General features: G+C 43.8%; 3 protein-coding genes, 2 long non-coding RNA genes and 1 pseudogene across 5 annotated transcripts; 3 read left to right on the plus strand and 3 right to left on the minus strand.

Annotated features, from left to right (window-relative positions):
* The first annotated feature begins 1374 nt into the window (after positions 1–1374).
* On the plus strand, positions 1375–4025 carry LOC115188487 (L-rhamnose-binding lectin CSL3-like; annotated as a pseudogene).
* Positions 4026–12705: 8680 nt separating this feature from the next.
* Positions 12706–39822, minus strand: LOC115188482 (rhamnose-binding lectin-like). Its single transcript, XM_029747354.1, is given in 17 exon segments — positions 12706–12868; positions 12940–13047; positions 13125–13260; positions 13373–13417; positions 14693–14811; positions 14954–15089; positions 15248–15292; positions 15373–15408; positions 15701–15777; positions 36970–37074; positions 37146–37281; positions 37392–37436; positions 38746–38864; positions 39007–39142; positions 39301–39345; positions 39426–39461; positions 39776–39822. Coding segments are annotated over 16 exon segments (1353 nt in total). The 5' UTR covers positions 39807–39822; the 3' UTR covers positions 12706–12868; positions 12940–12941.
* LOC115188484 (L-rhamnose-binding lectin CSL3-like) lies at positions 26424–29495 on the plus strand. The gene is made up of 9 exons (XM_029747356.1): positions 26424–26509; positions 26802–26837; positions 26918–26962; positions 27117–27252; positions 27380–27498; positions 28766–28810; positions 28921–29056; positions 29134–29241; positions 29326–29495. The coding sequence occupies exons 1-8, from the start codon at positions 26479–26481 to the stop codon at positions 29237–29239; spliced, it is 654 nt and encodes a 217-aa protein (XP_029603216.1). The 5' UTR covers positions 26424–26478; the 3' UTR covers positions 29240–29241; positions 29326–29495.
* A 7603-nt stretch (positions 39823–47425) lies between the features above and the next one.
* LOC115188483 (L-rhamnose-binding lectin CSL3-like) lies at positions 47426–50476 on the plus strand. The gene is made up of 9 exons (XM_029747355.1): positions 47426–47499; positions 47792–47827; positions 47908–47952; positions 48100–48235; positions 48363–48481; positions 49753–49797; positions 49908–50043; positions 50121–50228; positions 50307–50476. Exons 1-8 carry the CDS (start codon positions 47469–47471, stop codon positions 50224–50226), a joined length of 654 nt encoding a protein of 217 aa, XP_029603215.1. The 5' UTR covers positions 47426–47468; the 3' UTR covers positions 50227–50228; positions 50307–50476.
* Positions 50477–59150: 8674 nt separating this feature from the next.
* Positions 59151–59483, minus strand: LOC115188486 (uncharacterized). The gene is made up of 2 exons (XR_003876426.1): positions 59379–59483; positions 59151–59307 (listed from the first exon to the last, which is right to left on the minus strand). It is a non-coding gene; the product is annotated as an uncharacterized LOC115188486 (long non-coding RNA).
* A 142-nt stretch (positions 59484–59625) lies between these two features.
* LOC115188485 (uncharacterized) lies at positions 59626–61171 on the minus strand. The gene is made up of 3 exons (XR_003876425.1): positions 61134–61171; positions 59812–59856; positions 59626–59699 (listed from the first exon to the last, which is right to left on the minus strand). It is a non-coding gene; the product is annotated as an uncharacterized LOC115188485 (long non-coding RNA).
* Between the last annotated feature and the right edge of the window lie 62 nt (positions 61172–61233).

Genomic DNA, 61233 nt, shown 5'->3' on the forward strand with positions numbered 1-61233 from the left:
TAGTACCTGTACTGTGGGTTCTGTGGTCACCAAACTGCCTTCAAGCTCAGTGGTCTCCCTTCACAGGAGTGGCAACTGGGAACATATAAATGCACAAAATCACTGGGACCAGCAGAATCCTGATACGTTTAACACCCGAAGGGCTCGCACGTTGAAGGGCAAGGCACCTGTCCAGCAGCCCTGAGAATGGAAAGTTGAGAGGAAGAGGACACATAGCGACCAGAACAACACATCATGGGGATCTGAACATAGAGAATGATGGACACAGGATATCATCTTTATATGTGTCATATTATGGCGTTCGTGAGTGCTCGGACATCAATCAAATAACAAATATAATTACATTTGAGACAATAGAGGCAATATTCATTTTATTAAAGTAGTCCATTTTCTTCTATAATTTCTATGACTTGGCAAATAATCTAAAAGGCTGCACACCACCACAGAGTGTGTTGTTTGAAAAGGTACTATTTGAAGGCAAAGCTGGCAATTTACTGCCACTACAGTTATGCAATGTTTGCTCAAGAGTATAATTAATTGGCTGATCCCTCCTGATAAACCCGATTGAATAATAGGGTGCGTTCAGCAGGATGCAACGTTTTGGAAGGTTCAGATAAAAATATGCTATGTTGAACAAATATGTCTCTCGACATTTAGAATAAGGAAATACGTTGTCTCTATTCATGACATGGAAATCTGCAATGCTCGAAGGTTTTGCGACTGAACGTAGCCCGTGTGATTCTTCCTTAACGAAGAAGCCCCACCTAGATGGCTACTTTAAAATGTTCCGCCCTCAATGGTAATGTAAATGCCAAAATGTATTTTTATCCATCCAGAGTCCTCTATTAACTCCATGAGACTGAACAAATAGCCAGGTATAGACCAGCAAACACCGGCCCCTAATTGCAATGAGGTGCACCTGGAGACAAATAGATACACCTGGGTTAATTAAGACATGTCACATAACATAAATACCAGGTGTATTGGGTCTAATTAGCATCAGTTGCATTTTCTCTGTTACTACCACTCCTGTACCCGGCATCATGCACATGTTCAGACGGTGGACGGTGAGTATCACATCTGTATATGATGCAGATTAGAATTTAAATATAATGACCAAATGTTTATTTGAGAGTAATGGAAGTACATATCATATATGACTTGCGGGACATTACATGTCTATTTTAAAAACAAATTTGTCTAACAAACTGTCACATTGCATGGAATAAGAGACCAAATTCTTAACTTGATGACTACAGTACACTTAGTATAACTCAAATGCTGGAGTATAGAGTCAAATGCTAAATTCTAGCTTCATGGTCCAAGTGCATATGATGTGGAATGTTGCTGAACTAGCTGTGTGATGTGTTTCAGTGCTGCTGCAGCTTGCTGTACACTAACAGATGGAGGTACTGTATGTAGTAATGATGATACTACTTAACCAAGCTAATGTGAGTGGTGTGTAATTCCTGTTTATTTGTCCTGGCAGCAATCAGCATCACGTGTGAAGGCTCTGATGCTTTACTGCAATGTGGTAAGCTAGTCACACTACTGTATAGTCACCTATGATATTTTCTACTGTAGATTAGCATCACTGGCCCACACCAGTCTTCGCTCTCCTTCATCCCTCACCTTTCTCCTTTTCTTTGTCTCTCTTCCCCCCCCCCCCATCTCCCTCAGATGGAGGTAAGATTCAAATCAAGCGTGCCAACTATGGTCGTCGTAAACACGATGTGTGTTCCATTGGGCGCCCCGATAACCAACTCACCGACACCAACTGCCTCAGCCAATCCACCACCAGCAAGATGGCAGAAAGGTACTAGAACCTGTGGTGTTTACCTGTAGGAACTCCTTGGCTGTGGTGTTAACAACCACCAGCTGCAAGAACCTGTAGTTTACCTGTGGGAACTCATGACCTCTACCTGTCTTTGACACAAACAGGTGCGGTGGGAAGAGCCAGTGTATTGTCCCGGCATCCAATTTGGTTTTTGGAGACCCCTGTGTCGGGACTTACAAGTACCTGGACACCAAATACTCCTGTGTCCAACAGCCCGAAACAAGTCAGTCTCTGAATGTGTGCTAATAATAGTTAGTGGTGGGCACCAATAGCCATAATTTAATTCCACATACTATCGGTATGACTGGCATGTTGGGATATTGTTTAATACTCCTACCCATTTTACTCTTTTGTAAAAGAGTGCACTCTGCTGATTGCTAGAAAAGGAATAGAATGGGTTGGTTCCCCTACAGTACCAGCTTGCTAACTTTGTTTTATTAAATGCTGCCTCATGGCCACAACATGTTTCATACATGCATTTGTTTCTCCAAGTGTAAACCACCTCACCTTCTAACTAACACTAGCTGGCACACAACCTTTGGTTATGGAAACAATGTAGCCGGCAACAACTTTATTTAGCGTAGGGATGTCGGAGAACAGCAGTGTGGTGCCAAGATGGACTATAGGCACTGCTTGTGGACTACAGGAAACAGAGGGCCAAGCCCCTCCCTACAGGAGGCTAAAAAGATTTGTTATCAGCCCTCCGACTCCTCAAATCTACAGCTGCATCCTTTGAGAGCTTTTTGACGGCTGCATCACCACTAGGTATGGCATCTGTCCGCAAAGTGCTACAGAGTAGTGCGTTACGGCCCAGTACATCACTGAGGCCGCGCTCCTGCAATCAGGACCTCGACACCAGTGTGTCGGAAGGCCCCTACATTGTCAATGCTCAAGTCATACTGTCCTGTTACTCCATGACAAATGGTTACGGATGCACCAAGTCTGGAACCAAACCGGACCCTGAACGGCTCTATTCCCCAAGCCATAAAACTGCTGAATGACTACCCTGACTATCTGCATTGCTTTTTTTTTAAAGTTACTTTTTTTGACATATGCTGCTGCTCCTTTGTTATATGTACATATCTAGCCCAATTAGCAAGCAAGAACATCGCAGGGACGTGGCTGAAGCTTGCTACCTAGCGCTACTCCCCAAGATTGTAAGGTATACAGATTGTGGTGTAGTGGGTTCGACTTTATTTTTAACCAGCTTAGAGCTAGCCAGCCAGTTTACTTAAAATGTTAGCATTTTTGAGGACTGCTCATAAGGAAGTGGAACTACAAGGGAACGTTGGAAGATGACGCGTCTCAAACTGTTTATACTTTAGTTCACGCTAACACATTTATAATGACTTTAAAGAAATGAGCCTGAATCAACATTCCCTGTTAGTGCCATCCCTAACCACTTCACCAGGCTAATGTATGTCTTAATTTGTCTGGCCAGTGTGGTGTAACTCCGTGTTGTCCTTGCAGTAAGCAGCATCATATGTGAAGGCTCTGATTCCCAACTACTATTGGTAAGCTGGTTAGCACTACCGTACGGTATAATCATGTGGTGATGTATATTAGTCACTAGCCCACACAAACACCCAGATTTGGCCATCCTTTTCTTCTTTCTCTTCCTCAGATCGGGGTGAGATACCATATTCAGCGTGCCAACTATGGTCGTCGTCAACACGATGTGTGTTCCATTGGGCGCCCACACAAACAACTCAAACACCAACTGCATCAACCAATCCACCACCAGCACAATGTCAGAAAGGTAGTGAAACCTTTAGTGTGCATTTACCTGTAGGCACTCATTGGCGTGGTGTTAACCTCTACCTGTTGACACACAGGTGTGATGGAGAGCGCCAGTGTATCGTCAAGTATCCAACTCCGTGTTCGGCGACCCCTGTGTGGAACTTATAAGTACTGGATGTGGCTTACACCTGTGACTGAATGTGAGTTTGTGTGTGTATATATGTGCATGCACACATGACTGGGAACTAGAATGCTGGTGCTGACAATATGCCTTGCAGGAGTTCTTCCTGTGGAACCTGAAGATGTACAAGGCTTCTGGGATATCTTCATCAGGTTGTGCTGTTTTCTGCCAAATCAACTTCAATGACCATTGGGAACCTGTGTATTTTGTGTGGAAGCATTTCTGAACTGTGGTTGGTCTGAATTAAATGAAGTGTCAAAGACGAGACTGGTTGCCTCTTGTATGTTACTAAATGTCACACCAATATTTCTGAACATGTGTCCTTTATTCTTGCCTTTCACCGGACTCATTTGTACCTGGCACTAACGTGCTTTTGTCTTGCTGTCTGTATTGTGTGCCCACCTTTATGCAGTTGTAAAATATTCATTGTGCTCTGGCCGGGCAAACTATTTTTAAACAATTGTACCTGCCTCTCAAATCACTGACAGGTAGTACTTATGACATCAGCAGGCTTACTTGACCTAATGTGTACACAAAGCAGACCTGGACCGTTAACCTTACAATGTGTAGACCCTACAAACCCTGATCATTAAGTGATTGGCTCAGATCATGAGCCAAACAATACCGTGACGTGGACATTAAGCTTGAGGCTATTTCTAAGGCTGCTTTTGCTTGTCAGATTTTAGAGAACAATAGGAGAGCTTCAATTGGCTAATGAATGGAGAAATGTATAACGCCCACAGAATTTATGGGTCATAATGCGTCACACGGTTGCTAAGCTAATCATCATGCAATGCCTTCTCAAAGTCGAGAAACCTGCCTATTTTCCTCGCATACATAATGCCACTATTCCAAAGCAATACGATAATATCAAACATCTCGGCTTAGTTGCAATTTTGTACTTCCCAGAATTCATGCTAAAGTTGGGTTTTTTGAGCTAGTGCCCAATTGGCCCCAGAATGCACTGCGCAGCCCATTGACAACATATGGGCAACATACAAAATGGGCGTTAATATGATGCCAGTGGAGTTTCCCCATCTCAATGTATCTCTGGCACTGTCCCACACATTTCGGCGACGCACCAACATTGATCTGTCCATTGAATCAAGTCTAAGTGGTAGATCTGTAGAGCGCTATTTCTACTGAGGTACGTTATTGTCGAACAGCTGAAAATAGTACTTTTGGTCTGAAAATATATTTTGCAGTTTAGATGGTATAATGATGCAACACTACTTTTGTCGAAATTATGTGAACCAGAATTTCAGCAACCAGGAAATGGCAGCGTGATCCGCATAGTGCATTTATATTTCTATTATACCATCAATATGTCCTGTGGGACTGTCGTTGTGGTACTGCTGTACTCATCCCCAATAAAACCAATGGGCAATAAGAGACAGAATGCGATTGGATCATCTAATTGGCTTTCACAACTCTTGTAGAATTTCCACGTGGATGGGGATATTGTGTATTTAATCAAAGTCCACTGGAGGAAAATCGATTTTTAACTAAGACAATTTAACAATTTTTCCAGTACAATAGAGGTACAGTAAATCCCCTTATTGTTTGGGATACCTTTAAATGTACCTTCAGAGGTCATTCAATTCAATTTTCAACAACAATGAAAAGCAGTTTCTGGCTAAAGAGAAGACTAACAAGGGAAATACATTCACTAATAGTACAGGTAGATAGCAATAAAAACGAAACTACAGAGATACAAAATAATTTAGAGGAAAAACAAGATTTAGAGGAACAACAAGAGAGGAACTTATTCAAGAACCAACTAATATAATCTATTACCAAATGAAAGTAATCTGTGAGGAAGCTAAATGATCTCAAGATGGCGCAGACAGAGATGGTCGCCTCGCTTCAAGTCCTTAGGAAATTATGCAGTTATTTGTGTCCAACATTAGGGCACGAGTTGCCTTCCAGAGAGACAGAGATTGTAACATTCTCTGATTCACGGAAACATGGCTCACTCGGGATATGTTATCAAAGTCGATACAACCATCGGGTTTCTTCATGCGTCGCGCCGACAGAAACAAACATCTCTCTGGTAAGTGGAAGGCTGGGGGTTTATGCCTCATGATTAATGACTCATGGTGTAACAATATCAACATACAGTAACTCATGTCCTTTTGTTCACCTGACTTATATATCGCAAAACTCGGGCAAAACTGAATGCGCGAACCACCGCATTCAACCATGGAAAGAGGTCGGGGAATATAGCTGAATATAAACAGTGTAGTTATTCCCTCCGCAAGGCAATCAAACAAGCAGAATGTCGGTATAGGGAGAAAATGGAGTTGTAATTCAACGGCCAAGACACGAGACGTATGTGGCAGGGTCTACAGGAAATTACGGACTACAAATTTGTTCATAAAATGCCTGGAATTTTACAATTTTGGTGATTCTCTTTTAAAATGGGTAAAAGTACTGTATAGGTGTAAAATAGTAAATTGCGGCTACTTTTCAGAGAGTTTTGAATCATCAAGAGGACTTAAACAAGGGTGTCCGCTGTCACCATATCTATTCGTTATGGCCATCGAAATGCTAGCTACTAAAATCAGATCAAATAACAACATTAGAGGATTAGAAATCCAAGGTTTAAAAACAAAGGTGTCCATGTATGCCGATGACTCAAGTTTTTATTAAGTCCGCAAGCTAGATCCCTACAATGTCTCATTGAAGGTCTAGACACATTTTCTGGACTCTCTGGACTAAAACCTGTGTACAATGTTAGGTATTGGATCTTTAAAAAATACAACTTTTACATTAATATGCAGTTTATCTTTAAAATTGACTGATGGTGAAGTAGACATACTTGGTATTCATATAAAAAATATTACATGAGCCCTACAAAATTAATTTCAATAGAAAACAGACAAGATCCTGCAACCATGGAGAGGTAAATTCCTGTCTATTTATATCAAATTTGCCCTGATTAACTCCTTAGTCATATCACAGTTTACTCACTTTCATATGGCGCTGCCTACTCCTGATGATTTGTTTTTCAATTCATATGAGCAAAAAATATTTATCTTAATTTGGGACGCTAAACCAGACAAGATACAGTGTGCCTATCTATATTTATTAATGTGTTTATTTTTATTTAACCAGGTAAGTTGACTGAGAACACATTCTCATTTACAGCAACAACCTGGGGATTAGTTACAGGGGAGAGGAGGGGAGATGAAGTAGCTAATTGTACACCGGCGATGACTAGGTGGCCATGATGGTAAGAAGGACAATTTGGGAATTTAGCCAGGACACTGGGGTTAACACCCCTACTCTTGCGATCAGTGCCATGGGATCTTTAGTGATCACAGAGAGTCAGGACAGCCATTTAACATCCCATCCAAAAGACGGCACCCTACTGCCCTGGGTCAATGGGATATTTTTTAGACAAGACAGAAGGGTGCCTCCTACTGGCCTTCCAACACCACTTCGAGAAGCATCTGTTCTCCCATCCAGGGACTGACCAGGACCAATCCTGCTTAGTTTAAGAAGCAAAGCAGCAGTAAAATGCAGGGTGGTATGCAGGCCTAGCTCGCTATATAATGAATATGAATTGGGTGTGTTGCGATTATTAAATATAAAAGCACTAAACTTCTCTCTAAAAGCTTCACTTATTCAAAAGTTCTACTTGAACCCTAAATAATCCTCAAGTAGATTACTAAAAAAAGCTAATCCATTGACTAAAATAGACTTTTTGGCCTGTGTACAGATTTCCATGTCTCATTTTGATTAATTGCAAATGATACTTTTTTCAAAGTATTTCTTTTTTTCAAACAAGCATTGCAGAACTGACTACAATTTCAATTTCATCCCCCTGAAAGGATAGAACAAATATTACGGCTCTACTCAAATGTGATGGTTTATAAAAGACCTATATTTATGGGAAAAAAGTTTGAAAAGTGTATTTGTTTTTAAATGATATTGTCAATTGGAATGGTAGAATTGTCTTTCATGGAGTTATCAGAATTATTTGGAAAGGTCTGCTCAATCCAAGATTATAACCAATTGATTACATTACCCCAACAATGGAGGCAGGAAGAGGTAGGGAACTGGTCTGTCTGCCCAATATAAAGGACCAAAACCTGCAGAGGGAAAAAAATAGCTTAAATAGGAATGTTATAACAGTTTCATTTGAGGACCAGGATGTTGACATCTGTGCCATACAGATTGCAAAATTGTTGGGAAGAAATTTTTGATTTACCGATTCCATGGTACAGGGTGTACGAGTTGATTCAACATTTACATTTAAGTCATTTAGCAGACGCTCTCATCCAGAGCGACTTACAAATTGGTGCATTCACCTTATGATATCCAGTGGAACAACCACTTTACAATAGTGCATCTAAATCTATTAACCTCTCTCGGGTATGTGGGACGATTTCGTCCCACCTACGTAACAGCTACTGAAATTCCAGTGGCGCGATTTTTGAATCGTTAGAAATACTATTACTTCAATTTCTCAAACATATGACTATTTTACAGCTATTTAAAGACAAGAATCTCGTTAATCTAACCCCACTGTCCGATTTCAAAAAGGCTTTACAACGAAAGCAAAACATTAGATTATGTCAGCAGAGTACCCAGCCAGAAATAATCAGACACCCATTTTTCAAGCTAGCATATCATGTCACATAAACCCAAACCACAGCTAAATGCAGCACTAACCTTTGATGATCTTCATCAGATGACACACCTAGGACATTGTGTTATACAATACATGCATGTCTGTTCAATCAAGTTCATATTTATATCAAAAAACAGCTTTTTGCATTAGCATGTGACGTTCAGAAAAAGCATAACCCCCGCAAACTTCCGGGGAATTTACTAACAGTTTGCTAAATTACTCACGATAAACGTTCACAAAAAGCATAACAATTATTTTAAGAATTATAGATACATTACTCCTCTATGCACTCGATATGTCCGATTTTAAAATAGCTTTTCGGATGAAGCACATTTTGCAATAATCTAAGTACATAGCCCGGCATTACAGGGCTAGCTATTTAGATACCCACCCAGGTCAGCCTCCACCAAAATCACATTTCCTATAAGAAAAATGTTCTTACCTTGCTTGTTCTTCATCAGAATACACTGCCAGGACTTCTACTTCAATAACAAATGTTGGTTTGGTCCCAAATAATCCATCGTTATATCCAAACAGCGACGTTTTGTTCGTGAGTTCTAGACACTATCAGAATGCTTCTTCACGGTCCCGCGCATGGCGCATTGGCGTGTCAAAAATGTCTAAATATTCCATTACCGTACTTCGAAGCATGTCAACCGCTGTTTAAAACCAATTTTTATGCCAGTTATCTCGAAGATAAGTGATAATATTCCGACCGGGAGTATGCATTGAGCCTAAACAGCCGAATAAAATTTCTCCTCAGGAGCGACTCATGCACGCGCCTCATTCAAAGGTCCTCGGAGCAGCCACTTACAAAAGGTGATAATGTGTTTCAGCCTGAGACTCCCTCGTAAACCTTCAGTTATTTCCCGGGCTCTGAGAGCCTATCGGAGCCCTGGGAATTGTCACGTTACAGCTAAGATCCTTACTTTTCAATAAAAAGATGTAAGACGCAAGACTCCTTGTCAGACAGGGTACTTCCTGCTTGAAACCTTGTCAGGTTTTTGCCTGCCATAGGAGTTCTGTTATACTCACAGACACCATTCAAACAGTTTTAGAAAATTCAGAGTGTTTTCTATCCAAACCTGAACAATAATATGCATATTCTAGCTTCTGAGTTGGTGTAGGAGGCAGTTAAAAATGGGAACATATTTTTTCCAAAATTCTCAATACTGCCCCCTAGCCCAGACAGGTTTTAAGGGGGGGGTTAGAAGGATTACTTTATCCTATCCCAGGTATTCCTTAAAGAGGTGTGGTTTCAGGTGTCTCAGGAAGGAGGTGATTGACTCCGCTGTCCTGGCGTCGTGGGGGAGCTTGTTCCACCATTGGGGTGCCAGAACAGCGAACAGTTTTGACTGGGCTGAGTGGGAACTGTGCTTCCTCAGAGGTAGGGAGGCGAGCAGGCCAGAGGTGGATGAACGCAGTGCCCTTGTTTGTGTGTAGGGCTTGATCAGAGCCTGAAGGTCCGGAGGTGCCGTTCCCCTCACAGCTCCGTAGGCAAGCACCATGGTCTTGTAGCGGATGCGAGCTTCAACTGGAAGCCAGTGGAGAGAGCGGAGGAGCGGGGTGACGTGAGAGAACTTGGGAAGGTTGAACACCAGACGGGCTGCGGCGTTCTGGATGAGTTGTAGGGGTTTAATGGCACAGGCAGGGAGCCCAGCCAACAGCGAGTTGCAGTAATCCAGACGGGAGATGACAAGTGCCTGGATTAGGACCTGCGCCGCTTCCTGTGTGAGGCAGGGTCGTACTCTGCGAATGTTGTAGAGCATGAACCTACAGGATCGGGTCACCGCCTTGATGTTAGTGGAGAACGACAGGGTGTTGTCCAGGGTCACGCCAAGGTTCTTAGCACTCTGGGAGGAGGACACAAGGGAGTTGTCAACCGTGATGGCGAGATCATGGAACGGGCAGTCCTTCCCCGGGAGGAAGAGCAGCGCCGTCTAGCCGAGGTTCAGCTTGAGGTGGTGATCCGTCATCCACACTGATATGTCTGTCAGACATGCAGAGATGCGATTCGCCACCTGGTTATCAGAAGGGGGAAAGGAGAAGATTGTGTGTCGTCTGCATAGCAATGATAGGAGAGACCATGTGAGGATATGACAGAGCCAAGTGACTTGGTTTAAAGCGAGAATAGGAGAGGGCCTAGAACAGAGCCCTGGGGGACACCAGTGGTGAGAGCACGTGGTGCAGACAGATTCTCGCCATGCCACCTGGTAGGAGCGACCTGTCAGGTAGGACGCAATCCAAGCGTGGGCCGAGCCGGAGATGCCCAGCTCGGAGAGGGTGGAGAGGAGGATCTGATGGTTCACAGTATCAAAGGCAGCCGATAGGTCTAGAAGGATGAGAGCAGAGGAGAATTAGTTAGCTTTAGCAGTGCGGAGAGCCTCCGTGACACAGAGAAGAGCAGTCTCAGTTGAATGCCCAGTCTTGAAACCTGACTGATTAGGATCAAAAAGGTCATTCTGAGAGAGATAGCAGGAGAGCTGGCCAAGGACAGCACGTTCAAGAGTTTTGGAGAGAAAAGAAAGGATACTGGTCTGTAGTTGACATCGGAGGGGTCAAGTGTAGGTTTTTTCAGAAGGGGTGCAACTCTCGCTCTCTTGAAGACGGAAGGGACGTAGCCAGCGGTCAAGGATGAGTTGATGAGCGAGGTGAGGTAGGGGAGAAGGTCTCCGGAAATGGTCCGGAGAAGAGAGGATAGGGTCAAGTGGGCAGGTTGTTGGGCGGCCGGCCGTCACAAGACGCAAGATTTCATCTGGAGAGAGAGGGGAGAAAGAGGTCAAAGCACAGGGTAGGGCAGTGTGAGCAGGACCAGCTGTGTCGTTTCACTTAGCAAACGAGGATCGGATGTCGTCGACCTTCTTTTCAAAATGGTTGACAAAGTCATCCGCAGAGAGGGAGGAGGGGGGGAGGAGGATTCAGGAGGGAGGAGAAGGTGGCAAAGAGCTTCCTAGGGTTAGAGGCAGATGCTTGGAATTTAGAGTGGTAGAAAGTGGCTTTAGCAGCAGAGACAGAAGAGGAAAATGTAGAGAGGGAGTGAAAGGATGCCAGGTCCGCAGGAAGGCGAGTTTTCCTCCATTTCCGCTCGGCTGCCCGGAGCCCTGTTCAATTTTAGCTAAAAAGACTTGTGCTTTTCAGCTAAAATTGTATAGAATTCTTGCCAACAAAACGCTGAATATTTGGGGCATACAAAGTTCTGCAGATTTTGTTGTGAGGATACAGAATTGACCATTTATTTTGGTATTGTCTTCAAGCAGCCTGTCAGGAATGGCTGAAAATGTATAACATAGATCTGAAATGGACCCTAGAAATACTGGAGATCTCGTCAATTACTAACGCTCATAGTAAAAGATTATATCTAATTGAATAGACTCTAGACTGAGTTAAACTGTATTGTTGAAAGATATGCTGCATAGAAATCCGAAGGGTTGCCAGTAGAGACAGGCGGGATGGGCTAAGGGAACTGTGATGTGGAATTGGAGACAAGTGGGAGTGGAGTTGCTGGGCGAAGGATAGAATGACAGATCTAAATTATATATAAAAGGTAAATACTTATACACTGAGGGGCTGTGTTGATATAGTTGAGGCTGATGCCATGCAGGCATTTGTACACTCATTCAAATGCACCAAGATGGACATGGTGCCATACATGCACTCAAACATTGGCCTTGCTGTTGTATTGTCCTGGATGTTTGTGGTGCAGGGAATGGAATTCTATTTATTCTCTGGATGGAATCTGATGGTTGAGGGGCTGCTCTTGGAACAGTGTTGGACCACGTTTTTGACATTGTGGAGATCTGTCGATGTGCCCTTGAGCAGGGCGTTGACCCGGTTTGCGTGTCTTTGGATCAGAGGCTGTTAGATGACTAATGTGATGTAGTTGGCCAGCTTCCCTGCAAGTATGATTAAGAGAAGAAACAGCCTCTAGCTTAATTTACACATCACAGTAACATTTGGTTCATGATCTGAGCCAATCACTTACTGAGGTACATTTGTAGGGTCTACACATTGTATAACCTGTCCAGGTCTGCTTTGTCACCAGGTTAGCTGTTGATGCATACAAATTAGGTCAAGTAAGCATGCTGATGTCATAAGTACAACTTGTCAGTGATTTGAGAGGCAGGTACAATTGATTTAAAAATAGTTTGACCATCCAGAGCATTTTACAACTGCCTAAAGGTGGGCACAGAATACAGAGAAAGGCACGTTAGCGCCAAGTACAAATGAGTCCGGAGAAAGGCAACAATAAAGGACACACGTTCAGAAATATTGGTGTGACATTTAGTAATATACAAGAGGCAACCAGTCTTGTCTTTGACACTTCATTTAATTCAGACCAACCACAGTTCAGAAATGCTTCAACACAAAATACACAGGTTTACAATGGTCATTGAAGTTGGAGGAAAACAGCACAACCTGATGACGATATCCCAGAAGCCTTGTACATCTTCAGGTTCCACAGGAAGATATCCTGCAAGGCATACTGTCAGCACCAGCATTCTAGTTCCCAGTCATGTGTGCATGCACATATATAAAACTCACATTCAGTCACAGGTGTAAGCCACAGCCAAGTACTTATAAGTTCCAACACAGGGGTCGCCGAACACGGAGTTGGATACCTTGACGATACACTGGCGCTCTCCGTCACACCTGTGTGTCAACAGGTAGAGGTTAACACCACAGCCAATGAGTGCCTACAGGCAAATGCACACTAAAGGTTTCACTACCTTTCTGACATTGTGCTGGTGCTGGATTGGCTGAGGCAGTTGGTGTTTTTGAGTTGGTTATCGGGGCGCCCAATGGAACACACATCGTGTTGACGACGACCATAGTTGGCACGCTGAATATGGATCTCACCCCGATCTGAGGAAGAGAAAGAAGAAAAGGATGGCCAAATCTGGGTGTTTGTGTGGGCTAGTGACTAATATACACGTCACCACATGATTATACCGTACGGTAGTGCTAACCAGCTTACCACATAGTAGTTGGGAATCAGAGCCTTCACATATGATGCTGCTTACTGCAAGGACAACACAGGAGTTACACCACAATGGCCAGACAAATTAAGACATACATTAGCCTGGTGAAGTGTTAGGGATGTTGATTTCAGGTGCATTTTTTAAGTCATTTTAAACTTGTCGGCATGTACTAAAGTATAAAGGGCTATGCGCGTCATCTTTCACCGTTACCTTGTAGTGTCAGTTCCTTATGAGCAGGTCTCAAAAGGCTAATATGTTAAGCAAACAGGCTGGCTAGACTGAAACTGGTGAAAAATAAAGTCAACCCGCTACACCAAATCTGCATTTCTATGCCATGCTGTGTCAGACTAGCTGTATACCCTACAAATCTGTGGGAGTAGCGCTAGCTAGTTACCGTTCACTGAAACATATTCAGTCTAAAACCAGATTAAGTGCGCACAAGCATCAAATAAGCTTAAGCCACTTCCCGTCCGTGTTCTTGCTGGCTAATTGAGCTTGATATGTACATCTAAAAAGGAACAGCATATGAGACAAGTCAAAAAGGGTCAATGCAGATAGTCGGGGGTAGTCATTCAGGAGTTATGGCTTGGGGGAAGTAGAAGCTGTTCAGGTTCCAGACTTGGTGCATCCGTACCATTTGTCAGTGGCCAGTGTCATTGACAATGTAGGGCTTTCCGACACGTGTGGTGTCGAGATGCTGATGGCAGGGAGCGCGGCCTCAGTGATGTACAGGGCCCTACGCACTACCCTCTGGCATATGACCGCAACGTGCTACATACCTAGTGGTAATGCAGCCAGTCAAAAAGCTCTCAATGGTGCAGCTGTAGAATTGAGCATCGGAAGGCTGATAGCAAATCCTTTTAGCCTCCTGGCAGGGAGGGACTCGGCCCTCCGTTTCCTGTAGTCCACAATCAGTTCCTTTGTCTTGCCGATATTGTCGTCTTGGCACCACACTGCCAGGTCTCCGACCTCCCTATAGGCTACGCTAACTAAAGATGTTGCCGGCTACATTGTTCCATAACCACAGCTTGTGTGCTAGGGTTAGTTAGCAGGTGAGGGTGGCTTAAACATGGATAAATAAATGCATGTATTTAACACGTTGTGGCCATAAAACAGAATTTAATAACAAAGCTGGTACCATAGGGGAACCAACCCATTCTAGTCATCAGCAGAGTGCACGCTTTTACAAAAGAGTAAAATGGGTAGGAGTATTAAACAATATCCCAACATGCCAGTCATACCAATAGTAGGTGGAATTCAATTATGGCCATTGGTGCCCACCACTAACTATTATTAGCACACATTCAGAGACTGACTTGTTTCGTGCTCTTGGACACAGGAGTATTTGGTGTCCAGGTACTTGTAAGTCCCAACACAGGGGTCCCCAAAAACGAAATTGGATGCCGGGACAACACACTGGCTCTTTCCATCGCACCTGTTTGTGTCAAAGACAAGTAGAGGTCATGAGTTCCCACAGGTACACACTACAGGTTCAAATATCTTTTTACCATCTTGCTGGTGGTTCTTACCACTACAGCCAAGGAGTTCCTACAGGTAAACACCACTGGTTCTAGTACCTTTCTGCCATCTTGCTGGTGGTGGATTGGCTGAGGCAGTTGGTGTCGGTGAGTTGGTTATCGGGGCGCCCAATGGAACACACATCGTGTTTACGACGACCATAGTTGGCACGCATGATTTGAATCTGACCTCCATCTGAGGGAGATGGGGGAAGAGATCAAGAAAAGTAGAAAGGCGAGGGACGAAGGAGAGTGAAGACTGGGTCTCTTTGGTGTGGGCCAGTGACGCTAATCTACAGTAGAAAATATCATAGGTAGTGTTGACAGTAGGTACAGTAGTGTTGACTAGCTTACCACATTGCAGTAAAGCATCATGGCCTTCACACGTGATGCTGATTGCTGCCAGGACAAATAAACAGGAGTTACACACCACTCACATTAGCTTGGTTAAGTAGTATCATCATTATTACATACAGTACCTCCATCTGTTAGTGTACAGCAAGCTGCAGCCAGCACTGAAACAACATCACACAGCTAGTTCAGCAACATTCCACATCATATGCACTTGGGCCATGAAGGTATACTCCAGCATTTAAGTTATACTAAGTGTACTGTAGTCATCAAGTTCAGAATTTTGTCTCTTATTCCATGCATGCAATGTGACAATTTGTTAGACAATTTTGTTTTGAACAATAGAAATTGAATGTCCCTCAGGTCATCAATGACACATACTTCCATTACTCTCAAATACAAACATTTGGTCATTTATATTCTAATCTGCATCAGATACAGATTATGTATACTCACATGCGGCCACCGTCAGTCTGAACATGCGCATGATGCCGGGTACAGGAGTGGTAATAACAGAGAAAATGCAACTGATGCTAATTAGACCCAATACACCTGGTATTTATGTTATGGGACATGTCTTAATTAACCCAGGTGTATCTATTTGTCTCCAGGTGCACCTCATTGCAATTAGGGGCCGGTGTTTGCTAGTCTATACCTGGCTATTTGTTCAGTCTCATGGAGTTAGATAGAGGACTCTGGATGGATAAAAATACATTTTGGCATTAACATTGCCATTGAGGGCGGAACATTTTAAAGTAGCCATCTAGGTGGGGCTTCTTCGTTAAGGAAGAATCACACGGGCCACGTTCAGTCTCAAAACCTTCGAGCGTTGCAGATTTCCATGTCATGAATAGAGACAACGTATTTCCTTATTCTAAATGTCGGAGAGACATATTTGTTCAACATAGCATATTTTTTATCTGAACCTTCCAAAACGTTGCATCCTGCTGAACGCACCCTATTATTCAATCCGGGTCATCAGGAGGGATCAGCCAATTAATTATACTCTTGAGCAAACATTGCATAACTGTAGGTGGCAGTAAATTGCCAGCTTTGCCTTCAAATAGTACCTTTTCAAACAACACACTCTGTGGTGGTGTGCAGCCTTTTAGATTGTTTGCCAACTCATAGAAATTATAGAAGAAAATGGACTACTTTAATAAAATGAATATTGCCTCTATTGTCTCAAATGTAATTACATTTGTTATTTGATTGATGTCCGAGCGCTCACGAATGCCATAATAGGACACATATAAAGATGATTTCCTGTGTCCATCATTCTCTATGGTCAGATCCCCATGATGTGTTGTTCTGGTGGCTATGTGTCCTCTTCCTCTCAACTTTCGATTCTCAGGGCTGCTGGACAGGTGCCTTGCCCTTCAACGTGCGAGCCCTTTGGGTGTTAAACTTATCAGGCTTCACCGCTGCGGTCCGGAAATGCTGGTCCCAGTGATTTTGTGCATTTATATGTTCCCAGTTGCCACTCCTGTGAAGGGAGACCACTGAGCTTGAAGGCAGTTTGGTGACCACAGAATCCACAGTAAAGGTAATATACTGTGAACATTATTAAAGTGAACCGTGTTGAATGACTATGTACAGTCGTGGCCAAAAGTTTTGTATGATGGCAATTTGCATATACTCCAGATCAGATGAATTGCAATTAATTGCAAAGTCCCTCTTTGCCATGCAAATGAACTGAATCCCCCAAAAACATTTCCACTGCATTTCAGCCCTGCCACAAAAGGACCAGCTGATATCATGTCAGTGATTATCTCGTTAACACACGTGTGAGTGTTGACGAGGATAAGGCTGGAGATCACTCTTTCATGCTGATTGAGTTCGCATAACAGACTGGAATATTCAAAAGGAGGGTGGTGCTTGGAATCATTGTTCTTCCTCTGTCAACCATGCTTACCTGCAAGGAAACATGTGCCGTCATCAGTGCTTTGCACAAAAAGGGCTTCACAGGCAAGGATATTGCTGCCAGTAAGATTGCACCTAAATCAACCATTTATCGGATCATCAAGAACTTCAAGGAGAGCGCTTCAAATGTTGTGAAGAAGGCTTCAGGGCGCCCAAGAGAGTTCCTCAAGCACCAGGACCGTCTCCTAAAGTTGATTCAGCTCCTGACTCAGGGCACCATCAGTACAGAGCTTGCTCATGAATGGCAGCAGGCAGGTGTGAGTGCATCTGCACGCACAATGAGGCGAAGACTTTTGGAGGATGGCCTGGTGTCAAGAAGGGCAGCAAAGAAGCCGCTTCTCACCAGGAAAAACATCAGGGACAGACTGATATTCTGCAAAAGGTACAGGGATTGGAATGCTGAGGACTGGGGTAAAGTCATTTTCCTCAGCAGCCCGCTACCTGTCTGAATCGTCGTGTCTCCAGCTCGCCAGGCTACTCACTGGACCCAATGATGATCATTCGGCTACGCATGCCTCTCCATAATGTCAATGTGCCTCGTCCATTGCTGTTTTGGTTAGTAATTATTGCCTTATTTCATTGTAGAGTCTCTAGCCATGCTCAATACGCCTTAGCTAACCTTTTAGTTCCACCTTCCAAACATGCGGTGACCTCACCTGGTTGAAATGATGTTTCTAGAAACAATATCTCTCTCATCGTCACTCAATGCATAGGTTTTCCTCCACTGTATTCACATCCTACCATACCTTTGTCTGTACATTATGCCTTGAATCTATTCTACCGTGCCCAGAAACCTGCTCCTTTTACTCTCTGTTCCGAACATACTAGACGACCAGTTGTTATAGCCTTTAGCCGTACACTTATCCTACTTCTACTCTGTTCCTCTGTTGATGTAGAGGTTAACCCAGGCTCTGCAGTGCCTAGCTCCACTCCCATTCCCCAGGCGCTCTCAATTGTTGACTTCTCTAACCGTACGTAAAAGCCTTGGTTTCATGCATGTTAACATTAGAAGCCCCCTCCCTAAGTTTATTATATTCACTGCTTTAGCAAACTCTGCCAACCCGGTGGTCCTAGCTGTGTCTGAATCCTGGTTTAGGAGGACCACCAAAACCCCTGAAATTTCCATCCCTAACTATAACATTTTCCGACAAGATAGAACTGCCAAAGGAGGCAGAGTTGCAATCTACTGCAGCGTTAGCCCGCAGAGTTCTGTCTTACTATCCAGGTCAAAGAATTTGACCTTGTACTTTTAAAAATCAACCTTTCCAGAAACAAGTCTCTCACTGTTGCCACTTGCTATAGACCACCTTCTGTGCCCTGGACACCATATGTGAACTGATTGCCCTCCATCTATCTTCAGAGCTCGTGCTGTTAGGTGACCTATACTGGGATATGCTTAACACCCCGGCCATCCTACAATCTAAGATTGATGCCCTCAATCTCACACAAATTATCAATGAACCTACCAGGTACAACCCCAAATCCGTAAACACGGGCACCTCATATATATCATCCTAACCAACGTGCCCTCCAAATACACCTCTGCAGTCTTCTACCAGGATGTCAGCAATCACTGCCAAATTGCCTGCGTCCGTAATGGGTCTGCGGTCAAACAACCACCTCTCATCATGTTCAAACGCTTCCTAAAACACTTCAGCGAGCAAACCGTTCTAATCGACCAGGCCCGGGTATCCTGGATGGATTTTGACCTCATTCCGACAATAGAGGATGCCTGGTTATTCATTAAAAGTGCTTTCCTCACCATCTTAAATAAGCATGCCCCATTCAAAAAATTTAGAACCAGGAACAGATATGGACCTTGGTTCACTCCAGACCTGACTGCTCTTGACCAGCACAAAAACAACCTGTGGCGTACTGCATTAGCATTGAATAGCCCCCGCGATATGCAACTTTTCAGGGAAGTTAGGAAAGCAAAGGCTAGCTTTTTCAAACGGAAATTTTCATCCTGTAACACGAACTCCAAAAAGTTCTGGGACACTTTCACCACCGATAAATCCATGATAATTGAGAATTTCAATAAGCATTTTTCTATGGCTGGCTGTGCTTTCCACCTGGCTACCCCTACCCAGGTCAACAGCCCTGCACCCCCCACATCAACTTGCCAAAGCCTCCCCATCCTTCACCCAAATCCAGATTGCTGATGTTCTAATAGTGCTGCAAAACCTGGACCCCTACAACTCAGCCGGGCTAGACAATCTGGACCGTCTCTTTCTAAAATTATCAGCCAAAATTGTTGAAACCCCTATTACTAGCCTGTTCAACCCCTCTTACGCATCGTCTGAGATCCCCAAAGATTGGAAAGCTGTCATCCCCCTCTTCAAGGTCATCACCCTCTTCAAAGGGGGAGACACTCTAGACCCAAATTGCTACAGATCTATATCTATCCTACCCTGCCTTTCTAAGGTCTTCGAAAGTCAAGTTAACAAACAGATCACCGACCGTTTCGAATCCCACCGTAATTTCTCCGCTATGCAATCTGGTTTCCGAGCTGGTCGTGGGTGTACCTCAGCCACGCTCAAGGTCCTAAAATATATCATAACCGCCATCGATAAGAGACAATACTGTGCAGCTGTATTCATCGACCTGGCCAAGGCTTTCGACTCTGTCAATCACCACATTCTTATCGGCAGACTCAACAACCTTGGTTTCTCAAATGACTGCCTAGCCTGGTTCACCAACTTCTTCTCAGACAGAGTTCAGTGGGTCAAATCGGAGGGCCTGTTGTCCATACCTCTGGCAGTCTCTATGGGGGTGCCACAGGGTTATATTCTCTGGCCGACTCTTTTCTCTGTATACATCAATGATGTTGCTCTTGCTGCCGGTGATTCTCTGATCCACCTCTACGCAGATGACACCATTTTGGATACTTCTGGCACTTCTTTGGACACTGTGTTAATCTAAGCACACTGTCCAATTTCAAAAAAGCTTTACAACGAAAGCAAAACATTAGATTATGTCAGCAGAGTACCCAGCCAGAAATAATCAGACACCCATTTTTCAAGCTAGCATATAATGTCACAAAAACCAAAACCACAGCTAAATGCAGCACTAACCTTTGATGATCTTCATCAGATGACACTCCTAGGACATTATGTTATACAATACATGCATGTTTTGTTCAATCAAGTTCATATTTATATCAAAAACCAGCTTTTTACATGTGACTAGCATGTGACTAGCATTCCCACCGAACACGTCCGGTGAATTTACTAAATTACTCACGATAAACGCTAAAAAAAACACAACAATTATTTTAAGAATTATAGATACAAAACTCCTTTATGCAATCGCTATGTCCGATTTTAAAATAGCTTTTTGGTGAAAGCACATTTTGCAATATTCTGAGTAGATAGCCTGGCCATCACAGGTTTGCTATTTTGACACCCACCAAGTGTGGTACTCACCAAACTCAGATTTACTATAAGAAAAATTGGATTACCTTTGCTGTTCTTCGTCAGAATGCACTCCCAGGACTTCTACTTCAATAACAAATGTTGGTTTGGTTCCAAATAATCCATAGTTATGTTCAAATATCCTCTGTTTTGTTCGTGCGTTCAAGACACTATCCGAAGGGTGACAAAGGGTGACGCGCCCGACGCGTTTCGTGACAAAAAAATCTAAATATTCCATTACCGTACTTCGAAGCATGTCAACCGCTGTTTAAAAATCCATTTTTGTGCAATTTTTCTCGTAAAAAAGCGATAATATTCAGACCGGGAAACCCTGTTTTCGTTCAAAGACGAAAAAATAAAAACATGCTGTCGTCTCGTGCACGCACCCCCAGTCTCATTGTTCTCTGATCGACCACTATCCAAATGCGCTACTGATTTTCAGCAATGGCCTGCAAAGTCATCATTCAACGTTCTGCCGCCTTCTGAGAGCCTATGGGAGCCGTAGGAATTGTCACGTTACAGCAGAGATCCTCAGTTTTCAATAAAGAGAGTGTAGAAGGCCAAGAAATGGTCAGAGAGGGCACTTCCTGTAAGGAATCTTCTCAGGTTTTTGCCTGCCATATGAGTTATGTTATACTCACAGACACCATTCAAACAGTTTTAGAAACTTTAGGGTGTTTTCTATCCAAAGCCAATAATGACATGCATATTCTAGTTTCTGGGCAGTAGTAATAACCAGATTAAATCAGGTACGTTTTTTATCCGGCCGTGCAAATACTGCCCCCTACCCTAGAGAGGTTAACTTGCCTTTCAAAGACCTTAGAAAGGCAGGGTAGGATAGATATGGGTCTAGAGTGTCTCCCCCTTTGAAGAGGGGGATGACAGCTTTCCAATCTTTGGGGATCTCAGACGATGTGAAAGAGAGGCTGAACAGGCTAGTAATAGGGGTTGCAACAATTTTGGCTGATAATTTTAGAATGAGACGGTCCAGATTGTCTAGCCCGGCTGAGTTGTAGGGGTCCAGATTTTGCAGCACTATCAGAACATCAGCTATCTGGATTTGGGTGAAGGATGGGGGAGGCTTTGGCAAGTTGATGTGGGGGGTGCAGGGCTTTTGACCTGGGTAGGGGTAGCCAGGTGGAAAGCACGGACAGCCGTAGAAAAAAGCTTATTGAAATTCTCAATTATCATGTATTTATCGGTGGTGACAGTGTCCCAGAACTTTTTGGAGTTCGTGTTACAGGATGAAAATGTCCGTTTGAAAATGCTAGCCTTTGCTTTCCTAACTTCCCTGAAAAGTTGCATATCGCAGGGTCTATTCGATGCCAATGCAGTACGCCACAGGATGTTTTTGTGCTGGTCAAGAGCAGTCAGGTCTGGAGTGAACCAAGGTCCATATCTGTTCCCGGTTCTACATTTTTTTAATGGGGCATGCTCATTTAAGATGGTGAGGAAAGCACTTTTAATGAATAACCAGGCTTCCTCTATTGTCGGAATGAGGTCAAAATCCTTCCAGGATACCCGGGCCCGGTCGATTGGACAGGTTTGCTCGCTGAAGTGTTTTAGGAAGCTTTTGAAAATGATGAGGTGGTTGTTTGACAGCAGACCCATTACGGACGCAGGCAATGAGGCAGTGATCGCTGAGATCCTGGTTGAAGACAGCAGAGGTGTATTTGAAGGGCATGTTGGTTAGGATGATATATATGAGGGTGCCCGTGTTTACGGATTTGGGATTGTACATGGTAGGTTCATTGATAATTTGTGTGAGATTGAGGGCATCAAGCTTAGATTCTAGGATGGCTGGGGTGTTAAGCATATCCCAGTTTTGGTCACCTAAGAGCACAAGCTCTGAAGATAGATGGGGGAAATCAGTTCACATATGGTGTCCAGGGCACAGAAAGTGGTCTATAGCAATTGGCAAAGATGAGAGACTTGTTTCTGGAAAGGTTGATTTTTAAAAGTAGAAGCTCATATTGTTTGGGCACAGACCAGGATAGTAAGACAGAACTCTGCAGGCTAACGCTGCAGTAGATTGAAACTTTGCCTCCTTTGGCAGTTCTATCTTGTCGGAAAATGTTATAGTTAGGGATGGAAATTTCAGGGGTTTTGGTGGTCCTCCTAAACCAGGATTCAGACACGGCTTGGACAACCATGTTGGCAGAGTGTGCTAAAGCAGTGAATAAAATAAACTTAGGGAGGGGGCTTCTAATATTAACATGCATGAAACCAAGGCTTTTAAGTCAACAAATGAGAGTTCCTGGGGAATGGGAGTGGAGCTAGGCACTGGAGGGCCTGGGTTAACCTCTACATTACCAAAGGACCAGATTAGGAGTAGGATAAGTGTACGGCTAAATTCTATAACAACTGGTCGTCTAGTACGTTCGGAACAGAGAGTAAAAGTAGCAGGTTTCTGGGCACGGTAGAATAGATTCAAGGCATAATGTACAGGCAAGGGCATGGTAGGATGTGAGTACAGTGGAGGTAAATCTATGCATTGAGTGACGATGAGAGAGATATTGTCTCTAGAAACATCATTTCAACCAGGTGAGGTCACCGCATGTTTGGAAGGTGGAACTAAAGGGTTAGCTAAGGCGTATTGAGCATGGCTAGAGACTCTACAATGAAATAAGGCAATAATTACTAACCAAAACAGCAATGGACGAGGCACATTGACATTAGGGAGAGGCATGCATAGCCGAGTGATCATCATTGGCTCCAGTGAGTAGCTTGGCGAGCTGGACACACGACGATTCAGACAGCTAGCTGGCCGGGGCTAGCAGATGTGCATTCGAGGGATGTCGCAACGGAAGAAGTCAGTTGTAGCCCCTTCGTGCTGTTACGTCGGCAGATCAGTCGTGATGGATCATTTGGGCTCCGTGTAGTAAAAGGGTCCAGGCCAATTTGCAAAATAGGTATAGTAGCCCCAAAAGAATTAGCGGGCTGCGTCTAGAAGGCTAGTAGATGGGCATTCGAGGGATGACGTTACGGGGGAGCCAGTTGAAAAGCCCCTCGGGTGGATTACATCGGTAGTCCAGTCGTGAAGGATCGTCGGGGCTCCGTATCGGCAATAAAAGGGGTCCAGGCCAATTGGCAAAATAGGTATTGAAGCCTAAGGAGTGGCTGATGGACTTCTTTAGCTAGCTGGGAGATGGGCCTAGCATGAAATAACTCCAGGCTAATAGGCGCTTGCTTCGGGACAGAGACGTTAGCCAGGAGAAGCCAATCCGATAGCAGCTAGCTGCGATGATCCAGTTGAAAAGGTTTAGAGCTTGAAGTGGGAATAAGGAGATATGGAGAAAAATAAGTCAGATTTGCTCTGGTTTGATTCGTGCTGTGCAAACTGGCAAGAGTATTCTGGGCTAAAGGTAGCTGGTGACCGCTAGCAGTGGCTAGCTGACTGCTAGCTAGTAGCTAGTTAGCTGGCTAGCTTCTGTTGGGGGTTCTGGTTAAAAAACGAAAGAAAATAGCAATCATACCACATCACTAAGCTTGGGCCCTTGGTCTCAACCCCGCCCTGTGCAGCTGGGCAGACGGGCCGACCTCAGGTGTGAAGGTAGGCAACAACACCTCCGCCACGCTGATCCTCAAGACTGGGGCCCCACAAGGGTGTGTGCTCAGCCTCCTCCTGTACTCTCTGTTCACCCATGACTGTGTGGCAACTCAATCATCAAGTTTGCTGACAACAGTGGTAATCACACGTCGAGACGCCCTACAGTGAGGAATTGAGGGCCCTGACGGAATGATGCCAGGAAAATAACCTCTCCCTCAATGTCAACAAAACAAATGAGATGATCGTGGACTACAGTAGACAGCAGAGAGCTAGTCCCCATCCACGTCTACGGGGCCGCACTGGAGAGGATGAAAAGCTTTAAGTTACTCAGAGCAATGGCCTGTTCACCCCGCTACCATCTAGAAGGAGGTGAAAGTACAGGTGCATCAAAGCTGTGACCAAGATACTGAGAAACTGGAGATAGAAAACTTCTATCTCCAAAATATCGATGTTTTGTTTGCCGAGCCACTTAGTTATCACTTTTGCCTTATGGTAAGGTGCTCCATCATGCTGGAAAAGGCATTGTTCTTCACCAAACTGTTCCTGGATGGTTGGGAGAAGTTGCTCTCGGAAGAAGTGTTGGTTCCATTCTTTATTCATGGCTGTGTTCTTAGGCAAAATTGTGAGTGAGCCCACTCCTTTGGCTGAGAAGCAACCCCACACATGAATGGTCTCAGGATGCTTTACTGTTGGCATGACACAGGACTGATGGTGGCGCTCACCTTGTCTTCTCTGGACAAGCTTTTTTCCATATGCCCCAAACAATCGGAAACGGGATTCATCGGAGAAAATGACTTTACCCCAGATGCACTCACACCTGCCTGCTGCCATTCCTGAACAAGCTCTGTACTGATGGTGCCCCGATCCAGCAGCTGAATCAACTTTAGGAGACGGTCCTGGTGCTTGCTGAACTTTCTTGGGCGCCCTGAAGCCTTCTTCACAAAGATTGAACCGCTCTCCTTGAAGTTCTTGATGATTTGATAAATGGTTGATTTAGGTGCAATCGTACTGGCAGCAATATCCTTGGCTATGACGCCCTTTTTGTGCAAAGCAATGATGACAACACATGTTTCCTTGCAGGTAAGCATGGTTGACAGATGAAGAACAATGATTCCAAGCACCACCCTCCTTTTGAAGCTTCCAGTCTGTTATTCCAACTCAATCAGCATGAAAGAGTGATCTCCAGCCTTATCCTCGTCAACACTCACACCTGTGTTAACAAGAGAATCACTGACATGATATCAGCTGGTCCTTTTGTGGCAAGGCTGAAATGCAGTGGAAATGTTTTTGGGGGATTCAGTTCATTTGCATGGCAAAGAGGGGCTTTGCAAATAATTGCAATTCATCTGATCACTCTTCAAAACATTCTGGAGTATATGCAAATTGCCATCATACAAAACCTTTGGCCACGACTGTACATAGTCATTCAAAACGGTTCACTTTAATAATATTTACAGTAGAGTACCTGTACTGTGGGTTCTGTGGTCACCAAACTGCCTTCAAGCTCAGTGGTCTCGCTTCACAGGAGTGGCAACTGGGAACATATCAATGCACAAAATCACTCGGACCAGCCTTTCCGTACCGCGGCGGTGAAGCCTGATAAGTGCAACACCCAAAGGGCTCGCACGTTGAAGGACAAGGCACCTGTTCAGCAGCCCTGAGAATGGAAAGGTGAGAGGAAGAGGACACATACTCAGCCACCAGAACAACACATCATGGGGATCTGACCATAGAGAATGATGGACACAGGATATCATCTTTATATGTGTCCCATTATGGCATCCGTGAGCACACGGACATGCAAATCAAATAACAAATGTAATTACATTTGAGACAACAGAGGCAATATTCATTTTATTAAAGTAGATTGAATAATAGGGTGCGTTCAGCAGGATGCAACGTTTTGGACATTTTCAGATAAAAATATGCTATGTTGAACAAATGTCTCTCCGACATGTAGAATAAGGAAATACGTTGTCTCTATTCATGAAATGTAAATCTGCAACGCTCGAAGGTTTTGCGACTGAACGTGACCCGTGTGATTCTTCCTTAACGAACATGCCCCACCTAGATGGCTACTTTAAAATGTTGGAAGCCCTCAATGGCAATGTTAATGCCAAAATTGATTTTATCCATCTAGAGTCCTCTATCTAACTCCATGAGACTGAACAAATAGCCAGGTAAAGACCAGCAAACACCGGCCCCTAATTGCAATGAGGTGCACCTGGAGACAAATAGATACACCTGGGTTAATTAAGACATGTCACATAACATAAATACCAGGTGTATTGGGTCTAATTAGCATCAGTTGCATTTTCTCTGTTACTACCACTCCTGTACCCGGCATCATGCACATGGTCAGACTGACGGTGGTCACATGTGAGTATACATTTAAATATATATGACCAAATGTTTGTATTTGAGAGTAATGGAAGTACATATCATATATGACTTGCGGGACATTACATGTCTATTGTTAAAAACAAAGTTGTCTAACAAACTGTCACATTGCATGCATGGAATAAGAGACCAAATTCTTAACTTGATGACTACAGTACACTTAGTATAACTCAAATGCTGGAGTATAGAGTCAAATGCTAAATTCTAGCTTCATGGTCCAAGTGCATATGATGTGGAATGTTGCTGAACTGGCTGTGTGATGTTGTTTCAGTGCTGGCTGCAGCTTGCTGTACACTAACAGATGGAGGTACTGTATGTAGTAATGATGATACCACTTAACCAAGCTAATGTGAGTGGTGTGTAATTCCTGTTTATTTGTCCTGGCAGCAATCAGCATCACGTGTGAAGGCTCTGATGCTTTACTGCAATGTGGTAAGCTAGTCAACACTACTGTATAGTCACCTATGATATTTTCTACTGTAGATTAGCGTCACTGGCCCACACCAGTGTTCGCTCTCCTTCATCCCTCACCTTTCTCCTTTTCTTTGTCTCTCTTCCCCCCCCCCCCCCCCCCCATCTCCCTCAGATGGAGGTAAGATTCAAATCAAGCGTGCCAACTATGGTCGTCGTAAACACGATGTGTGTTCCATTGGGCGCCCCGAAAACCAACTCACCGACACCAACTGCCTCAGCCAATCCACCACCAGCAAGATGGCAGAAAGGTACTAGAACCTGTGGTGTTTACCTGTAGGAACTCCTTGGCTGTGGTGTTAACAACCACCAGCAGCAAGAACCTGTAGTGTTTACCTGTGGGAACTCATGACCTCTACCTGTCTTTGACACAAACAGGTGCGGTGGGAAGAGCCAGTGTATTGTCCCGGCATCCAATTTGGTTTTTGGAGACCCCTGTGTCGGGACTTACAAGTACCTGGACACCAAATACTCCTGTGTCCAACAGCCTGAAACAAGTCAGTCTCTGAATGTGTGCTAATAATAGTTAGTGGTGGGCACCAATAGCCATAATTTAATCCCACATACTATCGGTATGACTGGCATGTTGGGATATTGTTTAATACTCCTACCCATTTTACTCTTTTGTAAAAGAGTGCACTCTGCTGATTGCTAGAAAAGGAATAGAATGGGTTGGTTCCCCTACAGTACCAGCTTGCTAACTTTGTTTTATTAAATGCTGCCTCATGGCCACAACATGTTTCATACATGCATTTGTTTCTCCAAGTGTAAACCACCTCACCTTCTAACTAACACTAGCTGGCACACAACCTGTGGTTATGGAACAATGTAGCCGGCAACAACTTTATTTAGCGTAGGGATGTCGGAGACCAGGCAGTGTGGTGCCAAGATGGACTAAGGAACTGCTTGTGGACTACAGGAAACAGAGGGCCAAGCCCCTCCCTACCAGGAGGCTAAAAAGATTTGTTATCAGCCCTCCGATCCTCAAATCTACAGCTGCATCCTTTGAGAGCTTTTTGACTGGCTGCATCACCACTAGGTATGGCATCTGTCCGCAAAGTGCTACAGAGTAGTGCGTACGGCCCAGTACATCATTGAGGCCGCGCTCCCTGCAATCAGGACCTCGACACCACGTGTGTCGGAAGGCCCTACATTGTCAATGCCTCAAGTCATACTGTCCTGTTACTCCATGACAAATGGTACGGATGCACCAAGTCTGGAACCAACAGGACCCTGAACGGCTTCTACTTCCCCCAAGCCATAAAACTGCTGAATGACTACCCCTGACTATCTGCATTGCTTTTTTTAAATTACTTTTTTGACATATGCTGCTGCTCCTTGTTATATGTACATATCTAGCTCAATTAGCAAGCAAGAACATCGCAGGGAAGTGGCTGAAGCTTGCTACCTAGCGCTACTCCCACAGATTTGTAAGGTATACAGCTAATCTGGCACGGCATAGAAATACAGATGTGGTGTAGTGGGTCGACTTTATTTTTAACCAATTTAGAGCCAGCCAGTTTACTTAAAATGTTAGCATTTTTGAGGACTGCTCATAAGGAAGTGGAACTACAAGGGAACGTTGGAAGATGACGCGTCAAACTGTTTATACTTTAGTTCACGCTAACACATTTATAATGACTTTAAAGAAATGAGCCTGAAATCAACATTCCCTGTTAGTGCCCATCCCTAACACTTCACCAGGCTAATGTATGTCTTAATTTGTCTGGCCAGTGTGGTGTAACTCCTGTGTTGTCCTTGCAGTAAGCAGCATCATATGTGAAGGCTCTGATTCCCAACTACTATGTGGTAAGCTGGTTAGCACTACCGTACGGTATAATCATGTGGTGATGTATATTAGTCACTAGCCCACACAAACACCCAGATTTGGCCATCCTTTTCTTCTTTCTCTTCCTCAGATCGGGGTGAGATCCATATTCAGCGTGCCAACTATGGTCGTCGTCAACACGATGTGTGTTCCATTGGGCGCCCACACAAACAACTCAAAAACACCAACTGCATCAACCAATCCACCACCAGCACAATGTCAGAAAGGTAGTGAAACCTTTAGTGTGCATTTACCTGTAGGCACTCATTGGCTGTGGTGTTAACCTCTACCTGTTGACACACAGGTGTGATGGAGAGCGCCAGTGTATCGTCAAGGTATCCAACTCCGTGTTCGGCGACCCCTGTGTTGGAACTTATAAGTACTTGGATGTGGCTTACACCTGTGACTGAATGTGAGTTTGTGTGTGTGTATATATATATGTGCATGCACACATGACTGGGAACTAGAATGCTGGTGCTGACAATATGCCTTGCAGGAGTTCTTCCTGTGGAACCTGAAGATGTACAAGGCTTCTGGGCTATCTTCATCAGGTTGTGCTGTTTTCTGCCAAATCAACTTCAATGACCATTGGGAACCTGTGTATTTTGTGTGGAAGCATTTCTGAACTGTGGTTGGTCTGAATTAAATGAAGTGTCAAAGACGAGACTGGTTGCCTCTTGTATGTTACTAAATGTCACACCAATATTTCTGAACATGTGTCCTTTATTCTTGCCTTTCACCGGACTCATTTGTACCTGGCGCTAACGTGCTTTTGTCTTGCTGTCTGTATTGTGTGCCCACCTTTATGCAGTTGTAAAATATTCATTGTGCTCTGGCCGGGCAAACTATTTTTAAACAATTGTACCTGCCTCTCAAATCACTGACAGGTAGTACTTATGACATCAGCAGGCTTACTTGATCTAATGTGTACACAAAGCAGACCTGGACCGTTAACCTTAAAATGTGTAGACCCTACAAACCCTGATCATTAAGTGATTGGCTCAGATCATGAGCCAAACAATACCGTGACGTGGACATTAAGCTTGAGGCTATTTCTAAGGCTGCTTTTGCTTGTCAGATTTTTAGAGAACAATAGGAGAGCTTCAATTGGCTAATGAATGGAGAAATGTATAACGCCCCACAGAATTTATGGGTCATAATGCGTCACACGGTTGCTAAGCTAATCATCATGCAATGCCTTCTCAAAGTCGAGAAACCTGCCTATTTTCCTCGCATACATAATGCCACTATTCCAAAGCAATACGATAATATCAAACATCTCGGCTTAGTTGCAATTTTGTACTTCCCAGAATTCATGCTAAAGTTGGGTTTTTTGAGCTAGTGCCCAATTGGCCCCAGAATGCACTGCGCAGCCCATGGGCAACATACAAAATGGGCGTTAATATGATGCCAGTGGAGTTTCCCCATCTCAATGTATCTCTGGCACTGTCCCACACATTTCGGCGACGCACCAACATTGATCTGTCCATTGAAATCAAGTCTAAGTGGTAGATCTGTAGAGCGCTATTTCTACTGAGGTACGTTATTGTCGAACAGCTGAAAATAGTACTTTTGGTCTGAAAATATATTTTGCAGTTTAGATGGTATAATGATGCAACACTACTTTTGTCGAAATTATGTGAACCAGAATTTCAGCAACCAGGAAATGGCAGCGTGATCCGCATAGTGCATTTTTATTTCTATTATACCATCAATATGTCCTGTGGTACTGCTGTACTCATCCCAAATAAAACCAATGGGCAATAAGAGACAGAATGCGATTGGATCATCTAATTGGCTTTCACAACTCTTGTAGAATTTCCACGTGGATGGGGATATTGTGTATTTAATCAAAGTCCACTGGAGGAAAATCTATTTTTAACTAAGACAATTTAACTGAATTTTTCCAGTACAATAGAGGTTCAGTAAATCCCCATATTGTTTGAAGGTACATTTAAAGGTATCCCAGAGGTCATTCAATTCAATTTTCAACAACAATGAAAAGCAGTTTCTGGCTAAAGAGAAGACTAACAAGGGAAATACATTCACTAATAGTACAGGTAGATAGCAATAAAAACGAAACTACAGAGATACAAAATAAATTAGAGGAAAAACAAGATTTAGAGGAACAACAAGAGAGGAATTTATTCAACAACCAACTAATATAATCTATTACCAAATGAAAGTAATCTGTGAGGAAGCTAAATGATCTCAAGATGGCGCAGACAGAGATGGTCACCTCGCTTCAAGTCCTTAGGAAATTATGCAGTTATTTGTGTCCAACATTAGGGCACGAGTTGCCTTCCAGAGAGACAGAGATTGTAACATTCTCTGATTCACGGAAACATGGCTCACTCGGGATATGTTATCAAAGTCGATACAACCATCGGGTTTCTTCATGCGTCGCGCCGACAGAAACAAACATCTCTCTGGTAGGTGGAAGGCTGGGGGTTTATGCCTCATGATTAATGACTCATGGTGTAACAATATCAACATACAGTAACTCATGTCCTTTTGTTCACCTGACTTATATATCGCAAAACTCGGGCAAAACTGAATGCGCGAACCACCGCATTCAACCATGGAAAGAGGTCGGGGAATATAGCTGAATATAAACAGTGTAGTTATTCCCTCCGCAAGGCAATCAAACAAGCAGAATGTCGGTATAGGAAGAAAATGGAGTTGTAATTCAACGGCCAAGACACGAGACGTATGTGGCAGGGTCTACAGGAAATTACGGACTACAAATTTGTTCATAAAATGCCTGGAATTTTACAATTTTGGTGATTCTCTTTTAAAATGGGTAAAAGTACTGTATAGGTGTAAAATAGTAAATAGCGGCTACTTTTCAGAGAGTTTTGAATCATCAAGAGGACTTAAACAAGGGTGTCCGCTGTCACCATATCTATTCGTTATGGCCATCGAAATGCTAGCTACTAAAATCAGATCAAATAACAACATTAGAGGATTAGAAATCCAAGGTTTAAAAACAAAGGTGTCCATGTATGCCGATGACTCAAGTTTTTATTAAGTCCGCAAGCTAGATCCCTACAATGTCTCATTGAAGGTCTAGACACATTTTCTGGACTCTCTGGACTAAAACCTGTGTACAATGTTAGGTATTGGATCTTTAAAAAATAAACTGCATATTAATGTAAAAGTTGTATCTTTAAAATTGACTGATGGTGAAGTAGACATACTTGGTATTCATATAAAACATATTACATGAGCCCTACAAAATTAATTTCAATAGAAAACAGACAAGATCCTGCAACCATGGAGAGGTAAATTCCTGTCTATTTATATGAAATTTGCCCTGATTAACTCCTTAGTCATATCACAATTTACTCACTTTCATATGGCGCTGCCTACTCCTGATGATTTGTTTTTCAATTCATATGAGCAAAAAATATGTATCTTAATTTGGGACGCTATACCAGACAAGATAGAGTGTGCCTATCTATATTTATTAATGTGTTTATTTTTATTTAACCAGGTAAGTTGACTGAGAACACATTCTCATTTACAGCAACAACCTGGGGATTAGTTACAGGGGAGAGGAGGGGAGATGAAGTAGCTAATTGTACACCAGTGATGATTAGGTGGCCATGATGGTAAGAAGTACAATTTGGGAATTTAGCCAGGACACTGGGGTTAACACCCCTACTCTTGCGATCAGTGCCATGGGATCTTTAGTGATCACAGAGAGTCAGGACAGCCATTTAACATCCCATCCAAAAGATGGCACCCTACTGCCCTGGGTCAATGGGATATTTTTTAGACAAGACAGAAGGGTGCCTCCTACTGGCCTTCCAACACCACTTCGAGAAGCATCTGTTCTCCCATCCAGGGACTGACCAGGACCAATCCTGCTTAGCGTAAGAAGCAAAGCAGCAGTAAAATGCAGGGTGGTATGCAGGCCTACCTCGCTATATAATGAATATGAATTGGGTGTGTTGCGATTATTAAATATAAAAGCACTAAACTTCTCTCTAACAGCTTCACTTATTCAAAAGTTCTACTTGAACCCTAAATAATCCTCAAGTAGATTACTAAAAAAAGCTAATCCATTGACTAAAATAGACTTTTTGGCCTGTGTACAGATTTCCATGTCTCATTTTGATTAATTGCAAATGGTACTTTTTTCAAAGTAATTCTCTTTTTCAAACAAGCATTGCAGAACTGACTACAATTTCAATTTCATCCCCCTGAAAGGATAGAACAAATATTACAAATATTATGGCTCTACTCAAATGTGATGGTTTATAAAAGACCTATATTTATGGGAAAAAAGTTTGAAAAGTGTATTTGTTTTTAAATGATATTGTCAATTGGAATGGTAGAATTGTCTTTCATGGAGTTATCAGAATTATTTGGAAAGGTCTGCTCAATCCAAGATTATAACCAATTGATTACATTACCCCAACAATGGAGGCAGGAAGAGGTAGGGAACTGGTCTGTCTGCCCAATATAAAGGACCAAAACTTGCAGAGGGAAAAAAATAGCTTAAATAGGAATGTTATAACAGTTTCATTTGAGGACCAGGATGTTGACATCTGTGCCATACAGATTGCAAAATTGTTGGGAAGAAATTTTTGATTTACCGATTCCATGGTACAGGGTGTACGAGTTGATTCAACATTTACATTTAAGTCATTTAGCAGACGCTCTCATCCAGAGCGACTTACAAATTGGTGCATTCACCTTATGATATCCAGTGGAACAACCACTTTACAATAGTGCATCTAAATCTATTAAGGGGGGGGGGTTAGAAGGATTACTTTATCCTATCCCAGGTATTCCTTAAAGAGGTGGGGTTTCAGGTGTCTCCGGAAGGAGGTGATTGACTCCGCTGTCCTGGCGTCGTGGGGGATCTTGTTCCACCATTGGGGTGCCAGAGCAGCGAACAGTTTTGACTGGGCTGAGCGGGAACTGTGCTTCCTCAGAGGTAGGGAGGCGAGCAGGCCAGAGGTGGATGAACGCAGTGCCCTTGTTTGGGTGTAGGGCCTGATCAGAGCCTGAAGGTCCGGAGGTGCCGTTCCCCTCACAGCTCCGTAGGCAAGCACCATGGTCTTGTAGCGGATGCGAGCTTCAACTGGAAGCCAGTGGAGAGAGCGGAGGAGCGGGGTGACGTGAGAGAACTTGGGAAGGTTGAACACCAGACGGGCTGCGGCGTTCTGGATGAGTTGTAGGGGTTTAATGGCACAGGCAGGGAGCCCAGCCAACAGCGAGTTGCAGTAATCCAGACGGGAGATGACAAGTGCCTGGATTAGGACCTGCGCCGCTTCCTGTGTGAGGCAGGGTCGTACTCTGCGAATGTTGTAGAGCATGAACCTACAGGATCGGGTCACCGCCTTGATGTTAGTGGAGAACGACAGGGTGTTGTCCAGGGTCACGCCAAGGTTCTTAGCACTCTGGGAGGAGGACACAAGGGAGTTGTCAACCATGATGGCGAGATCATGGAACGGGCAGTCCTTCCCCGGGAGGAAGAGCAGCTCCGTCTTGCCGAGGTTCAGCTTGAGGTGGTGATCCGTCATCCACACTGATATGTCTGCCAGACATGCAGAGATGCGATTCGCCACCTGGTTATCAGAAGGGGGAAAGGAGAAGATTACTTGTGTCGTCTGCATAGCAATGATAGGAGAGACCATGTGAGGATATGACAGAGCCAAGTGAGTTGGTGTAAAGCGAGAATAGGAGAGGGCCTAGAACAGAGCCCTGGGGGACACCAGTGGTGAGAACACGTGGTGCGGAGACAGATTCTCACCACGCCACCTGGTAGGAGCGACCTGTCAGGTAGGACGCAATCCAAGCGTGGGCCGCGCCGGAGATGCCCAGCTCGGAGAGGGTGGAGAGGAGGATCTGATGGTTCACAGTATCAAAGGCAGCCGATAGGTCTAGAAGGATGAGAGCAGAGGAGAGAGAGTTAGCTTTAGCAGTGCGGAGAACCTCCGTGACACAGAGAAGAGCAGTCTCAGTTGAATGCCCAGTCTTGAAACCTGACTGATTAGGATCAAAAAGGTCATTCTGAGAGAGATAGCAGGAGAGCTGGCCAAGGACGGCACGTTCAAGAGTTTTGGAGAGAAAAGAAAGAAGGGATACTGGTCTGTAGTTGTTGACATCGGAGGGATCGAGTGTAGGTTTTTTCAGAAGGGGTGCAACTCTCGCCCTCTTGAAGACGGAAGGGACGTAGCCAGCGGTCAAGGATGAGTTGATGAGCGAGGTGAGGTAGGGGAGAAGGTCTCCGGAAATGGTCTGGAGAAGAGAGGAGGGGATAGGGTCAAGTGGGCAGGTTGTTGGGCGGCCGGCCGTCACAAGACGCAAGATTTCATCTGGAGAGAGAGGGGAGAAAGAGGTCAAAGCACAGGGTAGGGCAGTGTGAGCAGGACCAGCTTTGTCGTTTCACTTAGCAAACGAGGATCGGATGTCGTCGACCTTTTCAAAATGGTTGACGAAGTCATCCGCAGCGGGAGGAGGGGGGGAGGAGGATTCAGGAGGGAGGAGGTGGCGGCAAAGAGCTTCCTAGGGTTAGAGGCAGATGCTTGGAATTTAGAGTGGTAGAAAGTGGCTTTAGCAGCAGAGACAGAAGAGGAAAATGTAGAGAGGGAGTGAAAGGATGCCAGGTCCACAGGAAGGCGAGTTTTCCTCCATTTCCGATACGGCTGCCCGGAGCCCTGTTCAATTTTAGCTAAAAAGACTTGTGCTTTTCAGCTAAAATTGTATAGAATTCTTGCCAACAAAACGCTGAATATTTGGGGCATACAAAGTTCTGCAGATTTTGTTGTGAGGATACAGAATTGACCATTTATTTTGGTATTGTCTTCAAGCAGCCTGTCAGGAATGGCTGAAACTGTATAACATAGATCTGAAATGGACCATAGAAATACTGGAGATCTCGTCAATTACTAACGCTCATAGTAAAAGATTATTTCTAATTGAATAGACTCTAGACTGAGTTAAACTGTATTGTTGAAAGATATGCTGCATAGAAATCCGAAGGGTTGCCAGTAGAGACAGGCGGGATGGGCTAAGGGAACTGTGATGTGGAATTGGAGACAAGTGGGAGTGGAGTTGCTGGGCGAAGGATAGAATGACAGATCTAAATTATATATAAAAGGTAAATACTTTGACACTGAGGGGCTGTGTTGATATAGTTGAGGCTGATGCCATGCAGGTGTTTGAAGGCATTTGTACACTCATTCAAATGCACCAAGATGGACATGGTGCCATACATGCACTCAAACATTGGCCTTGCTGTTGTATTGTCCTGGATGTTTGTTTTGTTTGTGGTGCAGGGAATGGAATTCTATTTCTCTGGCTGGAATCTGATGGTTGAGGGGCTGCTCTTGGAACAGTGTTGGACCACGTTTTTGACATTGTGGAGATCTGTCGATGTGCCCTTGAGCAGGGCGTTGACCCTGTTTGCGTGTTTACGTGTCTTTGGATCAGAGGCTGTTAGATGACTAATGTGATGTAGTTGGCCAGCTTCCCTGCAAGTATGATTAAGAGAAGAAACAGCCTCTAGCTTAATTTACACATCACAGTAACATTTGGTTCATGATCTGAGCCAATCACTTACTGATGTACATTTGTAGGGTCTACACATTGTATAACCTGTCCAGGTCTGCTTTGTCACCAGATTAGCTGTTGATGCATACAAATTAAGTCAAGTAAGCATGCTGATGTCATAAGTACAACTTGTCAGTGATTTGAGAGGCATGTACAATTGATTTAAAAATAGTTTGACCATCCAGAGCATTTTACAACTGCCTAAAGGTGGGCACACAATACAGACAAAGGCATGTTAGCGCCAGGTACAAATGAGTCCGGAGAAAGGCAACAATAAAGGACACACGTTCAGAAATATTAGTGTGACATTAATAGACAAGAGGCAACGAGTCTTGTCTTTCTGACACTTCATTTTATTCAGACCAACCACAGTTCAGAAATGCTTCCACACAAAATACACAGGTTTACAATGGTCATTGAAGTTGGAGGAAAACAGCACAACCTGATGACGATATCCCAGAAGCCTTGTACATCTTCAGGTTCCACAGGAAGATATCCTGCAAGACATACTGTCAGCACCAGCATTCTAGTTCCCAGTCATGTGTGCATGCACATACATAAAACTCACATTCAGTCACAGGTGTAAGCCACATCCAAGTACTTGTAAGTTCCAACACAGGGGTCGCCAAACACGGAGTTGGATACCTTGACGATACACTGGCGCTCTCCGTCACACCTGTGTCAACAGGTAGAGGTTAACACAACAGCCAAGGAGTTCCTACAGGTAAACACTACAGGTTCTAGTACCTTTCTGCCATCTTGCTGGTGGAGGATTGGCTGAGGCAGTTGGTGTCAGTGAGTTGGTTATCGGGGCGCCCAATGGAACACACATCGTGTTGACGACGACCATAGTTGGCACGCTGAATATGGATCTCACCCTGATCTGAGGAAGAGAAAGAAGAAAAGGATGGCCAAATCTGGGCGTTTGTGTGGGCTAGTGACTAATATACAGCACCACATGATTATACCGTACGGTAGTGCTAACCAGCTTACCACATAGTAGTTAGGAATCAGAGCCTTCACATACGATGCTGCTTACTGCAAGGACAACACAGGAGTTACACCACACTTGCCAGACAAATTAAGACATACATTAGCCTGGTGAGGTGTTAGGGATGGGCACTAACAGGGAATGTTGATTTCAGGTGCATTTTTTAAGTCATTTTAAACTTGTCAGCATGTACTAAAGTATAAAGGGCTGTGCTCGTCATCTTTCACCGTTACCTTGTAGTGACAGTTCCTTAGGAGCAGGTCTCAAAAGGCTAATATGTTAGCAAACTGGCTGGCTAGACCTAAACTGGTGAAAAATAAAGTCGACCCGCTACACCAAATCTGTATTTCTATGCCGTGCCATATTTCAGATTAGCTGTATACCCTACAAATCTGTGGGAGTAGCGCCATCTAGTTACCGTTCACTGAAACATATTCAGTCTTAAACCAGATTGAGTGCGCACAAGCATCAAATAAGCTTAAGCCACTTCCCGTCTGTGTTCTTGCTGGCTAATTGAGCTTGATATGTACATCTAAAGAGGAACAGCATAGGAGACAAGTCAAAAAGGTAACTGCAAAAAGGGTCAATGCAGATAGTCGGGGGTAGTCATTCAGGAGTTTTATGGCTTGGGGGAAGTAGAAGCCGTTCAGGTTCCAGACTTGGTGCATCCGTACCATTTGTCAGTGGCCAGTGTCATTGACAATGTAGGGCTTTCTGACACGTGTGGTGTCAAGATGCGGATGGCAGGGAGCACAGCCTCAGCGATATACTGGGCCGTACGCACTACCCTCTGGCATATGACCGCAAGGTGCTACATACCTAGTGGTAATGCAGCCAGTCAAAAAGCTCTCAATGGTGCAGCTGTAGATTTGAGCATCAGAAGGCTGACAGCAAATCCTTTTAGCCTCCTGGCAGGGAGGGGCTCAGCCCTCCGTTTCATGTAGTCCACAATCAGTTCCTTTGTCTTTCCGAAATTGTTGTCTTGGCACCACACTGCCAGGTCTCCGACCTCCCTACAGGCTACGCTAACTAAAGTTGTTGCCGGCTACATTGTTCCATAACCACAGCTTGTGTGCTAGGGTTAGTTAGCAGGTGAGGGTGGCTTAAACATGGATAAATAAATGCATGTATTTAACACGTTGTGGCCATAAAACAGAATTTAATAACAAAGCTGGTACCATAGGGGAACCAACCCATTCTAGTCATCAGCAGAGTGCACGCTTTTACAAAAGAGTAAAATGGGTAGGAGTATTAAACAATATCCCAACATGCCAGTCATACCGATAGTAGGTGGAATTCAATTATGGCCATTGGTGCCCACCACTAACTATTATTAGCACACATTCAGAGACTGACTTGTTTCGTGCTCTTGGACACAGGAGTATTTGGTGTCCAGGTACTTGTAAGTCCCAACACAGGGGTCCCCAAAAACGAAATTGGATGCCGGGACAACACACTGGCTCTTTCCATCGCACCTGTTTGTGTCAAAGACAAGTAGAGGTCATGAGTTCCCACAGGTACACACTACAGGTTCAAATATCTTTTTACCATCTTGCTGGTGGTTCTTACCACTACAGCCAAGGAGTTCCTACAGGTAAACACCACTGGTTCTAGTACCTTTCTGCCATCTTGCTGGTGGTGGATTGGCTGAGGCAGTTGGTGTCGGTGAGTTGGTTATCGGGGCGCCCAATGGAACACACATCGTGTTTACGACGACCATAGTTGGCACGCATGATTTGAATCTGACCTCCATCTGAGGGAGATGGGGGAAGAGATCAAGAAAAGTAGAAAGGCGAGGGACGAAGGAGAGTGAAGACTGGGTCTCTTTGGTGTGGGCCAGTGACGCTAATCTACAGTAGAAAATATCATAGGTAGTGTTGACAGTAGGTACAGTAGTGTTGACTAGCTTACCACATTGCAGTAAAGCATCATGGCCTTCACACGTGATGCTGATTGCTGCCAGGACAAATAAACAGGAATTACACACCACTCACATTAGCTTGGTTAAGTAGTATCATTATTATTACATACAGTACCTCCATCTGTTAGTGTACAGCAAGCTGCAGCCAGCACTGAAACAACATCACACAGCTAGTTCAGCAACATTCCACATCATATGCACTTGGGCCATGAAGGTATACTCTAGCATTTGAGTTATACTTATTGTACTGTAGTCATCAAGTTCAGAATTTGGTCTCCCTTATTCCATGCATGCAATATGACAATTTGTTAGACAAATTTGTTTTGAACAATAGAAATTGATTATATATATATATATATATATATATATATAAATGACACATACTTCCATTACTCTCAAATACAAACATTTGGTCATGTATATTTAAATTATAATCTGCATCAGATACAGATTTTGTATACTCACATGCGGCCACCGTCAGTCTGAACATGCGCATGATGCCGGGTACAGGAGTGGTAGTAACAGAGAAAATGCAACTGATGCTAATTAGACCCAATACACCTGGTATTTATGTTATGGGACATGTCTTAATTAACCCAGGTGTATCTATTTGTCTCCAGGTACACCTCATTGCAATTAGGGGCCGGCGTTTGCTGGTCTATACCTGGCTATTGGTTCAGTCTCATCTCATGGAGTTAGATAGAGGACTCTAGATGGATAAAATCAATTTTGACATTAACATTACCATTGAGGGCTTCCAACATTTTAAAGTAGCCATCTAGGTGGGGCTTCTTCGTTAATTATGGAAGAATCACACGGGCCACCATCAGTCTTAAAACCTTTGAGCGTTGCAGATTTGCCATATGCGTTCTGTTATACTCACAGACACCATTCAAACAGTTTTATAAACATCAGAGTGTTTTCTATCCAAATCTACTAATTATATGCATATTCTCATTTCTGGGAAAGAGTAGTAACCAGTTTAAATCGGGTACGTTTTTTATCCGGCCGTGACAATACTGCCCCCTAGCCCAGACAGGTTAATGGAATTCATATGATTAAGGTTTTGACTAAATGATTCCACTCCGAAAATGTATAACTGAATGATTAGAAGACTAATTCTATAAATGTGTGTGCATAGGACAAGCTAAGACTTTACTATTTGGCAATGGAAGTAAGACATTCAAGGAAAAGGGGAACTGTTAACTTCTCGGGGCTGCGTGGGACGCTACCATCCCACCCACAGTTCACACTATTCAACAGCCAGTGAAATATCAGGGTGCCAAATTCAAAACAACTATTTTACACCATTTGAAAGATAACCCTCTCCTTAATCCAACCACATTGTCCGATTTCAAAAAGGCTTTACGGAGAAAGCACATTGGTCAATATTCTGAGAACAGAGCTCGGCCATCAATGCAAGCTATACAGTTAGCCGTCAAGCCACGGCGTCGTCAAAACTCTAAAATACTGTTGTAAATATTTTCTTACCTTTGCTGAACTTCGCCGGAATGCACTCGGAAGGACTCCCACTTCCACAAGAAATGTTCATTTGTTCGATAAAGTCCATAATTTATGTCCAAATAAATCAATTTTGTTCGTGCATCCAGATCACTATTCCAAAAGGCATGATGCGCGTACATCCATCATGGACGAAAAGTTATAAAGTTCCCTTAGCGTTTGTAGAAACATGTCAAACCATGTTCACAATCAATCTTTAGGGTGTTTTTAACATAAAACTTTGATAATATTCCAACCGGACAATAGCGTATTCATTACAGAAGAAAAATAAAAATGGCTAGCCCTGCGTGACCGCGCATGAGGTAACTAAGTGACCCCAGCCAGACCACTTATTGTTCCAGTTGTTATTCAATCAAATTGCATAGTAGAAGCTTCAAACAAGGTTCTAATGAAAAGACTACAAGCCTCAGAGTTCCCACTTCCTGGATGTATACCTATTAGGTTTTTTCCTGCCATATCAGTTCTGTCATATTCACAGACATCATTCAAAAAGTTTTAGAAACTTTAAAGTGTTTTCTATCCAAATCTACTAATGATATGCAAATATTTGACTCTGGGCCCGAGTATTAGGCAGTTTACTCTGGGTACGCTTTTCATCCAAAAGGGAAAATACTGCCCCCTATACCTCAACAGGTTAACAGACAGCAGACAACTTGTGACCACTGTGAAACTGATAACAGGAAGAAGGTCTCCCCACCCAGGGAGGGGAGAAACCTTTAGGATTGCAGTAGATTATGTAACATGGGGTAGGATATGATAAGCAATGTATGTGATGGAGAAGACTTGTAAATAAGCATTGACAGTGTTAAAGAAGAGGAGGGGCATTTGTAAGGGGTATGACATATGGTATGACCAAGGGTTAGGTATAAAAGGCTGTGTACATTGTATGATATTCAGAGCCCTCATGAATAAACATTGTTGACTATTGTAGGCTGGGCCTCCGTCTGTGTCATTGAACCAGAATCTTACAAACTCTGAGTGCAGACTGAGTAGTTTAATTGAAGTTCAGTTTATGTACATTGGGAACATAATTCTCATAACACCAGTTCAATGTAATAGTGATTGGTTTAGCCTTCAACACCATAGTGCCCTCCAATCTCATCACTTTTTACATTTTTTACATTTTTTATTTCACCGTTACTTAACCAGGTAGGCCAGTTGAGAACAAGTTCTCATTTACAACTGCGACCTGGCCAAGATAAAGCAAAGCGGTGCGACACAAACAACAACACAGAGTTAAACATGGAATAAACAAACATGCAGTCAATAATACAATATACTGCATGTGCAAATGAGGTAGAATAAGGGAGGTAAGGCATTAAATAGGCCATAGTGGCTCAATAATTACAGTACAGCAAAGAAACACTAGAGTAATAGATGTGCATAAGATGAGTGTGCAAGTAGAGATACTGGGATGCAAAGGAGCAAAATAAATAAAATAAATTACAGTATGGGGGATGAGGTAGTTGGATGGGCTATTTACAGATGGGCTACGTACAGGTGCAGTGATCTGTGAGCTGCTCTGACAGCTGATGCTTAAAGTTAGTGAAGGAGATATGAGTCTCCAGCTTCAGTGATTTTTGCAGTTCGTTCCAGTCATTGGCAGCAGAGAACTGGAAGGAAAGTTAGCCAAAGTAGGGATTGGCCTTGGGGGTGACCAGTGAGATATACCTGCTGGAGCTCGTGCTACGGGTGGGTGCTGCTATGGTGACCAGTGAGCTGAGATAAGGTGGCACTTTACCTAGCAAAGACTTATAGATGACCTGGTTTGGCGACGAATATGAAGCGAGGGCCAGCCAACGAGAGCATGCAGTGGTGGTTAGTATATGGGGCTTTGGTGACAAAACGGATGGCACTGCGATAGACTGCAATAAATTTGTTGAGTAGAGTGTTGGAGGCTATTTTGTAAATGACATCGCCGATTTCAAGGATCGGTAGGATTGTCAGTTTTACGAGGGTATGTTTGGCAGCATGAGTGAAGGATGCTTTGTTGCGAAATAGGAAGCCGATTCTAGGTTTAATTTTGCATTGGAGATCCTTAATGTGAGTCTGGAAGGAGAGTTTACAGTCTGACCAGACACCTAGGTATTTGTAGTTGTCCACATATTCTAATTCAGAACCGTCCATAGTAGTGATGCTGTACGGGCGGGCAGGTGTGGGCAGCGATCGGTTGAAGAGCATAAACTTAGTTTTACTTGCATTTTAGAGCAGTTGGAGGCCACGGAAGGAGAGTTGTATGGCATTGAAGCTCGTCCGGAGGTTAGTTAACACAGTGTCCAAATAAGGGCCAGAAGTATACAAAATGGTGTCGTCTGCATAGAGGTGGATCAGAGAATCACCAGCAGCAAGAGCAACATCATTGATGTATACAGAGAAAGAGTCGACCAGAGAATATAACCCTGTGGCAACCCCATAGAGACTGCCAGAGGTATGGACAACAGGCCCTCCGATTTGACCCACTGAACTCTGTCTGAGAAGAAGTTGGTGAACCAGGCTAGGCAGTCATTTGAGAAAACAAGGTTGTTGAGTCTGCCGATAAGAATGTGGTGATTGACAGAGTCGAAAGCCTTGGCCAGGTCGATGAATACAGCTGCACAGTATTGTCTCTTATCGATGGCGGTTATGATATATTTTAGGACCTTGAGCGTGGCTGAGGTACACCCACGACCAGCTCGGAAACCAGATTGCATAGCGGAGAAATTACGGTGGGATTCGAAACGGTCGGTGATCTGTTTGTTAACTTGACTTTCGAAGACCTTAGAAAGGCAGGGTAGGATAGATATAGATCTGTAGCAATTTGGGTCTAGAGTGTCTCCCCCTTTGAAGAGGGTGATGACCTTGAAGAGGGGGATGACAGCTTTCCAATCTTTGGGGATCTCAGACGATGCGTAAGAGGGGTTGGACAGGCTAGTAATCGGGGTTTCAACAATTTCGGCTGATAATTTTAGAAAGAGACGGTCCAGATTGTCTAGCCCGGCTGAGTTGTAGGGGTCCAGGTTTTGCAGCACTATTAGAACATCAGCGATCTGGATTTGGGTGAAGAATGGGGAGGCTTTGGCAAGTTGATGTGGGGGGTGCAGGGCTGTTGACCTGGGTAGCGGTAGCCAGGTGGAAAGCACGGCCAGCCATCGAAAAATGCTTATTGAAATTCTCAATTATCATGGATTTATCGGTGTTGACAGTGTCCCAGAACTTTTTGGAGTTCGTGTTACAGGATGAAAATTTCTGTTTGAAAAAGATAGCCTTTGCTTTCCTAACTTCCCTGAAAAGTTGCATATCGCGGGGGCTATTCAATGCTAATGCAGTACGCCACAGGGTGTTTTTGTGCTGGTCAAGAGCAGTAAGGTCTGGAGTGAACCATGGTCCATATCTGTTCCTGGTTCTACATTTTTTGAATGGGGCATGCTTATTTAAGATGGTGAGGAAAGCACTTTTAATGAATAACAAGACATCCTCTATTGTCGGAATGAGATCAAAATCCATCCAGGATACCCGGGCCTGGTCGATTAGAACCGTTTGCTCGCTGAAGTGTTTTAGGAAGCGTTCGAACATGATGAGAGGTGGTTGTTTGACCGCAGACCCATTACTGACGCAGGCAATTTGGCAGTGATTGCTGACATCCTGGTAGAAGACTGCAGAGGTGTATTTGGAGGGCACGTTGGTTAGGATGATATATATGAGGTGCCCGTGTTTACGGATTTGGGGTTGTACCTGGTAGGTTCATTGATAATTTGTGTGAGATTGAGGGCATCAATCTTAGATTGTAGAATGGCCGGGGTGTTAAGCATATCCCAGTATAGGTCACCTAACAGCACGAGCTCTGAAGATAGATGGCGGGCAATCAGTTCACATATGGTGTCCAGGGCACATAAGGTGGTCTATAGCAAGTGGCAACAGTGAGAGACTTGTTTCTGGAAAGGTTGATTTTTAAAAGTACAAGGTCAAATTCTTTGACCTGGATAGTAAGACAGAACTCTGCGGGCTAACGCTGCAGTAGATTGTAACTCCGCCTCCTTTGGCAGTTCTATCTTGTCGGAAAATGTTATAGTTAGGGATGGAAATTTCAGGGGTTTTGGTGGTCCTCCTAAACCAGGATTCAGACACAGCTAGGACCACCGGGTTGGCAGAGTGTGCTAAAGCAGTGAATATAATAAACTTAGGGAGGGGGCTTCTAATGTTAACATGCATGAAACCAAGCCTTTTACGTACGGTTAGAGAAGTCAACAAATGAGAGCGCCTGGGGAATGGGAGTGGAGCTAGGCACTGCAGGGCCTGGGTTAACCTCTACATCAACAGAGGAACAGAGTAGAAGTAGGATAAGTGTACGGCAAAAGGCTATAACAACTGGTCGTCTAGTATGTTCGGAACAGAGAGTAAAAGGAGCAGGTTTCTGGGCACAGTAGAATAGATTCAAGGCATAATGTACAGACAAAGGTATGGTAAGATGTGAATACAGTGGAGGAAAACCTATGCATTGAGTGACGATGAGAGAGATATTGTTTCTAGAAACATCATTTCAACCAGGTAGGGTCACCGCATGTTTGGAAGGTGGAACTAAAAGGTTAGCTAAGGCGTATTGAGCAGGGCTAGAGACTCTACAATGAAATAAGGCAATAATTACTAACCAAAACAGCAATGGACGAGGCACATTGACATTATGGAGAGGCATGCGTAGCCGAGTGATCATTTTGTCCAGTGAGTAGCCTGGCGAGCTGGAGACACGACGATTCAGACAGGTAGCGGGCTACTGAGGAAAATGACTTTACCCCAGTCCTCAGCAGTCCAATCCCTGTACCTTTTGCAGAATATCAGTCTGTCCCTGATGTTTTTCCTGGTGAGAAGCGGCTTCTTTGCTGCCCTTCTTGACACCAGGCCATCCTCCAAAAGTCTTTGCCTCATTGTGCGTGCAGATGCACTCACACCTGCCTGCTGCCATTAATGAGCAAGCTCTGCACTGATGGTGCCCTGAGTCAGGAGCTGAATCAACTTTAGGAGATGGTCCTGGTGCTTGAGGAACTCTCTTGGGCGCCCTGAAGCCTTCTTCACAACAATTGAAGCGCTCTCCTTGAAGTTCTTGATGATCCGATAAATGGTTGATTTAGGTGCAATCTTACTGGCAGCAATATCCTTGCCTGTGAAGCCCTTTTTGTGCAAAGCACTGATGACGGCACATGTTTCCTTGCAGGTAAGCATGGTTGACAGAGGAAGAACAATGATTCCAAGCACCACCCTCCTTTTGAAGCTTCCAGTCTGTTATGCGAACTCAATCAGCATGAAAGACTGATCTCCAGCATTATCCTCGTCAACACTCACACGTGTGTTAACGAGATAATCACTGACATGATATCAGCTGGTCCTTTTGTGGCATGGCTGAAATGCAGTGGAAATGTTTTTGGGGGATTCAGTTCATTTGCATGGCAAAGAGGGACTTTGCAATTAATTGCAATTCATCTGATCTGGAGTATATGCAAATTGCCATCATACAAAACTTTTGGCCACGACTGTACATAGTCATTCAACACGCTTCACTTTAATAATGTTCACAGTATAGTACCTGTACTGTGGGTTCTGTGGTCACCAAACTGCCTTCAAGCTCAGTGGTCTCCCGTCACAGGAGTGGCAACTGGGAACATATAAATGCACAAAATCACTGGGACCAGCATTTCCGGACCGCAGCGGTGAAGCCTGATACGTTTAACACCCGAAGGGCTCGCACGTTGAAGGGCAAGGCACCTGTCCAGCAGCCCTGAGAATGGAAAGTTGAGAGGAAGAGGACACATAGCCACCAGAACAACACATCATGGGGATCTGACCATAGAGAATGATGGACACAGGATATCATCTTTATATGTGTCATGGACACAGGATAACATCTTTATATGTGTCATATTATGGCGTTCGTGCTCGGACATCAATCAAATAACAAATATAATTACATTTGAGACAATAGAGGCAATATTCATTTTATTAAAGTAGTCCATTTTCTTCTATAATTTCTATGACTTGGCAAATAATCTAAAAGGCTGCACACCACCACAGAGTGTGTTGTTTGAAAAGGTACTATTTGAAGGCAAAGCTGGCAATTTACTGCCACCTACAGTTATGCAATGTTTGCTCAAGAGTATAATTAATTGGCTGATCCCTCCTGATAACCCGATTGAATAATAGGGTGCGTTCAGCAGGATGCAACGTTTTGGAAGGTTCAGATAAAAATATGCTATGTTGAACAAATATGTCTCTCCGACATTTAGAATAAGGAAATACGTTGTCTCTATTCATGACATGGAAATCTGCAATGCTCGAAGGTTTTGCGACTGAACGTAGCCCGTGTGATTCTTCCTTAACGAAGAAGCCCCACCTAGATGGCTACTTTAAAATGTTCCGCCCTCAATGGTAATGTAAATGCCAAAATGTATTTTTATCCATCCAGAGTCCTCTATTAACTCCATGAGACTGAACAAATAGCCAGGTATAGACCAGCAAACACCGGCCCCTAATTGCAATGAGGTGCACCTGGAGACAAATAGATACACCTGGGTTAATTAAGACATGTCACATAACATAAATACCAGGTGTATTGGGTCTAATTAGCATCAGTTGCATTTTCTCTGTTACTACCACTCCTGTACCCGGCATCATGCACATGTTCAGACTGACGGTGGTCACATGTGAGTATACATTTAAATATATATGACCAAATGTTTGTATTTGAGAGTAATGGAAGTACATATCATATATGACTTGCGGGACATTACATGTCTATTGTTAAAAACAAATTTGTCTAACAAACTGTCACATTGCATGCATGGAATAAGAGACCAAATTCTTAACTTGATGACTACAGTACACTTAGTATAACTCAAATGCTGGAGTATAGAGTCAAATGCTAAATTCTAGCTTCATGGTCCAAGTGCATATGATGTGGAATGTTGCTGAACTAGCTGTGTGATGTTGTTTCAGTGCTGGCTGCAGCTTGCTGTACACTAACAGATGGAGGTACTGTATGTAGTAATGATGATACTACTTAACCAAGCTAATGTGAGTGGTGTGTAATTCCTGTTTATTTGTCCTGGCAGCAATCAGCATCACGTGTGAAGGCTCTGATGCTTTACTGCAATGTGGTAAGCTAGTCAACACTACTGTATAGTCACCTATGATATTTTCTACTGTAGATTAGCGTCACTGGCCCACACCAGTCTTCGCTCTCCTTCATCCCTCACCTTTCTCCTTTTCTTTGTCTCTCTTCCCCCCCCCCCCATCTCCCTCAGATGGAGGTAAGATTCAAATCAAGCGTGCCAACTATGGTCGTCGTAAACACGATGTGTGTTCCATTGGGCGCCCCGATAACCAACTCACCGACACCAACTGCCTCAGCCAATCCACCACCAGCAAGATGGCAGAAAGGTACTAGAACCTGTGGTGTTTACCTGTAGGAACTCCTTGGCTGTGGTGTTAACAACCACCAGCTGCAAGAACCTGTAGTGTTTACCTGTGGGAACTCATGACCTCTACCTGTCTTTGACACAAACAGGTGCGGTGGGAAGAGCCAGTGTATTGTCCCGGCATCCAATTTGGTTTTTGGAGACCCCTGTGTCGGGACTTACAAGTACCTGGACACCAAATACTCCTGTGTCCAACAGCCCGAAACAAGTCAGTCTCTGAATGTGTGCTAATAATAGTTAGTGGTGGGCACCAATAGCCATAATTTAATTCCACATACTATCGGTATGACTGGCATGTTGGGATATTGTTTAATACTCCTACCCATTTTACTCTTTTGTAAAAGAGTGCACTCTGCTGATTGCTAGAAAAGGAATAGAATGGGTTGGTTCCCCTACAGTACCAGCTTGCTAACTTTGTTTTATTAAATGCTGCCTCATGGCCACAACATGTTTCATACATGCATTTGTTTCTCCAAGTGTAAACCACCTCACCTTCTAACTAACACTAGCTGGCACACAACCTGTGGTTATGGAACAATGTAGCCGGCAACAACTTTATTTAGCGTAGGGATGTCGGAGACCAGGCAGTGTGGTGCCAAGATGGACTAAGGAACTGCTTGTGGACTACAGGAAACAGAGGGCCAAGCCCCTCCCTACCAGGAGGCTAAAAAGATTTGTTATCAGCCCTCCGATCCTCAAATCTACAGCTGCATCCTTTGAGAGCTTTTTGACTGGCTGCATCACCACTAGGTATGGCATCTGTCCGCAAAGTGCTACAGAGTAGTGCGTACGGCCCAGTACATCACTGAGGCCGCGCTCCCTGCAATCAGGACCTCGACACCACGTGTGTCGGAAGGCCCTACATTGTCAATGCCTCAAGCCATACTGTCCTGTTACTCCATGACAAATGGTACGGATGCACCAAGTCTGGAACCAACAGGACCCTGAACGGCTTCTACTTCCCCCAAGCCATAAAACTGCTGAATGACTACCCCTGACTATCTGCATTGCTTTTTTTAAATTACTTTTTTGACATATGCTGCTGCTCCTTGTTATATGTACATATCTAGCTCAATTAGCAAGCAAGAACATCGCAGGGAAGTGGCTGAAGCTTGCTACCTAGCGCTACTCCCACAGATTTGTAAGGTATACAGCTAATCTGGCACGGCATAGAAATACAGATGTGGTGTAGTGGGTCGACTTTATTTTTAACCAGCTTAGAGCTAGCCAGCCAGTTTACTTAAAATGTTAGCATTTTTGAGGACTGCTCATAAGGAAGTGGAACTACAAGGGAACGTTGGAAGATGACGCGTCAAACTGTTTATACTTTAGTTCACGCTAACACATTTATAATGACTTTAAACAAATGAGCCTGAAATCAACATTCCCTGTTAGTGCCCATCCCTAACACTTCACCAGGCTAATGTATGTCTTAATTTGTCTGGCCAGTGTGGTGTAACTCCTGTGTTGTCCTTGCAGTAAGCAGCATCATATGTGAAGGCTCTGATTCCCAACTACTATGTGGTAAGCTGGTTAGCACTACCGTACGGTATAATCATGTGGTGATGTATATTAGTCACTAGCCCACACAAACACCCAGATTTGGCCATCCTTTTCTTCTTTCTCTTCCTCAGATCGGGGTGAGATCCATATTCAGCGTGCCAACTATGGTCGTCGTCAACACGATGTGTGTTCCATTGGGCGCCCACACAAACAACTCAAAAACACCAACTGCATCAACCAATCCACCACCAGCACAATGTCAGAAAGGTAGTGAAACCTTTAGTGTGCATTTACCTGTAGGCACTCATTGGCTGTGGTGTTAACCTCTACCTGTTGACACACAGGTGTGATGGAGAGCGCCAGTGTATCGTCAAGGTATCCAACTCCGTGTTCGGCGACCCCTGTGTTGGAACTTATAAGTACTTGGATGTGGCTTACACCTGTGACTGAATGTGAGTTTGTGTGTGTATATATGTGCATGCACACATGACTGGGAACTAGAATGCTGGTGCTGACAATATGCCTTGCAGGAGTTCTTCCTGTGGAACCTGAAGATGTACAAGGCTTCTGGGATATCTTCATCAGGTTGTGCTGTTTTCTGCCAAATCAACTTCAATGACCATTGGGAACCTGTGTATTTTGTGTGGAAGCATTTCTGAACTGTGGTTGGTCTGAATTAAATGAAGTGTCAAAGACGAGACTGGTTGCCTCTTGTATGTTACTAAATGTCACACCAATATTTCTGAACATGTGTCCTTTATTCTTGCCTTTCACCGGACTCATTTGTACCTGGCGCTAACGTGCTTTTGTCTTGCTGTCTGTATTGTGTGCCCACCTTTATGCAGTTGTAAAATATTCATTGTGCTCTGGCCGGGCAAACTATTTTTAAACAATTGTACCTGCCTCTCAAATCACTGACAGGTAGTACTTATGACATCAGCAGGCTTACTTGATCTAATGTGTACACAAAGCAGACCTGGACCGTTAACCTTACAATGTGTAGACCCTACAAACCCTGATCATTAAGTGATTGGCTCAGCTCATGAGCCAAACAATACCGTGACGTGGACATTAAGCTTGAGGCTATTTCTAAGGCTGCTTTTGCTTGTCAGATTTTTAGAGAACAATAGGCGAGCTTCAATTGGCTAATGAATGGAGAAATGTATAACGCCCCACAGAATTTATGGGTCATAATGCGTCACACGGTTGCTAAGCTAATCATCATGCAATGCCTTCTCAAAGTCGAGAAACCTGCCTATTTTCCTCGCATACATAATGCCACTATTCCAAAGCAATACGATAATATCAAACATCTCGGCTTAGTTGCAATTTTGTACTTCCCAGAATTCATGCTAAAGTTGGGTTTTTTGAGCTAGTGCCCAATTGGCCCCAGAATGCACTGCGCAGCCCATTGACAACATATGGGCAACATACAAAATGGGCGTTAATATGATGCCAGTGGAGTTTCCCCATCTCAATGTATCTCTGGCACTGTCCCACACATTTCGGCGACGCACCAACATTGATCTGTCCATTGAAATCAAGTCTAAGTGGTAGATCTGTAGAGCGCTATTTCTACTGAGGAACGTTATTGTCGAACAGCTGAAAATAGTACTTTTGGTCTGAAAATATATTTTGCAGTTTAGATGGTATAATGATGCAACACTACTTTTATCGAAATTATGTGAACCAGAATTTCAGCAACCAGGAAATGGCAGCGTGATCCGCATAGTGCATTTATATTTCTATTATACCATCAATATGTCCTGTGGGACTGTCGTTGTTGTACTGCTGTACTCATCCCAAATAAAACCAATGGGCAATAAGAGACAGAATGCGATTGGATCATCTAATTGGCTTTCACAACTCTTGTAGAATTTCCACGTGGATGGGGATATTGTGTATTTAATCAAAGTCCACTGGAGGAAAATCGATTTTTAACTAAGACAATTTAACAATTTTTCCAGTACAATAGAGGTACAGTAAATCCCCTTATTGTTTGGGATACCTTTAAATGTACCTTCAGAGGTCATTCAATTCAATTTTCAACAACAATGAAAAGCAGTTTCTGGCTAAAGAGAAGACTAACAAGGGAAATACATTCACTAATAGTACAGGTAGATAGCAATAAAAACGAAACTACAGAGATACAAAATAATTTAGAGGAAAAACAAGATTTAGAGGAACAACAAGAGAGGAACTTATTCAAGAACCAACTAATATAATCTATTACCAAATGAAAGTAATCTGTGAGGAAGCTAAATGATCTCAAGATGCCGCAGACAGAGATGGTCGCCTCGCTTCAAGTCCTTAGGAAATTATGCAGTTATTTGTGTCCAACATTAGGGCACGAGTTGCCTTCCAGAGAGACAGAGATTGTAACATTCTCTGATTCACGGAAACATGGCTCACTCGGGATATGTTATCAAAGTCGATACAACCATCGGGTTTCTTCATGCGTCGCGCCGACAGAAACAAACATCTCTCTGGTAAGTGGAAGGCTGGGGGTTTATGCCTCATGATTAATGACTCATGGTGTAACAATATCAACATACAGTAACTCATGTCCTTTTGTTCACCTGACTTATATATCGCAAAACTCGGGCAAAACTGAATGCGCGAACCACCGCATTCAACCATGGAAAGAGGTCTGGGAATATAGCTGAATATAAACAGTGTAGTTATTCCCTCCGCAAGGCAATCAAACAAGCAGAATGTCGGTATAGGGAGAAAATGGAGTTGTAATTCAACGGCCAAGACACGAGACGTATGTGGCAGGGTCTACAGGAAATTACGGACTACAAATTTGTTCATAAAATGCCTGGAATTTTACAATTTTGGTGATTCTCTTTTAAAATGGGTAAAAGTACTGTATAGGTGTAAAATAGTAAATTGCGGCTACTTTTCAGAGAGTTTTGAATCATCAAGAGGACTTAAACAAGGGTGTCCGCTGTCACCATATCTATTCGTTATGGCCATCGAAATGCTAGCTACTAAAATCAGATCAAATAACAACATTAGAGGATTAGAAATCCAAGGTTTAAAAACAAAGGTGTCCATGTATGCCGATGACTCAAGTTTTTATTAAGTCCGCAAGCTAGATCCCTACAATGTCTCATTGAAGGTCTAGACACATTTTCTGGACTCTCTGGACTAAAACCTGTGTACAATGTTAGGTATTGGATCTTTAAAAAATACAACTTTACATTAATATGCAAGTTTATCTTTAAAATTGACTGATGGTGAAGTAGACATACTTGGTATTCATATAAAACATATTACATGAGCCCTACAAAATTAATTTCAATAGAAAACAGACAAGATCCTGCAACCATGGAGAGGTAAATTCCTGTCTATTTATATCAAATTTGCCCTGATTAACTCCTTAGTCATATCACAGTTTACTCACTTTCATATGGCGCTGCCTACTCCTGATGATTTGTTTTTCAATTCATATGAGCAAAAAATATTTATCTTAATTTGGGACGCTAAACCAGACAAGATACAGTGTGCCTATCTATATTTATTAATGTGTTTATTTTTATTTAACCAGGTAAGTTGACTGAGAACACATTCTCATTTACAGCAACAACCTGGGGATTAGTTACAGGGGAGAGGAGGGGAGATGAAGTAGCTAATTGTACACCGGCGATGATTAGGTGGCCATGATGGTAAGAAGGACAATTTGGGAATTTAGCCAGGACACTGGGGTTAACACCCCTACTCTTGCGATCAGTGCCATCGGATCTTTAGTGATCACAGAGAGTCAGGAAAGCCATTTAACATCCCATCCAAAAGATGGCACCCTACTGCCCTGGGTCAATGGGATATTTTTTAGACAAGACAGAAGGGTGCCTCCTACTGGCCTTCCAACACCACTTCGAGAAGCATCTGTTCTCCCATCCAGGGACTGACCAGGACCAATCCTGCTTAGCTTAAGAAGCAAAGCAGCAGTAAAATGCAGGGTGGTATGCAGGCCTAGCTCGCTATATAATGAATATGAATTGGGTGTGTTGCGGTTATTAAATATAAAAGCACTAAACTTCTCTCTAAAAGCTTCACTTATTCAAAAGTTCTACTTGAACCCTAAATAATCCTCAAGTAGATTACTAAAAAAAGCTAATCCATTGACTAAGATAGACTTTTTGGCCTGTGTACAGATTTCCATGTCTCATTTTGATTAATTGCAAATGATACTTTTTTCAAAGTATTTCTTTTTTTCAAACAAGCATTGCAGAACTGACTACAATTTCAATTTCATCCCACTGAAAGGATAGAACAAATATTACGGCTCTACTCAAATGTGATGGTTTATAAAAGACCTATATTTATGGGAAAAAAGTTTGAAAAGTGTATTTGTTTTTAAATGATATTGTCAATTGGAATGGTAGAATTGTCTTTCATGGAGTTATCAGAATTATTTGGAAAGGTCTGCTCAATCCAAGATTATAACCAATTGATTACATTACCCCAACAATGGAGGCAGGAAGAGGTAGGGAACTGGTCTGTCTGCCCAATATAAAGGACCAAAACTTGCAGAGGGAAAAAAATAGCTTAAATAGGAATGTTATAACAGTTTCATTTGAGGACCAGGATGTTGACATCTGTGCCATACAGATTGCAAAATTGTTGGGAAGAAATTTTTGATTTACCGATTCCATGGTACAGGGTGTACGAGTTGATTCAACATTTACATTTAAGTCATTTAGCAGACGCTCTCATCCAGAGCGACTTACAAATTGGTGCATTCACCTTATGATATCCAGTGGAACAACCACTTTACAATAGTGCATCTAAATCTATTAACCTCTCTCGGGTATGTGGGACGATTTCGTCCCACCTACGTAACAGCTACTGAAATTCCAGTGGCGCGATTTTTGAATCGTTAGAAATACTATTACTTCAATTTCTCAAACATATGACTATTTTACAGCTATTTAAAGACAAGAATCTCGTTAATCTAACCCCACTGTCCGATTTCAAAAAGGCTTTACAACGAAAGCAAAACATTAGATTATGTCAGCAGAGTACCCAGCCAGAAATAATCAGACACCCATTTTTCAAGCTAGCATATCATGTCACATAAACCCAAACCACAGCTAAATGCAGCACTAACCTTTGATGATCTTCATCAGATGACACACCTAGGACATTGTGTTATACAATACATGCATGTCTGTTCAATCAAGTTCATATTTATATCAAAAAACAGCTTTTTGCATTAGCATGTGACGTTCAGAAAAAGCATAACCCCCGCAAACTTCCGGGGAATTTACTAACAGTTTGCTAAATTACTCACGATAAACGTTCACAAAAAGCATAACAATTATTTTAAGAATTATAGATACATTACTCCTCTATGCACTCGATATGTCCGATTTTAAAATAGCTTTTCGGATGAAGCACATTTTGCAATAATCTAAGTACATAGCCCGGCATTACAGGGCTAGCTATTTAGATACCCACCCAGGTCAGCCTCCACCAAAATCACATTTCCTATAAGAAAAATGTTCTTACCTTGCTTGTTCTTCATCAGAATACACTGCCAGGACTTCTACTTCAATAACAAATGTTGGTTTGGTCCCAAATAATCCATCGTTATATCCAAACAGCGACGTTTTGTTCGTGAGTTCTAGACACTATCAGAATGCTTCTTCACGGTCCCGCGCATGGCGCATTGGCGTGTCAAAAATGTCTAAATATTCCATTACCGTACTTCGAAGCATGTCAACCGCTGTTTAAAACCAATTTTTATGCCAGTTATCTCGAAGATAAGTGATAATATTCCGACCGGGAGTATGCATTGAGCCTAAACAGCCGAATAAAATTTCTCCTCAGGAGCGACTCATGCACGCGCCTCATTCAAAGGTCCTCGGAGCAGCCACTTACAAAAGGTGATAATGTGTTTCAGCCTGAGACTCCCTCGTAAACCTTCAGTTATTTCCCGGGCTCTGAGAGCCTATCGGAGCCCTGGGAATTGTCACGTTACAGCTAAGATCCTTACTTTTCAATAAAAAGATGTAAGACGCACGACTCCTTGTCAGACAGGGTACTTCCTGCTTGAAACCTTGTCAGGTTTTTGCCTGCCATAGGAGTTCTGTTATACTCACAGACACCATTCAAACAGTTTTAGAAAATTCAGAGTGTTTTCTATCCAAACCTGAACAATAATATGCATATTCTAGCTTCTGAGTTGGTGTAGGAGGCAGTTAAAAATGGGAACATATTTTTTCCAAAATTCTCAATACTGCCCCCTAGCCCAGACAGGTTTTAAGGGGGGGGGTTAGAAGGATTACTTTATCCTATCCCAGGTGTTCCTTAAAGAGGTGTGGTTTCAGGTGTCTCAGGAAGGAGGTGATTGACTCCGCTGTCCTGGCGTCGTGGGGGAGCTTGTTCCACCATTGGGGTGCCAGAACAGCGAACAGTTTTGACTGGGCTGAGTGGGAACTGTGCTTCCTCAGAGGTAGGGAGGCGAGCAGGCCAGAGGTGGATGAACGCAGTGCCCTTGTTTGTGTGTAGGGCTTGATCAGAGCCTGAAGGTCCGGAGGTGCCGTTCCCCTCACAGCTCCGTAGGCAAGCACCATGGTCTTGTAGCGGATGCGAGCTTCAACTGGAAGCCAGTGGAGAGAGCGGAGGAGCGGGGTGACGTGAGAGAACTTGGGAAGGTTGAACACCAGACGGGCTGCGGCGTTCTGGATGAGTTGTAGGGGTTTAATGGCACAGGCAGGGAGCCCAGCCAACAGCGAGTTGCAGTAATCCAGACGGGAGATGACAAGTGCCTGGATTAGGACCTGCGCCGCTTCCTGTGTGAGGCAGGGTCGTACTCTGCGAATGTTGTAGAGCATGAACCTACAGGATCGGGTCACCGCCTTGATGTTAGTGGAGAACGACAGGGTGTTGTCCAGGGTCACGCCAAGGTTCTTAGCACTCTGGGAGGAGGACACAAGGGAGTTGTCAACCGTGATGGCGAGATCATGGAACGGGCAGTCCTTCCCCGGGAGGAAGAGCAGCGCCGTCTAGCCGAGGTTCAGCTTGAGGTGGTGATCCGTCATCCACACTGATATGTCTGTCAGACATGCAGAGATGCGATTTGCCACCTGGTTATCAGAAGGGGGAAAGGAGAAGATTGTGTGTCGTCTGCATAGCAATGATAGGAGAGACCATGTGAGGATATGACAGAGCCAAGTGACTTGGTTTAAAGCGAGAATAGGAGAGGGCCTAGAACAGAGCCCTGGGGGACACCAGTGGTGAGAGCACGTGGTGCAGACAGATTCTCGCCATGCCACCTGGTAGGAGCGACCTGTCAGGTAGGACGCAATCCAAGCGTGGGCCGAGCCGGAGATGCCCAGCTCGGAGAGGGTGGAGAGGAGGATCTGATGGTTCACAGTATCAAAGGCAGCCGATAGGTCTAGAAGGATGAGAGCAGAGGAGAATTAGTTAGCTTTAGCAGTGCGGAGAGCCTCCGTGACACAGAGAAGAGCAGTCTCAGTTGAATGCCCAGTCTTGAAACCTGACTGATTAGGATCAAAAAGGTCATTCTGAGAGAGATAGCAGGAGAGCTGGCCAAGGACAGCACGTTCAAGAGTTTTGGAGAGAAAAGAAAGGATACTGGTCTGTAGTTGACATCGGAGGGGTCAAGTGTAGGTTTTTTCAGAAGGGGTGCAACTCTCGCTCTCTTGAAGACGGAAGGGACGTAGCCAGCGGTCAAGGATGAGTTGATGAGCGAGGTGAGGTAGGGGAGAAGGTCTCCGGAAATGGTCCGGAGAAGAGAGGATAGGGTCAAGTGGGCAGGTTGTTGGGCGGCCGGCCGTCACAAGACGCAAGATTTCATCTGGAGAGAGAGGGGAGAAAGAGGTCAAAGCACAGGGTAGGGCAGTGTGAGCAGGACCAGCTGTGTCGTTTCACTTAGCAAACGAGGATCGGATGTCGTCGACCTTCTTTTCAAAATGGTTGACAAAGTCATCCGCAGAGAGGGAGGAGGGGGGGAGGAGGATTCAGGAGGGAGGAGAAGGTGGCAAAGAGCTTCCTAGGGTTAGAGGCAGATGCTTGGAATTTAGAGTGGTAGAAAGTGGCTTTAGCAGCAGAGACAGAAGAGGAAAATGTAGAGAGGGAGTGAAAGGATGCCAGGGAGGCGATTTTTCCTCCATTTCCGCTCGGCTGCCCGGAGCCCTGTTCAATTTTAGCTAAAAAGACTTGTGCTTTTCAGCTAAAATTGTATAGAATTCTTGCCAACAAAACGCTGAATATTTGGGGCATACAAAGTTCTGCAGATTTTGTTGTGAGGATACAGAATTGACCATTTATTTTGGTATTGTCTTCAAGCAGCCTGTCAGGAATGGCTGAAAATGTATAACATAGATCTGAAATGGACCCTAGAAATACTGGAGATCTCGTCAATTACTAACGCTCATAGTAAAAGATTATTTCTAATTGAATAGACTCTAGACTGAGTTAAACTGTATTGTTGAAAGATATGCTGCATAGAAATCCGAAGGGTTGCCAGTAGAGACAGGCGGGATGGGCTAAGGGAACTGTGATGTGGAATTGGAGACAAGTGGGAGTGGAGTTGCTGGGCGAAGGATAGAATGACAGATCTAAATTATATATAAAAGGTAAATACTTTGACACTGAGGGGCTGTGTTGATATAGTTGAGGCTGATGCCATGCAGGCATTTGTACACTCATTCAAATGCACCAAGATGGACATGGTGCCATACATGCACTCAAACATTGGCCTTGCTGTTGTATTGTCCTGGATGTTTGTGGTGCAGGGAATGGAATTCTATTTATTCTCTGGATGGAATCTGATGGTTGAGGGGCTGCTCTTTGAACAGTGTTGGACCACGTTTTTGACATTGTGGAGATCTGTCGATGTGCCCTTGAGCAGGGCGTTGACCCTGTTTGCGTGTCTTTGGATCAGAGGCTGTTAGATGACTAATGTGATGTAGTTGGCCAGCTTCCCTGCAAGTATGATTAAGAGAAGAAACAGCCTCTAGCTTAATTTACACATCACAGTAACATTTGGTTCATGATCTGAGCCAATCACTTACTGAGGTACATTTGTAGGGTCTACACATTGTATAACCTGTCCAGGTCTGCTTTGTCACCAGGTTAGCTGTTGATGCATACAAATTAGGTCAAGTAAGCATGCTGATGTCATAAGTACAACTTGTCAGTGATTTGAGAGGCAGGTACAATTGATTTAAAAATAGTTTGACCATCCAGAGCATTTTACAACTGCCTAAAGGTGGGCACAGAATACAGAGAAAGGCACGTTAGCGCCAAGTACAAATGAGTCCGGAGAAAGGCAACAATAAAGGACACACGTTCAGAAATATTAGTGACATTTAGTAATATACAAGAGGCAACCAGTCTTGTCTTTGACACTTCATTTAATTCAGACCAACCACAGTTCAGAAATGCTTCAACACAAAATACACAGGTATACAATGGTCATTGAAGGAAAACAGCACAACCTGATGATGATATCCCAGAAGCCTTGAACATCTTCAGGTTCCACAGGAAGATATCCTGCAAGGCATACTGTCAGCACCAGCATTCTAGTTCCCAGTCATGTGTGCATGCACATATATAAAACTCACATTCAGTCACAGGTGTAAGCCACATCCAAGTACTTATAAGTTCCAACACAGGGGTCGCCGAACACGGAGTTGGATACCTTGACGATACACTGGCGCTCTCCGTCACACCTGTGTGTCAACAGGTAGAGGTTAACACCACAGCCAATGAGTGCCTACAGGTAAATGCACACTAAAGGTTTCACTACCTATCTGACATTGTGCTGGTGCTGGATTGGCTGAGGCAGTTGGTGTTTTTGAGTTGGTTATCGGGGCGCCCAATGGAACACACATCGTGTTGACGACGACCATAGTTGGCACGCTGAATATGGATCTCACCCCGATCTGAGGAAGAGAAAGAAGAAAAGGATGGCCAAATCTGGGTGTTTGTGTGGGCTAGTGACTAATATACACGTCACCACATGATTATACCGTACGGTAGTGCTAACCAGCTTACCACATAGTAGTTGGGAATCAGAGCCTTCACATACGATGCTGCTTACTGCAAGGACAACACAGGAGTTACACCACAATGGCCAGACAAATTAAGACATACATTAGCCTGGTGAAGTGTTAGGGATGTTGATTTCAGGTGCATTTTTTAAAGTCATTTTAAACTTGTCGGCATGTACTAAAGTATAAAGGGCTATGCGCGTCATCTTTCACCGTTACCTTGTAGTGTCAGTTCCTTATGAGCAGGTCTCAAAAGGCTAATATGTTAAGCAAACAGGCTGGCTAGACTGAAACTGGTGAAAAATAAAGTCAACCCGCTACACCAAATCTGCATTTCTATGCCATGCTGTGTCAGACTAGCTGTATACCCTACAAATCTGTGGGAGTAGCGCTAGCTAGTTACCATTCACTGAAACATATTCAGTCTAAAACCAGATTAAGTGCGCACAAGCATCAAATAAGCTTAAGCCACTTCCCGTCCGTGTTCTTGCTGGCTAATTGAGCTTGATATGTACATCTAAAAAGGAACAGCATATGAGACAAGTCAAAAAGGGTCAATGCAGATAGTCGGGGGTAGTCATTCAGGAGTTATGGCTTGGGGGAAGTAGAAGCTGTTCAGGTTCCAGACTTGGTGCATCCGTACCATTTGTCAGTGGCCAGTGTCATTGACAATGTAGGGCTTTCCGACACGTGTGGTGTCGAGATGCTGATGGCAGGGAGCGCGGCCTCAGTGATGTACAGGGCCCTACGCACTACCCTCTGGCATATGACCGCAACGTGCTACATACCTAGTGGTAATGCAGCCAGTCAAAAAGCTCTCAATGGTTGCAGCTGTAGAATTGAGCATCGGAAGGCTGATAGCAAACTCCTTTTAGGCCTCCTGGCAGGGAGGGACTCGGCCCTCCGTTTCCTGTAGTCCACAATCAGTTCCTTGTCTTGACGATATTGTCGTCTTGGCACCCACACTGCCAGGTCTCCGACCTCCCTATAGGCTTCGCTAACTAAAGATGTTGCCGGCTACATTGTTCCATAACCACAGCTTGTGTGCTAGGTAGTTAGCAGGTGAGGGTGGCTTAAACATGGATAAATAAATGCATGTATTTAACACGTTGGGCCATAAAACAGAATTTAATAACAAAGCTGGTACCATAGGGGAACCAACCCCATTCTAGTCATCAGCAGAGTGCACGCTTTTACAAAAGAGTAAATGGGTAGGAAGTATTAAAACAAATCCCAACATGCCAGTCATACCATAGTAGGTGGAATTCAATTATGGCCATTGGTGCCCACCACTAACTATTATTAGCACACTTCAGAGGACCTGACTTGTTTCGTGCTCTTGGACACAGGAGAATTTGGTGTCCAGGTACTTGTAAGTCCCAACACAGGGTCCCCAAAAACGAAATTGGATGGCCGGGACAACACA

This window comes from Salmo trutta, unplaced genomic scaffold, assembly GCF_901001165.1.
Source record: "Salmo trutta unplaced genomic scaffold, fSalTru1.1, whole genome shotgun sequence".
Taxonomy (NCBI): Eukaryota; Metazoa; Chordata; class Actinopteri; order Salmoniformes; family Salmonidae; genus Salmo; species Salmo trutta.

What these genes read in the sequence shown, in the direction of transcription:
- LOC115188484 (XM_029747356.1), top strand. Translation starts at nt 26,479, where the DNA reads ATGCACATGGTCAGACTGACGGTGGTCACAT. An exon ending in ACCAGCAAGATGGCAGAAAG is followed by an intron (nt 27,253 to 27,379) that starts GTACTAGAACCT and finishes TGACACAAACAG; the next exon opens with GTGCGGTGGGAAGAGCCAGT. An exon ending in TGTCCAACAGCCTGAAACAA is followed by an intron (nt 27,499 to 28,765) that starts GTCAGTCTCTGA and finishes TTGTCCTTGCAG; the next exon opens with TAAGCAGCATCATATGTGAA.
- LOC115188483 (XM_029747355.1), top strand. Translation starts at nt 47,469, where the DNA reads ATGCACATGTTCAGACTGACGGTGGTCACAT. An exon ending in TGATGCTTTACTGCAATGTG is followed by an intron (nt 47,953 to 48,099) that starts GTAAGCTAGTCA and finishes CATCTCCCTCAG; the next exon opens with ATGGAGGTAAGATTCAAATC. An exon ending in TGTCCAACAGCCCGAAACAA is followed by an intron (nt 48,482 to 49,752) that starts GTCAGTCTCTGA and finishes TTGTCCTTGCAG; the next exon opens with TAAGCAGCATCATATGTGAA.